The sequence below is a fragment of the Mesoplodon densirostris genome, chromosome 16, assembly GCF_025265405.1.
Source record: "Mesoplodon densirostris isolate mMesDen1 chromosome 16, mMesDen1 primary haplotype, whole genome shotgun sequence".
NCBI classification, from domain to species: Eukaryota; Metazoa; Chordata; class Mammalia; order Artiodactyla; family Ziphiidae; genus Mesoplodon; species Mesoplodon densirostris.
This window is the reverse complement of record NC_082676.1, coordinates 48,453,925-48,526,013: the sequence shown is the minus strand read 5'-3', so window position 1 is coordinate 48,526,013 and position 72,089 is coordinate 48,453,925. Positions and strand designations below refer to the sequence as shown.

Here is a 72,089-nt window from a genome sequence, read left to right as displayed (position 1 = left end):
CATGTTGCTGATTGATTATCGTGAGGAGTGATGTCCATGTGAGCCCCAATCATTGCTGCAGGTCCATCTGACCCTGATATCAAATCTGTCCGTGAGCCAGACTCCCCCAAATTAGCTGAAGCCAAGCAGGTATGGCTGGGTTATAATACGTCCATTTGCATTTAGGATCCAAGGCTGTGCACAACATGTCTGAGTGTGGTTGGCTGCTTAGCAATGGATCTTAGGAGGCTTAGCAGGTGACTTGGACTGGGAAGCCTGGCTCCTCCTTGCCTGTCCATTCAGAGAAGAGCTCAGACTGGACCCAGCCTGCCCACGGCCCTTTCTCCAGTGCAGCCTCAGAGACGCTCCCGGTTCTTGACATTTGGTGGCACCTGTTGAAACTGTCCAGCCCTCGTGCTACTCTTCCCTTAACCAAAGAGACAACTGTGATGAGTTCTGCTTCTAAGTGGGCAAGGGTCAAGTACACACAAAATGTCTAGGGATGGTGGATCCAACAGGGGATTGGACTGCAGAGACCTGGACTCATAATCACCAGCTTGTCTTATCCTGAACTTGAAGCTCTCAAGAGTAGGCAAGTTATGCTTCTTTGTAGTCCTGGAGCTTGTCAGGAGAGAAGCACACGTGTTTGCGCGTGAATGAATGAGTGGCTTAACAGTCATTAGGAAATTATTGATGGCATGCTGTCTCAGTGGGAATATAGAAAGGGGGGAATACTTCCACTTCAAGGGACATCCAGTGGGAAGAGTCAAGCAAATATCAACAAATATTTCTTGAGCACCTATTATGTTCCAGGCACTATTCCAAGCATTAGAAAGAATGTGCTAAACAAGGAGTCTTCCCTCCAGGAACTCACATTCCAGCAGAGACAAAAGAGGAGTCAGAGAGGTTGGAGGGTGACCTGTGAGGAAGGTTCTACACTTGACAGAGGGGGAAACTGAGGCCCAGCGAGGTCCTGCTTGCCCAGGCCACACAGCTGGCAAGCGGCAGGGCCAGGATTGGAAGCTATGTCCGTGTGATCCCCAAAAAGCCACAGACAGGAAAGAAGGAGGGAGCGATCAAGGGCCCTGTCTGGTCCAACACGCCTGAAAGATTTGGCCCAAAGACGGAAAGAATCAGCACCTGGAAAGTGCTCAGAGCCTTTAATGATTCATAGCTCCAGGCCTGAAATAAGTTAGCTGGCTCTTCATGGCAGTAAGTCCTGGGCTCAGGCCAATCTCAGTCATTTATGTCCCTATGCCAGCTTTACATGTGTAAAATGAAACTAACCATACCCACCCCATAGACTTTTATAGGCATTAAATCAGTTAATATGTGTAAAATTCTTTTAAAAGTTCCCCACACATAGTTAAGACTCAGAAATTTCCCCCGCACCCGCACCTCGCGGCATGTGGGATCTTATCTCCCGGAGCAGGGATCCAACCGGCGCCCCCTGAAGTAGAAGCACAGAGTCTTAGCCACTGGATCGCCAGGGAAATCCTTTTTTTTCCCCTAAAGACTCAGAAATTATTATGACTTCCAGCTTTCTCTTTCTTTTGTCTCCTTTTTACGCTGATGATTTCTCAGAAGTAACTCAACGCATTTGCCCCGTTTGGCCGTCTCCATCCTCTTAGCCTAGGGATGAAATCCAAGCGCTGGTTGCGGGGGACACAGGCACACCTGGGAAGGCGCATGTGTACACTTTGCACAGGACAAGTCCGCTTTTGCCTCTGGACACAGTTAAGGTGCTTTGAACTTTGGGGTTAGCCTGACCTCTAGTGGTCAGACAGAGAACTGAGCAGAAAGCTCGTAGGAGAGGTTCAAATGTCCAAACTCTAAGGGGACCCAGCAAGGTGCTTTTTGGGTAGCTTTTTCCGAGAGCTTACTAAATGCTGAATTGTGCTAATCCACAGAAAAGTTACTCCTCGTGGTGACATCCACACAGTTTATAAGTGGAAGTGGAGGGAAGTTTAACCTAATCCCGTCTGGCTTGAGAACCCTCTTGTTTATCCAGGATGCAGGGTGCCTGGCCGTAAAGAGTCATCGTCTCGTATTCAGAGAGATAATCCCACTTATAAAGCCCTTCACTAACATCACTGGAACAACGCAAACATCCTGTGACAAAGGTTTTTACACCTATTTTTCACACCTAGAAGCTGCAGTTCTAAAGGGCCTGCCCCCAAATTTATATGCATATGTATCCATCCATGTGGGGCTCTATGCTAGACTCTGGCAATAAATGGAAAGCAAAAGACAGGATCCGGGCCCTCGAACTTAGAGGCTACCGCGTAGGTACCAGAACGGAGATCCCCGCTCACCCTCCAAATGCTCTTTTGTCTGGGACGTAAGAAAACCCTCCGTGGAAAGCCAACTCGTTTCAGGGCACCTGGCTTCCCACCCGGACTAGCAACTCGGCAAAGACAGGGCTGCCACGGTTTTATTTCCTTTTATCCATCCATGGAGCTCCGCGTAGGACCTGGCCTGCAGTCGTCCCGGAGCTCAGGCTGCCCTCCAGTTACGTGGATTGGAGGGACTTAGGTGTCATGAACACCATCACTACTAGGATTAGCTGCTGGTGGTTAAGTGTGGACCCTCCTGGGAGGCGCTAAGCATGCCTGACATGCCTCCTCTCAGGTCATCCTCCCAGCACCCCAGCGAGGCAGGTACTACGGTATCATCATTTTACAGAAGAGGAAACTGAGGCTTAGAGAGGTTAAACGACTGGTCCAAGAGACTGTAGAGCCAGGATGTGAGCCCAGTTCCGTCTGATTCTAAATCCCACACATTTTTTGGTTTTTGGTTTTTGGTTTTTTTGGCCACACAGCACAGCATGCGGGACCTTAATTCCCCGACCAGGGATGGAACCCCTGTGCCCGCTGCAGTGGAAGTGTGGAGTCTTAACCACTGGACCGCCAGGGAAATCCTAAGAAGTTACCTCCAGCCCGTTTCTTTTTTAAATTGAAGTAGAGTTGATTTACAATGTTGTGTTAATTTCTGCTGTACAACAAAGTGACTCAGTTACACACATATAGACATTCTTTTTTTATATTCTTTTCCATTATGGTTTATAACAGGATATTGAGTTCCCTGTGCTCTACAGTAGGACATTGTTTTTTATCCATTCTAAATGTAATAGTTTGCATTTACTAACCCCAAACTCGTTGCCATTGTTTTTAAGCTCCCCTTCCATCAAAACCAAACTCCCAGTCCGTCCCTCTCCCTCCCCCCTCCCCCCAACCACAAGTCTGTTCTCTATGTCTATGAGTCTGTTTCTGTTTTGTAGATAGGTTCACTTGCACCATATTTTAGATTCCACATCCCTTTCTTTTAAACAAAAAAATTTATTTAAGCCACACCGCTCAGCATGCGGGATCTTAGTTCCTGGACCAGGTGTGGAACCCGTGCCCCCTGCAGTGGAAGGGCAGAGCCCTAACCACTGGACCACCAGGTAATTCCCCCCAAATCCACACTTAACCCCTGTACTCTATTGCCGTGTCCCTGACTTCTGAGCATTGCAGCTTGATCTATAAAGCTCCGTACACTCAAGGACCTTCTCATCACTGGTCTGAGAGTTGGGTACCTGAGACAAAGATTTGAGTGCAAATTTTCTATTTGGGAAGTGGTCCCAGGAGGCACTGGGAGAGGGCTGGGGGAATTTATTAGTCTGCCGGGGCCGCCATAACCACATTCCACGCACTGGGGGACTTAAACAACAGAAATTTATTTTCTCACAGCTCTGGAGGCTGGAAGTTCAAGATCACGGTGCCAGCAGGGTTGAATTCCTCAGAGGCCTTCGCTTTCTTGTTTCATTTTCATATGGTTGTCCTTTTGTGTGCACCCCTGCTGTCTCTCTGTGTGGCCTAACTCTTCTGATAAGAACATCAGTCAGATTGGTTTAGGGCACACCCTAGTGGCCTCTTTTTTTTTTTTTTTTCCTAAATTGAAGTACAGTTGATTTACAATGTTCTTTTAGTTTCTGGTGTACAGCAAAGTGATTCAGTTATATATATGTACATATTCTTTTTCAGATTCTTTTCCATTATAGGTTATTACAAGATATTGAATATAGCTCCTTGTCCTATACAGTAGGTCCTCGTTTTTATCTATTTTATATACAGTAGTGTGTATCTGTTAATCCCAAATCCCTAATTATCCCTCCCCCCCTTTCCCCTTTGGTAACCATAATTTTGTTTTCTATGTCTGTGAGTCTATTTCTGGGTTTGGTTTTGTTTTGTTCTTTTACTTATTCCTTTATTTTCTGTGTGTGTGTTTATTTTTTATTTTTTTTAACATCTTTATTGGAGTATAATTGTTTTACAATGCTGTGTCAGTTTCTGCTTTATAACAAAGTGAATCAGCTATACATATACATATATCCCCATATCTCTTCCCTCTTGCGTCTCCCTCCCACCCTCCCTATCCCACCCCTCTAGGTGGTCACAAAGCACCGAGCTGATCTCCCTGTGCTATGTAGCTGCTTCCCACTAGCTATCTATTTTACATTTGGTAGTGTATATATGTCCATGCCACTCTCTCACTTCATCCCAGCTTACCCTTCCCCCTCCCCGTGTCCTTAACAGTATACATTGTGAAAGTCCTTCTAGATCAGTTGATATCATTTTTTTATGAGAAAATGGAAATTTTTAGTATTTTTTTCTCTTCTTATGCCACACATCATAACATAGAGGAAATTAAAGGAAAATATCATTGTATATATAAACTTTAAAAATAACAACTCTCTAAGTGTGGATATGTAGGTGTGTCTTTTTTAAATTAATTAATTAATTAATTTTAACTTTTTATTTTATATTGGGGTATAGCCGATTATTAATGGTGTGATGGTTTCAGGTGCACAGCAAAGCGACTCAGCCATACATATACATGTATCCATTCTCCCCCAAACTCCCCTCCCATCCAGGCTGCCACATAACATTGAACAGAGCTCCCTATGCTATACAGTAGGTCCTTGTTGTTTATCTATTTTATATATAGTAGTGTGTATCTGTTAATCGCAAATTCCCAATTTATCCCTCTCCCTCTTTTCCCCTTTTGTAACCATAAATCTGTTTTCTATGTTCATGAGTCTATTTCCATTTTGTAAATAATTTCATTTGTATCATTTTTTTAGATTCCACATATAAGTGATATCATATGATATTTATTTTTCTCTGTCTGTCCTACTTCACTTAGTATGATAATCTCTAGGTCCTCCGTGTTGCTGCAAATGGCATTATTTCATTCTTTTTAATGGCTGAGTAACGTTCCATTGTGTATATGTGCCACACCTTCTTCCATTCCTCTGTCAATGGACATTTAGTCCATCGACAGATGAATGGATAACACACCATTGTAAAGCAATTATACTCCAATAAAGATGTTAAAAAAAATTAAAAATGGACATTTAGGTTGCTTCCATGTCTTGGCTATTGTAAAGAGTGGTGCTATGAACATTGGGGTACATGTATCTTTTCAAATTAGAGTTTTTGTCTTTTCTAATGGCTTCATTTTCACTTAATCACCTCCTTAAAGGCCTTATCTCCAAATACATACAGTCACATTCTGAGGTACTGGGGTTAGGGCTTCAGCATAGGAATTGAAGGGGGCACAATTCAATCCATAAGTAAGTAAGTACAGGAAGTGAGACAGGGAGAAGGAAAGAAGCAAATGAGGGGAACTTTGGTTGCTGCTGTGGGTGACTGGGGACAATGGGAGACTGTGTAAAACGCTCAGAGTTACTCCCAGGCACTGACTCTCCAGCACTCCTAGTCCAACAGGAAGTGCTCAGACTGAGCTGCAGCTGCCTGCAGTCAGATGCAGTCAACATGCAATGGAATGGAGTGTGCCAGGGGCATGTGGGTGGGCGCTGAATGTCCACTGTGCCATCCCCCATCTACTCCTAAGTCCATCAGATTCTTATGTTACAGTACTTGGCTCCAACCCAACTCTAGTTGGTTCCAACAGCCAATCTCAAAATGATCTTTATGTTTACAAATGGCAAAGTCAAGTCAGAGCCCTTCCATCAGAGCCTGCTCAGTTTCCACTTTTTGCTTCTCGTCCCATCCCATGGCGGGGGCTATTTCATTTTCACGCCTTCTGGTTCAACCTTGTAAGTTAAGTCAGGACTCTTGCATTGCAAATGGCAGAAACTCAGTTCAAATTGGCTTAAAAATAAAGAGGGAAGGGGGTTAGTTAATAGGCTCATGTAACTGAACATGCCAGCACTGCTGATTCAGGAGTTCAAAAAATAACCTCGGGAACTAACACAACATTGTAAACCAACTACATTCCGATAAAATTAAAAAAAAAAAAAGCCTTGGGAATTTGTCTTTCTGAACCTATTGGCTCAGTTTTTCTGTGTTGGCTTCTCTTGAAGGTAGGTTCTCTCTATGTCATGGCACAAGTGACCTCGAGCAGCTCCAGGGCTACATCCTACCAGTAGCTTTATCCATTAAGATGCTTTTGGCTACTAGTAACAGAAAAACTGGCTCAAGAATAAGGACAGCATGCAGGGTCCAGAGGTGGGCTGGGCGTTCACTATTTCACTTAGCTGTTCATCGAATACCGCCAAGTCCACCAGGCAACAACTCCAAATATGCAAAGGGCACAAAATATGAGCTCTGACTGCATCTATTCCTGCCCTCTCCTCCAACCTATTCCCTATACAGAATCCCAAGTGACCCTTTACAGTGCAAATGTAACTATATCACTCCCCTGATCAACACCCTTCTGTGGCTGCCTCTTGCTCTTTGGAAATCTTCACCAGCAGAGGTGAACGCAGCCTCTGCACTGGGTGCATCTTTGACCTGGAAGATGAGTTCTTTTCAATCCTCATCAGAAAGGAGGACCCTGAGGAGTTCCATTCACTTGTTCACGTTCGTGGTCTTGTCCAGAGTGATACCAACCCTCCTGCTCTTTGTGGCAATGTAGTCCCAAGTGATCTCAATCTTTTGGACATCCCACTGGTCTACTATACCTATCACTCCAGTTCACTATACTGATGACACCATGCTCATCAGACCTAGTGAGCAGGAAGTAGAAAACATCTGGACATTCTGGTGTACAACAGGAGAGGAGGTAAACTCCACAGAGATTCAGGAGCCTGCCATATTGGTGAGGTTTACCTTCCAACCTTGTGCTCTGGGGCATAGCAAGACATCCCCTCCAAGATAAAGGGAAGGATACTGCATCTTGCATTTCATGTTACTAAGAAGACAGCACAAGGTTGGCCTCGGGCTTTTAGAGACAATTCATACATACTTGGGGATGCTGCTTCTTGCTAACTTAGAAAGCTACTGATGTTGAATTAGGCCCAGAGAAAAACAGGGCTTTATAGTAGCATGTGCACATTACAGGGGGTCCTGTAACTTAAGCCATATAACATGGCAGATCCCATGGCAGAGAGGTACCCATGGTGGAAAACGACATTGGGTAAAATCTCTGGCAAGACTTGGTAGGAGAATTGCAACACAGACCCCTAGGGTTCTGGACAAAGGCCATGCCATCTGCATCAGAGAACTCCTCAATATTTGAAAAATCAGCTCCTGGCATGCTACTGGGCTCTGGTAGAGACTCTAGTAGAGACTACCTACCCATGGGACACCCATTATGAGCTGGCTATTGTTAGACCTACCAAGTCATAAGATTGGGCAAGTGCCTTAGAAACCCATAGTACAGTGGAAATGACACATTTGGGATCAGTCCTGAGCAGGTCCAGAGAGCTTACTTAAGTTATACAGACATGTGGCCCAGACCTCCCTGTTATCTACCTCTGTTGCTCTGATACTCTTCCTCGGCTCATACCTATGTCCTGATGAAGGGTTTCCTACATACCTGTTGGAGAAGGAGAAAATCCAAGCCAAGTTCATGGATAGTTTGGCTCAATATTTTGGTGTGATCTGAAAATGCACTGTTCCTGCATGACTTCCCCACTCAGGGGCAGCTTTGAAAGACTGGACAGAGCCTTGGGCAGTGTATTTTGTGAAAAGAGTAAAGTGACCTGAGTTAAGGATATACACTGACTTCTTGGCAGTGGTGAGTGGCTTCAGTGAGTGGTCAGGAGCCTTGAAGAAGCAAGATTAGAAGATCAGAGATCTTAAAGCAGAAGTATGTGGATGGATCTGTGAGAGAGGCTCAAAGTATGTGGATCCTTGTGTCTTGTGTTAATAATGATCAGAAGGCATCCACCTAAAGAGAACAACTGAAAAACTGGGTGCACAGGGTGACTTGTTCAGTGGAGATTGGCCAGCCTTTTTTTTTTTTTCGGTATGCGGGCCTCTCACTGTTGTGGCTTCTTCCATTGCAGAGCACAGGCTCTGGACGCGCAGGCTCAACGGCCATGGCTCACGGGCCCAGCCGCTCCACGGCATGTGGGATCCTCCCAGACCGGGGCACGAACCCATGTCCCCTGCATCGGCAGGCGGACTCTCAACCACTGCGCCACCAGGCTTTTTATTCAGCTGTAACTGTGCCATAACTGTGAGCCCTTGAATGGAATAAGCACATGCAGAGTTGGAGGCTCAGCAAGGACCCAACAGTGTGGGCTCCCTCCCACCAAGGCTGGTCCAGTCACGGCTGCTGCTGGACATTTAGCCTGTCAGCATCACCTGTTGACACTAAACCCTCAGTATAGTGCCATCCCTGGGAGAACCCAACCTGCCCACTGGTGGCAAGGTGATTGATTGCATTGGACCATTTCTACCCTGGAGGGGCTAGTGGTTTGTCTCTACTGGAGTTCATCTGGATTCCAAGTAGGGGTTTGTTTACGTTTCCTGTCCACCCAGTACCTTGGCCAGCATCACTATCAGAAGATTCACAAAGTGTCTGACTTTCCATCATGGGATCCTGGGTAACAAAGTCTTAGACCGAGGGCCTCCCTTTATGATGAAGGATGTGGACATGGTATTCCACATCACTCAGAAGCTGCCTGTCTGAAAGAATGCTCAAATGGCCTCTTAAAAGCACAGCTAAGACACCAGCTCCAGGATGATACCTTGGGGGGTTAGGATGCAGTCCCTCAAGACTCAATATGTAATTTGAACCAACAGCCATTATATGATGGTGTGTCCCTAAAAGTTATAATGCATGGATCTGAGAACCAGAGACATCACTACCCCTCCACCATCACTCCCAGCAACCCACTTAGGGAATCTGTATTTCCTCTCCCTGCAACTTTAAGCTCTCCTGAACTAAAGGCTCTGGTTCCTAAAGGAAGGTGACACAGTAACCATTCCACTAACCTAAATCTAAGCTGCTACCTGGTCACTTTGGACTCCTTATGCAGGCAAAAAAAAAAAAAAGAAAGAAAAGAAGAAGCAGTTACTATATTAGCAGAGTAATTGACTCTCACTATCACAAGGACATAGGATTGCTGTTATATAATGAGGACAGAGAAGAGGATTCTGAAACTCAGAGGATTTCCTGGGGTGCCCCCTTGGTCTCCTATGCCCAACTTTAACTGTGAAGAGACAATGACAGCAACCCCAGCCTCCTTCTGGTGTGGAAACCTGGGGCTCAGAGCCCTCAGGGATGAAGTTCTAGGCTAAATCATCACACCAGCAGAATTGGTGGCCAAAATAAGTCCAGGAAAATATGCTCAACATCATCCGTCATTAGGGAAACACAAATACAAACCACAATGAAATATCACCTCACACCCCCTGGGAGGTCCACAACCAAAAAGAAGAACAAGTGTTGGTGAGGAAGTGAAAAAATTGGAACCCTCATCATTGCTGGTGGGGATGTAAAATAGTACAGCTGCTTTGGAAACAGTGTGGCAGTTTCTCAAAAAGTTAAGCTTTGAGTTACCATATGACCAAGCAATTCCACTTCTAGGTATATACCCAAGAGAAATAAAAACATATGTCCACACAAAGACTGTACATAAATGTTCATAGCAACACTGTTCATCATAGCCAAAAAGCGAAACAACCAAAATGCCCACCTTGAATGGACAAAGTGGTATATTCATACAATAGAATAGTATTCAGCCATAAAAGGAATGAGGTACTGATACGTGCTACGATGTGGATGGACCTTGAAAATACTATGTTACTATGGAGAACAGCATGGAGGTTCCTTAAAAAACTATAAATAGAGTTACCATATGACCCAGCAATCCCACTTCTGGGCATATATCTGGAAAAGATGAAAATTCTAATTTGAAAAGATACATGTACCCCAATGTTCATAGCAGCCCTATCTACAATAGCCAAGACATGGAAGCAACCTAAAAGTCCATCAACAGATGAATGAATAAAGAAGATGTGGTATATATACACAATGGAATACTACTCAGCCATAAAAAATGAAATCATGCCATTTGCAGCAACATGGATGGACCTAGAGATTATCATACTAAGTGAAGTAAGTCAGACAAAGACAAATATCATGATATCACTTATGTGGAATCTAAAATATGACACAAATGAACTTATTTACAAAACAGAAATAGACTCACAGGCATAGGAAACAAATTTATGGTTACCAAAGGGGAAAGGAGGGGAGGAATAAATTGGGAATTTGGGTTTAACAGATACACACTACTATATATAAAATAGATAAAAAATAAGGAGCTACTATGTAGCACAGGGAACTATATTCAGTATCTTGTAATAACCTATAATGGAAAAGAATCTGATCTGTATATGTGTATATATATATATACATATATATATAATATATATATGTATATATATATATGAATCACTTTGCCGTACACCAGAAACTAACACGACATTGTAAATCAACTATACTTCAATTAAAAAAAAATTTAAAAATTTAAAAAAGAAAATACTGTGATAAGGAAAATAAGCAAGGTGGAAAAGACAACATGTTATATGACTGCATTCATAGGAAATGTCCAGAACAAGCAAGTCCACAGAGACAGAAAGTAGATTGGTGGTTGCCAGGGGTTGGATGGGGTGGGGGTGGGGGGGTGGCTGGCAGTGAAGGGAGTGGGGAGTGGCTGCTAATGGCTATGGAGGGATGAAAGTGACCTGAAATTAGATAGTGGTGATGAGTGCACAAATTTGTGAGGATACTAAAAACCACCTCACTGTCCACTTTACAAGAGTGAATGTTATGGTTTGTGGATTTTATCTCAATAAAAAGAAAGCTATGAGAAAAAAAATTGCTGGCCAAAGTTGAGGAGAGTTGAGAATGGTGATTGGAGATAAATGACGGCCTCAGGACCAAATGAAAGAGCAGAGATGGAGCTTATACCACGGACCCTCCTTTTGGCAACCTTTTTTTAAAGAAATTGTCATGATGGACCACCACCCAGAAGGATCGGTGACAGGACAGAAAGAAGAACACAACGTGAAGCATAAGGGAATCCAAGCACACACCCTTCGCTATAGCTTCGGCAGCAGCTATATTGGCCTCAGGGCTCTCTCTGGCCACAGTCAAGGAAGCCCACTTGGTCCACCTGCAAGGAAAGTCTGGAGTGCCCTTAACAAATGCTGATAAGAACTGATGGGGGACTTCCCTGGCGGTCCAGTGGTTAAGAGTCCCCTCTTCCACTGCAGGGGGCATGGGTTCGAGCCCTGGTCGTGGAACTAGGATCCCGCATGCTGCGCGGCACAGCCAAAAACAAAACAAAAAACTGATGGATTACCCAGCAATTACATTTATAATACATTATACTATGAGACATTCTGATATGGTGTGTACAAAGATACAGTGTGTGTAGGATGCTAATAATAACAGTGACGACAGCAACAAAAAAGGAAAACAGCCAAATGTCCATAATAAAGGATGTAATAAATATACAGTAAAAAAAAAAAAAAAAAAGAATTGATAGATTAGCAGCCCATCTCTCTCTTTGGGTTGCCTTAACTCTGTGATGCGTGTTCTATACTATCTCCCCGAGTTCCCCAGTGGGGTTTGCACCCCAGTTGCCCACAGCAGTAACTTGTTGCACAAAACATTTTTAATTGGCTTCCTTCCCTTCCCTGTCTTGTGACTCTAATACCCTACTGAGGCTTCCTGGGATCAACTGCCAAATATCCTACTTGCATTCACATCATTGTCGCAGGATCTGCTTCTAGGAAAACTGCACTGGTGACAACTCCATTCCAGGCAGGGTCTCCCCAGTTTCCATCAGTACATTCAAGTTTACATTTTATCCTTTCATCAAACTAAACTGGGGCGGGGGGGTAGGGTGGAGATAGATTGTTTCTCCTGAATTACTTTATGGCCCTGGGAGGAGGGTAAAGTGAGGATCTCTGAGAGCACTAGGCATTTTCAAGGAAGAGTGACAACTCTTTTTTTTTTTTTTTAACATCTTTATTGGAGTATAATTGCTTTACAATGGTGTGTTAGTTTCTGCTTTATAACAAAGTGAATCAGCTATATGTATACACATGTCCCCATATCTCCTCCCTCTTGCCTCTCCCTCCCACCCCTCTAGGTGGTCACAAAGCACCGAACTGATCTCCCTGTGCTATGCGGCTGCTTCCCACTCGCTATCTGTTTTATATTTGGTAGTATATATAAGTCCATGCCACTTTCTCACTTAGTCCCAGCTTACCCTTCCCCCTTCCTGTGTCCTCAAGTCCATTCTCTACATCTGCGTCTTTATTCCTGTCCTGCCCCTAGGTTCTTCAGAACCATTTGTGTTGGTTTTTTTTTAGATTCCACATATATGCGTTAGCATACAATATTTGTTTTTCTCTTTCTGACTTACTTCACTCTGTATGACAGACTCTAGGTCCATCCACCTCACTACCAATAACTCAATTTCATTTCCTTTCATGGCTGAGTAATATTCCATTGTATATACGTGCCACATCTTCTTTATCCATTCATCTGTTGATGGACACTTAGGTTGCTTCCACGTCCTGGCTATTGTAAATAGAGCTGCAATGAACATTGTGGTACATGACTCTTTCTGAATTATGGTTTTCTCAGAGTATATGCCCAGTAGTGGGATTGCTGGGTTGTATGGTAGTTCTATTTTTAGTTTTTTAAGGACCCTCCATACTGTTCTCCATAGTGGCTGTATCAATTTACATTCCCACCAACAGTGCAAGAGGGTTCCCTTTTCTCCACACCCTCTCCAGCATTTATTGTTTGTAGATTTTTTGATCATGGCCATTTTGACCAGTGTGAGGTCGTACCTCATTGTAGTTTTGATTTGCATTTCTCTAATGATTAATGATGTTGAGCATTCTTTTATGTGTTTATTGGCAATCTGTATATTTTCTTTGGAGAAATGTCTATTTAGGTCTTCTGCCCATTTTTGGATTGGGTTTTTTGTTTTTTTTGATATTGAGCTGCATGAGCTGCTTGTAAATTTTGGAGATTAATCCTTTGTCACTTGCTTCATTTGCAAATATTTTCTCCCATTCTGAGGGTTGTCTTTTCATCTTGTTTATGGTTTCCTTTGCTGTGCAAAAGCTTTTAAGTTTCATTAGGTCCCATTTGTTTATTTTTGGTTTTATTTCCATTTCTCTAGGAGCTGGGTCAAAAAGGATCTTGCTGTGATTTATGAAGAGTGACAACTCTTTGAGATTTCCAGAATTCCCTTAGACCCCAGCAAATTTTCAACAGTTGCCAATGTTCCCTATTTTGTCATATAAGAAGCTACCACTTGCTTTGTGACCGCCTGGAGGGGTGGGATGGGGGGGGTGGGATGGGGAGGGTGGGAGGGAGGGAGATGCATGAGGGAAGGGATGTGGGAACAGGTGTATATGTATGACTGATTCACTTTGTTATAAAGCAGAAACTAATAAAAAATATATTAAAAAAAAAAGAAGCTACCACTGTCTTGAAAGAATCTTGATGTCCCATTGGAGTGGAATCATGCCCTGTGAAATTTCCTTAAGCTTTTCTTTCAGGGGAAGCTCTTTCTTTCAGGAGCACGCTGACAAGTGTTTCTAGATGTAGGCACTGCACCTTCACTAGCACAATATACGTGATCTAAAAGAGGTACTTCAGGAATTCCCTGGCAGTCCAGTGGTTAGGACTCCACGCTTCCACTTCCAGGACCCGGGTTCCATCCCTGGTCAGGGAATTAAGATCCCTGCAAGCCACACAACTCGGCCAGAACAAGGGTTGGGGGGGGTAGTATTTAAAGTGGAGGAACAAAGTAAGCCTTTGCATGCCATCCCAGAAGCTTAGATTTTCCATGGTCCCACGAAGTTCATCTGGGATGTAGGGCTCAGGGGACCTGAAAGCAGACTTGATGGAGGCTGCTATGAGGCTATACAGGTCCTGGCGGACAGAGAGTCCTGCTATTTTTCTTTCTTTCTTTCTTTCTTTCTTTCTTTTTTTAAGTGGGGTGGGTGGGAGGGAGGTGCATGAACAGTGTCTCTGTAGGGAGAGGAAGCACTTAATAAACCAACTCTAATTTGCTGGGTAGGGTTTGTGGCAGTGTAAGTAAAGGGTTAATTAGCTTCAGGCCTGGGCTGGGGTAGGTCTACCTGAGAATGACCCCAGGTCTCTGAGTTCTCACAGTGCAGTTTCCTTGGAAAACGAAGAGTTAGGGTGGATATGGAATGTCCTGAGTTTTTTCTGCTGTGTGGGAATGCAGGAATACTCCTGTATTGGAGGCTCTCTGAATCTGCATGTGAGCCTCAGGGCCATGTGACTAATATGGTATAAAAGATGGGTAATAAGTCAAGACTGAGGCTTCTCTGTATAAAGGTGATGTATGCACACTTTAGCTCTTGTCAGGGTAACTGTACACAGGTGTTGGATGTCATAACTAGGAGAAGGATGCTATTGGTATCTAGTGAGTAGAGGCCAAGGATGCTGTTAAATATCCTACAATACACATGACAGCCCCACAACAAGAGATTATCAAGCCCAAAATGTCAATAGTGCTGAGGGTGGGAAACTATTAAAGTCTGTGATGCCTCTAAAGTCTGATAAATAGCCAACCCAAACTTGTAACCAAAGCTGTGATGCTACAGGTTGACCTCGATCTTGGTCCCCAAAAGTGTACTCATGCTGCAGGGGTAAGAATGTTATTTCTTTACACCCTGGCCACACTGAGGATTATCAATTTGTTTACTCTCTCCTGGAAGCAGAATGCTAGTACAGAACAGAGACCTGACTTTCATCAGGAGAGTGGTGAGGGACCCAAAGGGGGTTTCTTACCCTCCAGTGGGAGGAGTTTTGCAAATTTCCACTAGGGGGCAGCTATCAGCAGCATCCCCTCTTAAAGGTGGCTTAAAATTAAATCAAAATAAAACAAAACAAGAAAAGGCCTGCTACCTGTCACCATGCTCTGCCAAAGAGAAGTGAAAGAGCCTGGAATAAGAGAGACACATGGCTTAAAATCTCAGCTCTTCCATTTACCCATATTTGCCCAAAAAATAAGAGATGCTGATGAATAGCACATTCTGTTTTTCCAAGGAAATTTTTCAGTGAAAGATATATGTAAGCACTCTCAACATATTTATATGGAAAGTTATTTTTTAAATGACTTTATAAAGACAAATTTACTTTTAAAAATATATAGTGTAACTTTTATAATTGAACATACACATGGAACAAAAGTCAAAATGTGCAAAAGAATACACAACGGAAAGTAGATCTCTATCATGCTTTTTATTTTATGCCATATCATTAAATTGGCAAAAAATTAAGAGTGTTGTCAAAAATAAATTTGAAATGGATCAAAGACCTGAATGTAAGGCCAGACACTATAAACTCTTAGAGGAAAAGCTAAGCAGATCACTCTTTGGCATAAATTGCGGCAATGTCTTTTTGATCCACTTCCTAGAGTAATGAAAATAAAAACAAAAATAAACAAATGGGACCTAATTAAACTTAAAAGCTTCTGCACAGCAAAGGAAACCATAAACAAAATGAGAAGACGGCCCACAGAATGGGAGAAAATATTTGCAAATGAAGCAACCGACAAGGGGTTAATCTCCAAAATATAAAAACAGCTCATGCAACTCTATATCGAAAAAACAACCCGATCAAAAAAAACGGGTAGAAGACCTAAATAGACATTTCTCCAAAGAAGACATACAGATGGCCAAAAAGCACATGCAAAGATGCTCAACATCACTAATTATCAGAGAAATGCAAATCAAAACTACAATGAGGTATTACCTCACACCGGTCAGAATGGCCATCATCAAAAATCTACAAATAATACATGCTGGAGAAGGTGTGGAGAAAAGGAAACCCTCCTACACTGTTGATGGGAATGTAAATTGGTACAACCATTATGGAGAACAGTACAGAGATTTCTTAAAAAAACTAAAAATAGAACTACCATGTGATCCAGCAATCCCACTCCTGGGCATATATCCAGAAAAGACGAAAACTCTAATTCAAAAAGATACATGCACCCCAATGTTCATAGCAGCACTGTTCACAATAGCCAAGGCATGGAAGGAATCTAAATGTCCATTGACAGATGAATGGATAAAGAAGATGTGGTACATATACACAATGGAATATTACTCAGCCATAAAAAGAATGAAGTAATGCCATTTGCAGCAACAGGGATGGACGTAGAGATTATCATATTAAGTGAAGTAAGTCAGTCAGAGAAAGACAAATATCATATGATATCACTTATATGTGGAATCTAAAAAAATGATATAAATGAACTGATTTACAAAACAGAAATAGAGTCACAGATGTAGAAAACAAACCTATGGTTACTAAGGGGTAAAGCGGGGGGAAGGGATAAATTGGGAGATTGGGATTGACATATACACACTACTATATATAAAATAGATAACTAATAAGGACCTACTGTATAGCACAGGGAACTCCAGTCAATACTCTGTAATGACCTAAATGGGAAAAGAATCTAAAAAAGAGTGGTTACGTGTATATGTATAACTGATTCACTTTGCTGTACAGCAGAAACTAACACATTGTAAATCAACTATATTCCAATAAAAATTTTTTAAAAATTAAAAGTGTTGTGATTCTATGTGTTGGTATGAATGGAGATTCATAGACACTCCTTTACTGCTGGTGGAAATATGAGTGGGTACAACCACTTTGGAAAACAGTACAACATTATTAAAGTTAAAGATGTATAATTCCTCTCCTCGTGTATATATGCAATACATATATACATCTGAGAACATTCATAACATCATTGTTCATAATGCTGTTGGGAACATCCCATATGTCCATCTATGGCAGAATGCATAAATAAATTATGGTATTTTCATGCAATTGATACTATACAGAAGTGATTATCTTTTTGATCTCAGGACTCCTTTACACTCTTAAAAACTACTAACCACCCCAAAGAGATTTTGTTTACATTTATACCTATACGTATTTACCATGTGGGAAGTTTGAACTGAGAAACTTTTTAAATGTTCGTTAATTCATGTAAAAATAATAAATATATACCATAACATAAATAATATTGTTATGAAAAATAACTTTTTTAAAGCCTAGCAAAAATGGTGACATTACATATTTGCAAATCTCTTTAATGTCTGCCTTAATAGAAGGCAACTGCATTCTCATATCTACTTCTGCATTCATTTGTTGCAATATCTCACCTCATGTAGTTCCTAGAAAGCTCCACAGTACATTTTTTTCTAGAAAGCTACACAGTACTCATGAGAGAATAAAGATAAAAAAGGCAAATCTCTTCTTAGTATTTATATACTATGTGTGTATAGTTGGTACTATGAAAACTGTTTTGACCTCTTGGATGGTCTGATTTTGAGAAGCACCACTATATAGCAATGAAAATGAATGAGATACATCATTATATGCCTTGTCATAGAGAGTTCTCACAAACATATTGAACAAAGGAAGCAAGATACAAAGGAATACGCTCAGGGGAAGGGGGGAGAATGGGGAGTTAGCATTTAGTGGGTACAGAGTTTCAGTTCTCAGTTTTGCAAGAGTAAAAAGGTTCTAGAGATGAGTGGTGGTGATGGTTGCGCAATATTGTGGATGCACTTAATATCAGTGAAATGTACACTCAAAGCTGGTTAAGATGGTGAATTTTATGTTACATGCCTTTTCCCCCCCAGTTAAATGGTTCCTTAGATATGACACCAAAAGAAAAAATTGATACATTGCACTTTATCAAAATTATAAACTTTTCTGCTTCAAAGGACATCATCAATAAAGGGAAAAGGCAAACCATATAATGGGAGAAAATATTTTAAAATTATATATCTGATAAGGGAACTATATCCAACTATATAAAGAACTCTTAAAACTCAAGAACAAAAAGACAAATAACACAATTTTTAAATGTTCAAGGACTTGAATACATATTTCTCCAAAGAAGATATACAAATGGCCAATAAGCACATGAAAAGATGCTCAACATCATTAGTCATTCATAAAATACAGGGACTTCCCTCGTAGTCCAGTGGATAAGACTCTGCACTCCCAATGCAGGGGGCATGGGTTTGATCCCTGGTCAGGGAACCAGATGCCGCATGCCACAACTAAGAGCCCACATGCTGCAACTAAAGATCCTGCATATGGCAACGAAGATCCCATGTGCCACAGCTAAGACCCGGTGCAGCCAAATAAATAAATAAATATTTTTAAAAAAGAAAATACAAATCAAAACCACAATAAGATACCACTTTATATTCACTTGATGGTTGTAATAAAAAAAGAGGCAATAACAAGCCTTGGTGAGGATGTGGAGAAACAGGGACCCTCATACATTGTTGATGGGAATGTAAAATGGAATAGCTATCAACTATACTTCAATTAAAAAAATTTTTAAAATTAAAATAGGGACTTCCTTGGTGGTCCAGTGATTAAGACTTCGCACTTCCAATGCAGGGGGCGTGGGTTCAATCCCTGGGTGGGGAACTAAGATCCCACATGCTGTGTGGCATGGCCAAAAATATTTATTTTAATTTAAAAAAAATAAAAATAAAAATAAATAAAATGGAATAGCTACTATGGAAAATATTTTGGTGGTTCCTCAAGAAGTTAAACATAGAATTATCATATGACCTTGCAATTCCATTCCTATACTCAAGATAATGGAAAGATCTGTCCACACAAACACTTGTGCATGAACATTCATACAGCATTATTCATAATAGCCCCAAAGTGGAAACAATCCAAATGTTCATCAGTTGATGAATGGATAAACAAAACTATACAATGGTGTACTATTCAGCCATAAAAACGCTGGACAGGGGACTTCCCTGTTGGTGCAGTGGTTAAGAATCCGCCTGCCAATGCAGGGGACACGGGTTCGAGCCCTGATCCAGGAAGATCCCCACATGCTGCAGAGCAACTAAGCCTGTCATGTGCCACAACTACTGAGCCCGCGTGCCACAACTACTGAGCCCACGTGCCACAACTACTGAAGCCCCCATGCCCAGAGCCCGTGCTCCGCAACAAGAGAAGCCACTGCAATGGGAAGCCCACACACCGCAACGAAGAGTAGCCCCCGCTCACCACAACTAGAGAAAGCCCGAATGCAGCATGAAGACCCAAGGCCGCCAAAAATAAATAAATAAATTTATTTTTTTTTTAATTACAGAAAAGCCTTAATTTTTATAACACACTGTCTTAAAGACTTCTCTTAAGAATGATTAGCTTCTGTGTCACAGAAATATTTTTATTGAAGTATATTAATTCCTTTCAGTTTTTCTTTGTTAGTAAGTCCAAGTAAAATTAAATGTAAAACTTGTATTAAAAAACAAAAAAGAGAGAAACCACTGCAAAGAGAAGCCCATGCACCGCAACGAAGAGTAGCCCCCACTCACTGCAACTAGAGAAAGCCCGCGTGCAGCAACGAAGACCCAACGCAGCCAAAAACAAACAAATAAACAAACAAACAAACAAATAAATAAATCTTTTTTTTTTAAAGCTGGACAATTATTTGGCAAAAAGTACTAATACATGCTACAGCATGATGAACCTTGAAAACATGAGCTAAGTGAAAGATGCCAGACACCAAAGAGCACGTATTGCATGATTTCATCTATGTGAAATGTCCAAAATAGGCAAATCCTTGAAGACAAACTATGGTTTGGGGCAGGGCTGGGGGAGGGGAGGCGGGGTCAGGCAGGTATGCATGGGGAGTGACTGCTAATGGGTTTCTTGTGGAGGTGACAGAAAATGTTCTAAAATTAGTGGTGATGGCTGCGTAATTCTGTGAATATACTTAAAGCCACTGAATTTATATGTTTAAAAGGTAAATCTTATGGTATGTGGATTATACCTCAATAATGCTGTTATAAAGATACATGGTGGCAAACAAGCATGTGAAGAGATGTTCCTCATTATTAACTATTAGGGACATACATATGAGATACTCCCACATATCTGTTAGAATGGCCCAAAAAAGGAAAAAGACAGACAATATGAAGAACTGACAAGGCTGTGGACACACTGGAAATCTCATACATTGCTGGTGGGAATGCAAGATGGAGCCACTTTGGAAAACGGTTTGGCAGTTTTTTTGTAAGGTTACACATACACGTACCATATGGCTCAATAACCTATTCCTAGGTGTTTACCAAAGAGAAATGAACACATGTTCATACAAAAACCTAAACATGAATTTTATAGCAGTGTCATTACCAGAACAAGAAAACCCAAGGACTTCCCTGGCGGTCCAGTGGTTAAGACTCTGTGTTTCCAATGCAGGGGGCATGGGTTTGATCCCTGGTCAGGGAACTAAGATCCCGCATGCCTCACAGCACAGCCAAAAAAAGGAAAGAAGGAAGGAAGAAAGGAAAAAAAGAAAGAAAGAAAGGGATGACCCAAATATTCAACTGATGAATAACCAACCATGGTGCATCCATACAATGCAAGAGGAGTCCGCAACAGAAAGGAATGAACTGTGGCTATAACCACGTGGATGAACGTCAAATTAAATAGGTTAAATGAAAGAAGCCAGCCCCAGAAGGCAACATACAGTATGATTCCATTTATAGGATGAACTGGAAAAGGTAAAACTGTAGGAACAGGAGACAGGTCAATGGTTGTCAGGGGCTGGAAGTAGAGGGAGGGGTTGACTGCAGGGGAGCACACGGGAATTTTGGAGGGGATGGAAATAGCCTACATCTTGACTGTGGTGGTTGGTACGTGATTGTATGTGTCCGTCAAAATTTGGAAAACTGTAAACTAAAAAGAGTGAAGTTTTATGTATGGAAATTATACTTCAGTGATTCTGACTTAGAAAAAAAACAAAACCAAAGGGGGAAAGAAAGTGGTTCTTCCTCTCATATGGTTGGACCAATCTAATTCCATTTTCCCTTCCCAGAAAGCAATCACTGTTACCAGTTTGTGTATCCTCTCAGCTTCTCAGAAATACTCTAGATATATACAAGTGCATATGTATATATGTATGTATACATATATATATATATACATGCACAGATATGTATACATACAATTTTAGAAGCATATTATACACTGGTTTTTACTGTGCTTTGCACTTTATATATATATATATATATTTTTTTTTTTTTTTTTTTTTTTTTTTTTTGCGGTACGTGGGCCTCTCACTGTTGCAGCCTCTCCCGTTGCGGAGCACAGGCTCCGGACGCGCAGGCTCAGCGGCCATGGCTCACGGGCCTAGTCGCTCCGCGGCATGTGGGATCTTCCCAGACCGGGGCATGAACCCATGTCCCCTGCATCAGCAGGCGGACTCTCAACCACTGCGCCACCAGGGAAGCCCCACTTTATATATTTTGAATATCCTTCCATATCAGTACAGAGCAGGCTGTCTCATTCCTTTATTTATTTATTTTTTAAATTAATTTATTTATTTTTATTTGGTTGTGCTGGGTCTTAGTTGTGGGCAGGCTCCTTAGTTGTGGCATGCGAACACTTAGTTGGGGCACGCGAGCAGCATGTGGGATCTAGTTCCCTGACCAAGGATTGAAGCTGGGCCCCCTGCACTGGGTGCGCAGAGTGTTAACCACTGCGCCACCAGGTAAGTCTTTTTTTTGAAGCAGGCAGATAACTTGGCTGAAGTCAAGCTGCAGGCTGCCCCCCCGCCCCACCCCGGGGTCTTAGCTGAAGTGTATCCATTCACTTTGTTTAACCACAGCTGGAGTTGCCCTGTATACAAGGGTTCTGCTAGAGATTGGAGCAGGGCTCACATATAGAATGGGGGGTTCCTCTTCTCTGGATCTCCCTTTCCAAGATTGCCCCCTCAATTTCCAGAGGCCATGTTCATGCACACTTAGCTCTCTGATTCTTCAAGACACTAAACCAGGCATTCTGGCAGAGATGCAGCCACCCCCACCCCCCACCCCCTTTGCCCTGCCTTTGAAAATGGGACATACACCTGGTTCCTGTCCCTTTCTTCTACGTGACGACACCCCTTCAGCAACGGTCTGTTTTTGGTCATTCTCCAGTGCCCTCAGGTAGTTAATTTTTTAACATTTTATCCAGTATTTACAGCTGTTAACTGCACAGGATTGATCTGGGGAGGTGCTCGGCCATGACTGGGAGAAGGATTTTGCCTCACTCTTTCTAATGGCCACATTGCACCTTCAGGACAACCCTGCAGGAAAGGTAATATTATTGCCCCCTGCATGCAGAGCGGTGGGTCATATGGGCCCATTAGACCCCAGATCCTTTGAGCATTTTGGGATCGAGTGTAATTCTTTTTCCAAAGATTTTATTTTATTTTTTAACCATCTTTTAAAATTGAAGTAGAGTTAATTTACAATGTTGCGTTAGTTTCAAGTGCACAGCAAAGTGATTCAGTCATATATATATTCTTTTTCAGATTCTTTTCCATTATAGGTCATTACAAGATATTGAATACAGTCCCCTATGCTATACAGTAGGTCCTTGTTGTTTATTTATTTTCTATATAGTAGTGTGTATCTGTCAACCCCAAATTCCCAGTTTATCCCTCTTCCCCCTTTCCCCTTTGGTAACCACAAGATTGTTTTCTATGTCTGTGAGTCTATTTCTGTTTTGTAAATCAGTTCATTTATATCATTTTTGTTTAGATTCCACATATGTGATATCATATTATATTTGTCTTTCTCTGTCTGACTTACTTCACTTAGTATGATAATCTCTAGGTCCATCCATGTGCTGGAAATGGCATTATTTCATTTTTTTATGGCTAATATTCCATTGTGTATATATACTACATCTTCTTTATCCATTCATCTGTTGATGGACACTTAGGTTGTGATGGACACAACTTAGGTTGTGTCTTGGCTATTGTAAATAGTGCTACTATGAACGTTTGAGTGCATGTATCTTTTCTAATTAGAGTTTTTGTCTTTTCCAGATATATGCCCAAGAGTGGGATTGCAGGATCATATGGTAACTCTATTTTTAGTTTTTTAAGGAACCTCCATATTGTTCTCCATAGTGGCTGCACCAATTTACACTCCCACCAACAGTGTACCAGGGTTCCCTTTTCTCCACATCCTCTCCAGCAATTTTTATTTGTAGACATTTTGATGATGGCCATTCTGACCAGTGTGAGGTGACACCTTGTTGTAGTTCTTTGTGGTTATTATTATTATTTTTTTTTGCCCATGCTACGCAGCTTGTGGGATCTTAGTTGCCCGACCAGGGATTGAACCTGGGCCCTTGGCAGTGAAAGCACAGAGTCCTAACCACTGGACCACCAGGGAAGTCCTGATACCTCATTGTAGTTTTGATTTGCATTTCTCTAATAATTAGCGATGTTGAGCATCTTTTCATGTGCTCGTTGGCCATCTGTATGTCTTCTTTGGAGAAATGTCTATTTAGGTCTTCTGCCCATTTTTGGATTGGGTTGTTTATTTGACAGTGAGCTGAATCAGCTGTTTGTATATTTTGTAAATTAATCCCATGTCAGTTGCATTGTTTGCAAATATTTTCTCCCAGTCCATAGGTTTTTTCATTTTGTTTATGGTTTCCTTTGCTGTGCAAAAGCTTTTTTTTTTTTTTTGGTTGACAATGTTTTGTTTATTTCTGTTGTACCACAAAGTGATTCAGTTATATATATATATATATATATATATTCTTTTTTACATTCTTTTCCATTATGGTTTATCACAAGATACTGAATATAGTTCCCTGTGCTATACAGTAGGACCATGTTGTTTATCCATTCTATATATATTAGTTTGCATCTGCTAATCCCAAACTCCCATTCCACCCCTCCCCCACTCCCCCTTCCCCTTGGCAACCACAAGTCTGTTCTCTGTGTCTGTAAGTCTGTTTCTGTTTCATAGATAGGTTCGTTTGTGTCATATTTTAGATTCCACATATAAGTGATATCACATGGTATTTGTCTTTCTCTTTGACTTACTTCACTTAGTATGATAGTCTATGTCCATCCATGTTGCTGCAAATGGCATTATTTCATCCTTTTTTATGGCTGAGTAGTATTCCATTGTGTATATGTACCACATTTTCTTTATCCATTCACCTGTCGATGGGCATTTAGGTTGTTTCCATGTCTTGGCTATTATGAATAGTGCTGCTGTGAACATTGGGGTGCATACATCTTTTTGAATTATAGTTTTGTCTGGATATATGCCCAGGAGTGAGATTGCTGGATCCCACTCTATTTTTAATTTTTTGAGGAACCTCCATACTCTTTTCCACAGTGGCTTCACCAACTTATATTCCCACCAACAGTGTAGGAGTTTTCCCTTTTCTCCATACCCTCTTCAGCATTTCTTATTTGTAGACTTTATAATGATGGCCATTCTGACCAGTGTGAGGTGGTACCTTATTGTAGGTTTGATTTGCATTCTCTAACAATTAGTGATGTTGAGCACCTTTTCATGTGCCTGTTGGCCATCTGTAAGTCTTCTTTGGAGAAATGTCTATTTAGGTCTTCTGCCCATTTTTCTATTGAATTGTTTGGTTTTTTGATATTGGGTTGTATGAGCTGTTTGTATATTTTGGAAATTAAGCCCTTGTTGGTCACATCATTTGCAAATATTTCCTTCCAGTCTGTAGGTTGTCTTTTCGTTTTGTCTATGGTTTCCTTCACTGTACAAAAGCTTGTAAGTTTGATTAGGTCCCGTTTGTTTATTTTTGCTTTTATTTCTATTACCTTGGGAGACTGACCTACAAAAACATTGGTATGATTCATAGCATACAGCTCTTAGAGTTTTGATATGCAGTCTGTAACCACCACCATGATCAATGTATAGAACAGTGTCATCACCCACAAAAGTTACCCCATGCCTCTTTGTAGTCACCCCCTCTTCAAACCTCAGCTTTTGGAAAGCACTGATTTTTTTTGGTCCCTATAGTTTTGCTTTGTAAGAATGTCATATATATATATATATATATATATATATATATTTCTTGACTCTCTATTCTGTTTTATTGATCTAGATATCTATACTATCTCTAGTACAATGCTGTCTGGACTTTTTTTTTAAACATCTTTATTAGGGTATAATTGCTTTACAATGGTGTGTTAGTTTCTGCTGTATAACAAAGTGAATCAGCTATACATATACATGAGGATATATGTCTGGACTTTTTAGCTTTTATAATAGGTCAGAAAATCAGGTAATGTGAATCTTCCAACATTGTTCTTTAATTTCAAAATTGTTTTGGCTATTCTAATTCCTTGACTTCTACAAATAAATTTTAGAATCAGCTTGCCAATTTCTACAAAAGTCCTGCAGGGATTTTGGATCAGAATTGCACTGAATCTGTAGATCAGTTTGGAGTGATCAGCTTTAAAACAAAAGCTTTTAAGTTTACTTAGGTCCCATTTGTTTATTTTTGCTTTTATTTCCATCATTCTAGAAGATGGATGCTAAATGGCCATAATTTACGTCAAAGAGTGTTCTCCTAGGAGTGTTCTCCTAGCGTATGTTTTCCTCTTGGAGTTTTATTGTACCTGGTATGACATTTAGTCTCTAACCTATTTTGAGTTTGTTTTTGTATATGCTGTTAGAGAATGTTCTAATTTCATTCTTTTATGTGCAGCTGTCCAGTTTTCCCAGCACCACTTATTGAAGAGACTCTTTTCTCCATTGTGTATTCTTGCCTCCTTTATTGTAGATTAATTGACCTTAAGTTCATGGGTTTATTTCTGGGGCTTCTATCCTTTCCATTGATCTATATGTTTGCTTTTGTGCCAGACCATACTGTTTTGATTACTGTAGCTTGGTAGTATAGTCTGAAGACAGGGAACCTGATTCCTCCAGCTCCGTTTTTCTTTCCCAAGATTGTTTTGGCTATTTGGGATCTTTTGTGTTTCCATACAAATTAAAAAATTTTTTGTTCTAGTTCTGTGAAAAATGTCATTGGTAATTTGATAGGGATTGTGAGTGTGGTTTTTTGTTTTGTTTTGTCTTTTTATTTTGGCATCTATGCACTTAACTATGTGCAACCTAGAATGTGGTGGTTCTGAATCCTGGCTGTGCATCAGAACAACCTGCATATCCTGCCAAGCCCTGCTGAATCAGACTCTTTGGGCTCTACTTTGGAAAGAAGCTCCATGCCTCAACACAGAGTCAGGGCTCAAATATGGGCATGGCTTTCCCCTCCCGTCTCCCTTTTTCTGCCTCCCTGGGGAAGATTTCTACCGCCAGCCTCTTCCTCTACCAAGTTTCAGACCTAGATAATTAGGGTTACCTTTGACCCATTCCTGCCAGATCTATGTCACCAGCCTGCACAACAGGTGGAACAGGCTCCAGGAGCTGCAGGAAGAAACAGCTATCCTTTGGATCATCCTTCTCCACCTGTCAGAAGCCATAACCCTGATTACGTGACTGCTGGGAAGGATGCTATGAGCCATGGTGTATGTGCCACCCAATCTCTGCCTTTAAATAAACCACACCTGACAGCCCCATGCTATCCTGGGCCCCTTCAAGTTCCTGGAACCTCCCAGATGCTTCTGAAGGTAATTATAGTTCAGCTGTGGTACCAGCCATACTCAAATTGCCCTGAATGTTAACATGGGAGGGAGTTCTCATACACCTCTAGGACATTCCTCTCTAAGTCAAAATTTGTTCAAATGGCTTTTATGGTCCTACGTGATTGGGCCCCTGTGTATGCCTCTGGCCTAAGCCCTGTCATTCTCCATCGTTATCCATACCTCAGCCGTCCCAGCCTTTTGACTGTCCCTAGATCACACCTCAGGACTCTTGCACATGCCAATCACCCCAGCTAGAAACTTCTTCCCTTAGAACCTCACACTCAAATGTCACCTCCTCACAGAGGCCCCTCCTGACCATCCAGTGTTAAGTCACCCTCACCCACCGCCCTGTCACTCTCCATCTCCCTAACCCGGTTTAATTTTCTTCATAGTACTTATCACATTCTACTGTTATCCTCTCTCTGCTTGTCTAGTTGCTTATTGTAGCTCTCCCCCACTAGATCGGAAGCTCCAGGATAGCAAAAGACTTGCACATCGTGTCCACTGCTGTATCCTGCATGCCTCGAGCAATGCCAGGAACAAGCTGTCACTCAATATGCAACCTTGAGAGAATGATACCTTTGTCATCAGCAGCAAACTGAAGACAGGTAGACAGCGGAGGCAGGCACAGGGGACAGACACGGCGAGGAACCCCACACCGGGTAAGTCAGCTCACCCACTGGGTTTGAATCCTGGCTGCATCACTACTGGCTGTGACCTTGGTCTCACCTCTGGGGGGTGTAACCTTGGGCTTCCTTCTCTGATCCTTGGTTTTCCTCCTGCATAAAACCGGGAAAAGAATCAGACCTACCTCACAGTGTCATAGTAAAGGTAAAGGAGATACTACACTTTCAGCATGCAGCACAGAGCCAGGCCCATTGGATCAATAATCCTGGATGCAGAATGGGGTAGGGACATGCACAAAGCCTGAGAGATGGCCTGTGTACCTAAAGGCGCCCCTGTTTGCACTTCCTTAAAAGGTAGATTCAAGGCCACTGCCCTGTGTTAATCTACCAAGCTTGTTACTGCTGGAGAAGCCAGACAGAACCACTTATCAAGGGTCCTTTTGGGGCTCCACAAATAATTATCTGGGGCACCTGCCAGGTGCCTGAGGGAAGACAGATGAAGCAGATGAGGTCTGTGCCCTCTGAGAACTTAATCCAGGAGCAGAGACAAGATAAAACACAGGATCAAAGATAACAGAGGGTAACTGTGAGACGGAAGAAGGCCGGGGACAGTCTGTTGGCAGTGGATCAGCTTTGCTCCTGGTACACGAAGATAGGATGCTCCTCCCCGTGGGCCCCTCCATAGGACGCCTCTGCTGTCACATAGAGTCGTGGTTAGGAGACCGTCCTCCCCAGCCAGGCACACCCTGTTTTAAATCATGGATCCTGTGTGACCTCAAGCACATGTCTTCACCTCTCTGAACCTCATCGCCTCGTTTATAAAATGGGGATAATATTAGGACCTATTTGCAGGGTTCTTGGGAGAATTTAAGGAGCTTTGCATTAAAAATACTTGGCATGGGGTGTGGTGAATAGGAAACGGGTGGCAAATGCCAGCCAGAGTTGTGGTGTTGTTGTTATGTTTATCCAAATGGGAAGCGCGTCCAAGAAACATCTCTAGCATCTGCCACTTGAATTTATTTACATGGTGCTTGTGTGCCAGACAATGTCAGGGAATTGTCTTGACAAACATATGAGGAAGGTGCTATTTTTTTCATCTTTTTTTTTACGCATAACATAAAATGTATCATCTTAACCATTTTTAAGCGTACAGCTTAGTACTGTTAAGCGTATTTACTTTATTGTGAAACAGATCTCTAGAACTTTTTCATCTAGCAAAACTGAAACGCTTCCCATTTCCCCCTCCACCAACCCCTACTTTCTGTTTCTAGGAAAACACTATTTTAACTCTGTTTCACAAATCAAGAAAACCAAGACCAGCTACATACTTTGTGGGACTCAGGGCCAAATGAAAATGAAACTTAAAAGGAATGTCTAGACCGCAATATCAGAGCATTAAACCAAGCACAGGACCCTTCTGAGTGCAGTCACACAGGGCCCATGAAACAGGTCCCAGAGGAAACCAAGGTCCAGAGAAGTTAAAGTACTTTCCCAAGGTCACACAGCAAGTTTGGGAGCCTCTAAAATTACACGATTTCCCTAACTTATTGTAAACGCTCTGCAGGCAGGGGCTTTGATATGTTCACCGTGGATTGCCCAGCAGCCAGCACAATGCCTGCCATACACTGGCCCTTGTTACAAAGTTCGTATCTGGGGGAATGAATGAATAGGTCACATTCATCCTAGAGAGAAGAGGCTTCTCCAAGTTTCTGAGCTCTACCTCAGCTCTGACGCAATAACATTCCCATTACTACTCGTCTTTTTTTTTTTTCTTAACAGCTTTATTGGAGTATAATTCCTTTACAATGGTGTGTTAGTTTCTGCTGTACAACAAAGTGAATCAGCTATATGTATACATATATCCCCGTATCCCCTCCATCTTGCGTCACCCTCCCATCCTCCCTATCCCACCTCTCTAGGTGGTCACAAAGCACGGAACTACTTACCTTTTGCGTTTACCTAGAGCCCTCGCATTCCTAGGAGAAGCAAGCATGGCGTGTGTCTGTCTCTACATAATGTCCCCTGGCACTTTTATGAGGCCACACCTCTTCAGAACATTCCTGGTTTTGAGTCCCACTTTTATGAGGTGAAGTTAGAAGACACAGGACAATATGAGGTCCCTGGTGGCACGTTCTGGCTCCAGGTCCTAGGTCACCCAGAGTCTGAGGGTCAAGTCGCCTCTCTGATCTGAACACAAGAAAACCAGAACAGAAGTATACAAGTATAAGCAACACATGAGGTGTTTCTGTTCTGTTTTGTTTTGTTTTTTTACAGTTACGGCATTAAGTGCTACGAGGGTTTAGGGAACTAGCCTAATTTTGGTTTCTTTGAAAAGGACTTCATTTTTCTGTCTGTCTGTGAGATTCTTTGCTGGTAATGGGAAGAAGGGAGGGCTGGAACTTCAGGAGCACATCAGTGGATTAATCATAACCCTGATCTCATGACCTCTTGTCATCATTGCTCTGTGCATGGCTCCCTTGTAGTTTAATTGTTCTTTCTTTCTTTCTTTTCATTAAAATAATGAATACCTGTGAACCTACCCAAGACCAAGATCATTACCAACAACTCTGGGTTCCTCTTCTGTATCTCATCCTTCCTTCTCAGAAGTAATGGAGTCTCCTGAATTTTGTGTTTTCCAGTTGTCTTTTTGCAGATGTGTTTTATCCGTATGACTAACTAAATAACACATTGTTTAGTTTTACTAGTTTTTGAAATTCACAGAAAGGGTATTATATAATATGCCATCTTCTGAGACTTGCTTTTTTGATTCAAGAACAGCTAAAAAGATTCCCATCACAATATTTTACATGTAGCTGTATTTTACTTATTTTCACTGCTGTACAATATTCTAGTGTCTGGATGGATTTTAATGAATCTATTCTCATGGCATGGGCATTTGGGTTGTTTCAGCTTTTTGTTATTAAAAAGAGAGCCTCCATGAAATTCTTGTGCAAGTACACGAGTTAAATTTTGCCTTGGGTATATAACCAATATAATATGAGAAAGATACTATATATATATTTTTGGGGGGTGCGGGTGGGGGAGTGTTGCGTGGCTTGTGGAATCTTGGTTCCCGAACCAGGGATTGAACCCAGGCCCTCAGCAGTGAAAGCACAGAGTCCTAACCACTGGACTGCCAGGAAATTTCCGAGATACTATATTTCTGGTCTTTTTTTTTTTCATGTAACACAAAATTTATCATCTTAAACATTTTTAACTGTATGCTTTAGTAGTGTTAGATATATTCACTTTTTTGTGTAACTAGAATTAGAATTTTTTCGTCCTGCAAAACTGAAAGTCTATATACATTGAACATCTCCTCATTTTCCCCCTCCCCCAACCCCTACTTTCTGTTTCTAGGAAAGTAGCATTTTAACTCTGTTTTACAATTCAAGGAGTGGAATTACTGATTCATGGGGTATAGGAATGCTCAATTTTGCAAGAGAATCCCAAACTGTTTCTCCAAATGACTGTTCCAGTGCATACCCCCCAATGAACACAGGCGATCCCACTGCTCCCCATCTCCCACACATGGTATTATCATAATTTTTTTTTTTTTTTTTTTTTTTTTGCCACACCACATGACGTACGGGGATCTTAGGTCTGGGACCAGGGACTGAACCTTCGCCCTCAGCAGTGAAAGCACCAAGTCCTAACCACTGGACTGCCAGGGAATTCCCAGTCAAACTTCTTACTTTTGCCAATTGAATGAGTGTTGAGTGAATACATGAATTAACGGTGGAGGGAAAATAGGTTGCTCATATCAATTTTCAAAAACAGTTCATATGAGGACTTAAATAATCAATGACCTTCAGCTTTCAGCAAATTAAATGTGCCTTAAAATGCTGCTAAGAAGGCAAAATGGAAGGAGTCAAACATAAGGTTGCAAAAATATTCTAAAAACTAAAATCACCTATCTATTATAAATAGACATAAGATAAAAATAGTTTAAAAACAAAGTCCCTTTATAGATCATATTGTAGTTTGCATCAAGTCACAATATATATATTTATGCTTTTTTTCTTTGTTAACAATATGTTTCACAATTTTATTTTATTTTTTTTTAGAAATTGGTTTTTTTTTTTAAACAAGTTATTTATTTATTTTTGGCTGCATTGGGTCTTTGTTGCTGTGCGCGGGCTTTCTCTAAGTTGCAGAGAGCGCGGGGGCTACTCTTCGTTGCAGTGGCTTCTCATTGCGGAGCACGGGCTCTAGGCACGTGGGCTTCAGTAGTTGCGGCATGCGGGCTCAGTAGTTGTGGCTCACGGGCTCTAGATCACAGGCTCAGTAGATGTGGTGCACAGGCTTAGTTGCTCTGTGGCATGTGGGATCTTCCCGGACCAGGGATCGAACACGTGTCCCGTGCATTGACAGGCGGATTCTCAACCACTGCGCTACCTGGGAAGCCCCACAATTTAAAAAGGGATAAAATGATCTTTGCTCTGTGTATCCTATACACAAAAATATTCAAATAGATTACAGAGTTTAATTTAAACTCAGGAAGCTCATATATAAACTAGAAGGACACATAAGCAGATAAATATCTAAAGTGGGTGCTGAATGGCCAGGAACTACTTTTTTAAGTATACAAATAAAGGTAAAAACCATGAAGGAGGGAATTCCCTGGCGGTCTAGTGGTTAGGACTTGGCACTTTCATTGTCGAGAGCATGGGTTCAGTCCCTGGTTAGGGAACTAAGTTCCTGTAAGCTGAATGGTTTGGCCAAAAAAAAAAAAGTGAAGGGAAAACGACTGATGGATTCTATTAAAAATGCAAAAATTTTTGTAGGCCCCAATATTAAATAAATATAAAGGTAATATAAGGGCAATCAATCAACCATCTGGGGAAGATACATTGGTGGTATGGGGATATATGTATCTACCTTTGATGAATTTGGCCTGAGAGTGCGCAGGCCAGAGTAAGAATCGGTGATGGTACTGCTACTGGGGCACTTGGGGGATTGGATTATAAATGTATATAAATACAGTCTCCGTGGGGTCAGGCCTTACTCTAACTTCTGGAGCCTGGGTAGTAGTCCAAGTCCCCTTCAGTGGACAGGCAGAGCTTCTTCAGTCTCCCAATTAGGAAATTTTAGCAAAAGGAAATAAGGTAGGAGATCTACTAAATGTATGTGTTTGGTGGAGGTGTGAGGGTATGGTGGGTTTGAGAATGACAAAGGTATAAAATCCTAGGTGTGAGAGCCCCAAAATTGCTACAGAGGAGGAGCGTGGAAAGGGATGCTTCATTCACCATAGGTATAGCACAAAAGGCTTTTCAAAAGGGCTTACAAAAATATTGGGGAGGTGGGTACAGCAGGGAATGTAGTTCCATATAACCAAAAGATATTTACAAAATTGATATTAGTAAAGGAATTTAATGAAATGGACCAAATGTAACATTTTGTCAATTAGTCAGGCAGCTCAGTTAAATCTCATCAGGGACTTCCCTTGTGGTGTAGTGGTTAAGAATCCGCCTGCCAATGCGGGTTCGATCCCTGGTCTGGGAAGATCCCTTATGCTGGGGAGCAACTAAGCCCATGCGTCACAACTACTGAGCCTGCGCTCCAGAGCCTGCAAGCCACAACTACTGAAGCCTGCCTGCCTAGAGCCTGGCTGCTCCTCAACAAGAGAAAACACCGCAGTGAGAAGCCCGCACACCGCAAGGAAGAGTAGCCCCCGCTCGCCGCAACTAGAGAAAGCCCGCGCACAGCAACAAAGACCCAACGCAGCCAAAAATAAATTAATTAATTTAAAAAAACTCATCAAAAGTATATTTAATGTGGGTTGTGGGTACATTTTGACCTGTTTGATGTGATAAGGCGTGAGGTCTCCATAAATGAGTGCCGAGGGTGAACAAAGCTTTGTAAAGGGCTCTTGGCTGAGAAGAACGGTTGGACCAAGTCATACCACTGACTGTATTCTTTCAAAGTACACTTACTCCTCTTCTGGCAGGGGTCTGATCTACTCTACCCTAAGGGTGTGGCCTCCTTTGAATCCCATCAGGTTGATTAATTAAATTGGGTGTGGAGGAATTAACCAAAGACCACTTTGGAGGCAGGGATACCAAGATGATTCGCCATTCTCTTGTCCAGTTTTTCTTTCATTAGATGTGATTTTCCCCCTTTCATTCACACAGAGATTTTTTTCAAGAAAAGCAGCTGTTCTACAGTGGACCCAAGAGCAAGAAAATTTTAGTGAGTTACCAAAGATAAAGGAGAAAGAAATTTGTTACATGTGAAAAGCACTGATGATGTGGTTGAATTAAATTGTATTTGTGTCTCTGGGACTGCCCTTGATTTGCAAAAATCTTATCGCCATGGTATTTCTATAGGTATTTCTATATTTAGTTATTCAACAGATATTTCTTGAGTGCCTACTATGTCCAAGCAGTGTTCTAAGAGCTGGGGATACAGTATAAGCAAAAGAGACAAAAGTCCCTTTTCTCAGCTGAAGGGGAGACAGAGGATTTAAAAGTAAACATACACCCTGTAAGTAATAATGAGTGGGTGCTTGGAAGAAAATTAAGAGTAAAGGAATGGAGAATGATGACGGTGCTATTTAGATAAGGTGGCCTCAGGAGACTTCTACAATAAGATAATTGATTTAAACCGAGTTCAGTAAGAATTTGGAGTGTGTATTTAGGAAGTCCCTGGCAAACTTTGCCAAGTCTTGGCTGTGTGACCTTGCTCCCAGTGACTAACTTCTCTGAGCCCAGCCTGTAAAATTCAGAGAGGATGCGGAAAATGCATTTGTAAATAATAGTGATTATTGCAGTTTATGAACACAATTTTATTACATTATGAATTTTATGAATGTAATAATAACTTCCCCATGCACCAAGGAAAAAATATTACAATCTACTGAGGGGGTCTTGGTATAGTTCCCGGCATATATAATTAGCGATGGAATTTCGGACCCCGCCACTGAGCAGACATTCCCCTGATTCTGCGAATTCAGAAAGTGCATGATCGCTCGCTAGCTTCAGGTCCCTCATCTATAAATTGGAGATAACGGTAGTGCTGACCACCTCGGGTTTTTTGTTGATGTTAAACTAACATTTATTGAGCCACATTGAACCATGTGCCAGGGACGGTCCTAAACAATGGAAATGTATTCATTAATTTAATCTCTAACAACCCAGTAAACCAAATACTATTTTTTAAACAACATTTTATAATATAACCGAGGAAAGTAAGGCACAGAAGACTAAAATCTAGAGTCCCCACAGCTAGGATTCCAACCCAGACAACTAGGCTCCCGAGCGTGAAAATACTGTAAAGCGCTTAGCCCAATAGTAAGAGCTCAATGTATCTTTACAGTTGTGGTTGTTATCAGTTCGAGCCCGGGGCTGCTCCAGAATTTCTCCTTAGGAAGAGCTTTAGGTAACCAGTTTGTTGTAAGAGGAAGCTAGGGGTTGCTTGCATAGCAACCATAGTTTACTGCATTTCAACCATAATGCTTATTTAAATTGGGCAGAGGAACCGGTGGTTTCCACCACCCCCCTTTGAGGCAGATGGTTTCTTCCGTTCCCCCGGATGGTTTAGGTTCCGCGCTCGAGAGTCACACAGCGCGAGGTCACGTGGGCGGGCCGGTGCGCTTTGTGACGCCGCAGGCCCCGCCCCTCGTCCCGCCTATGCGCGCACGGCAGGCCCTCCCCGCGCGCGCCGCCCGTGCAATCCCTGCTTAAGAGACCCCGGAGTGGGGCGCTCGCCCGAAGCCAGGACGCGTCCGCCATAGTGGTTGCCTTGGCGGTGTCGCCGGCACCTGGCGAGGGCCCGAGAGCGGCAGGGGGGCGAAAGAAAAAGGGAGTCGGCGGAGCCTTCGCCGTTGCCCGGCGGTTTCCGGGCCTAATCTTGTGGTACTGGGCCGAAAGGCGACGGGAACGAAAGGCGAGAGAAGCGCGGAGCACTCGGCAAGAGGAAGCGTCGGGGAGCCTCGGCGGCGTCGCCGGGGTCAGCCGAAGCCCCCCGGCCGCTGGCTGGGGCCCGGGGTGGTGAGGAGGCGCTGCGAGGCCTAGCCGAGGCCTATTACCGGCTTTGTGTCTGAGGCGGCGTTGGCGGCGGCGGGGGGGAGGCGGAGCTCGGGGCGGCCTGCGGGAAGGCCTCTCCTCCGCCGACCGCGCGTTTCGGCCTAGGCCGCGGGGCCGCCCGTGGCCTCCGGGGAGCAGGTGAAAGGGGTCTGTGTGTGGTGGGGGCCTGGGCCTGGGGCAGCCGACGCCGGTCGTCCGGAAGCCAGGAGGAGGCGAGAGGCCGCTCGTGGACTCCGGGCCTAGGCCCTCTCCCCTCAACCGTCTCCCGGGGCCTGGGTCACCCCCGTCCACGGAGAGAGAGACCAACCGGGAGGTGCGGCCGCGCTATGGACCCCTGACCCCGCGGGGTCGCTCGGACTTTAACGTGTGGACTGACCGCTACTGACTGCACCGCCTGCCCCCGTCTCCTGCCGGCCCTTAGCATGAGCGAGGGGAACCCAGCGGGGTGACATTGTGCCCGTTGGCGGATTCGCTTGCCCCCTGCCCCGTCCCCGTCCGCCTCCTCCCACATGAAGCGATTCTGAATATCCGGGGGGGGGTTCTGGATTATTGTTTTTACGAACCCCCGCTTGTGGCTGGGGGGTTATTTAATCTGAGGCCTTAGGGTCCTTCGGTGTCTCTTTGAGTGTTCTGTGTGTGTACATATTTTGCTCTTAAGTTTATACATATATTGAGCGTGTCCACGTCTCCTCGGTGAACCTGAGGAATCCTTTGGCACCATGTCCTGTGTGCATTATAAATTTTCCTCTAAACTCAACTATGACACCGTCACCTTTGATGGGCTCCACATCTCCCTCTGCGACTTAAAGAAGCAGATTATGGGGAGAGAGAAGCTGAAAGCTGCCGACTGCGACCTGCAGATCACCAACGCGCAGACGAAAGAAGGTAAGAGCCACAGGGGCTCCACATCCTCGCTGGTGGAAGAGAGATGCTGGTGGCGAGGTGCCTGGCAGGAGACTAACCGCCATGATGTCTCTTGTGGGACTGTTCGTTCGAACACTTTGGGGACGACTTTCATTGATAGCCAAGGGTTGCAGCAGTCGGCCCTGGAGTTTGACTTACTTGATTTCTGCGTACTTGGATCATCTGGAACAGGCTGATCCCCAATCGTGCAAGTCTGATGATTCCTCCCAAATGATTTTTTAAAACGAGGATTTCCGTGGCACAGGATGGGGGTGTTGTCCAGGTTCTCTGAGTGCTTGCCCTGGGGCGTTTTCTAACCTGTTTTTCTTCAGAAGGAGGGAGGAGCGCATAAACCAGGCTGCTTACTTGTTAAAGCAGCACTAGAGATACTTTTCTAACTTTCTAACCTAACCACGTTTGGGGGTTTAATGGCAAATTCTATGTTCTCTTCTCCCTCCCCTGATTTAGTTAGTTAGTTTTAATTTTTGGAGTTGCCTGCGTTGTGGTGAAAGATCCTCACTTTAATGTTTTAGAAGATGTAATCCAGCCAGTCTTTAATGTTAGAATTGCTTTTGGAACTTGGTATATTCCGGTGTGACCACTTTTGTCTTGTGTGTAAATTCCAGAATTAGTAATGCAGTAATTAGGTAGTTGAACTCTTAGTTCATCACATTACTCTTAAACTTTAGCAATTTCGTAAAGATCAAAAGTACAGGTTTTGGGCCTCCCTGGTGGCGCAGTGGTTAAGAGTCCGCCTGCCGATGCAGGGGATACGGGTTCGTGCCCCGGTCTGGGAGGATCCCATATGCCGCGGAGCGGCTGGGCCCGTGAGCCATGGCCGCTGGGCCTGCGCATCCGGAGCCTGTGCTCCGCAACGGGGGAGGCCACAACAGTGAGAGGACCGCGTACCGGAAAAAAAAAAAAGAAAAAAAAAAAGTACAGGTTTTTCCTTTTTTTAAAATAGTAATTGCTAGACTTTACGTAATGATGTTGATACTAGGATACTGAAAAATAGTCGGCTGCTACTATATGAGTAGGTTATTTATAGAAGCCACTCATTGGAATCTTTAAGTTCTTTCTCCTTTTTAAAAGCATTTTGTATAATGTTGAGAATGTAGCATAGGTATGAGAATGAGACAAAATGGCCTTTTCAGATTCTGGCTTTGAACTTGTTTTGGTTTCTTTTTCTCATTACTGTAATGCTGATGTGTAGTTTTTAGTAGGTCAGTCTTTTGAGTTTTACTGATGGGATGAGAAGTAAAGTGAAGTGCTAGTTAGGGTATTTCATTGATCACTAAATTTGACTTAAGGTGGAACATGGGTTCTTTTAGTTGAAATTTGGGGGGGCTCCACGTCTAGCATATAGTTTGGTAGGTAGAATAACTCTTGTTATGTACAAGAGCTGTTTTCCATTTATCAGTACATCCAGACATAACTATAATTGTGTTATGTTAAGAAACAGTACTACTGGCATGTCACAACTCAACAATACTCAATAAGGAAGAATTTTATATACTCACTTGGTAACACGTGAAAGAATAGTCTCCACGCCCCCCCCCCTTTTTTCAGTGTATCAGACCTAAGGGACACTTCATGTGAGGCTTTGGTAATTGTAATTATGTGGGAAAATTATTGGGAAACATGAACAGTTGAGAAACAGCTTTTAAAAATATTATTCAAGAAAATACCTTAAAGAAGATATTCTTTAAGGCCACAAAAGCATCCCTTAAGCATTATAGTCACGCTTAACAGAACAGATGGATTTACACGAATTTTAGGCCATCTTGATATGTTAGTGATACTTAAAGAATGAGAGGAAAGAAAATATAAATGAAATTAGAGAATTAAGGCAATTTTAATCACATACTACGCAATTTCATATTTTACTGGAGTATAACAGGATTTAACCATTTAAGACTAGGCTTTGTCCATCTTTTCCACCTAATAATTGATAACAACTTTGTTAAACTGGAGTAAATTATTGTTGATGGAATTCTTGTCCATGAATTTAAGAGTTTTGTCATGTGTTGTTTTTTTTTTAAGCCAGGAAATTATATGATACGTTATTTTTACAAACGCTGAAAGCAGGGAAGTGCTTTGCTCAGCAGCATATTTTTTATGTATTTGTGAACTGTCATTATTGGAGAAAGCTTTGCTATTAGATTGGTTAAGAGAAGAGAAAATTTGCATCTTATGCAATCTTCAAATTAGGAGAGAAAAAGATATCTAGGCACTTAATGAGTTTTATGAGAAATAGCATCCAGTGTCACAAGGTAGCTGAGTAAGAATGCCACTTGGTTTTAGCACCGTCCAGTGAATTAAAGAGGATGGAATAAATATAGCTTCATAGTTAGGAGATTGCCTAGGAAAGAATGCCAAACTGGATCACTTCCGTTTGTTTGAATTAATGTTTCTATAAAACATTCCTTACAGTTTTGGAAATCTGTCCATGTTTAGGACTCTTACATCTTAATTAGACTAAAATGCTTGGATCAGAATTTCATGTTTTAGATTTAAGAATTCTTCTTTATTTCTAGACTGTATTTCAAAATGAATCTCAAATTATCTTTTTGAATGTTTTTACTGAATAAACTTGTTTTCCTAATTTTCTGCTTGTTTGCAATCCCCCTCCAAACACACACACACACACACAAAACAAAACAAAACAACCTTTATCCTGAACTTAGTGTGAAAGATTTGGAAGCTGAGGATGAAGTATTTTCAAGACTGTTTCTCCATTTCTTAAATTCATCTTGTTTTTCATTTCATCCATAGTCTTCATGTTTTTGGATCTGAAATGACAAGTGTTGCCTAGAAAGGGTCTTTTGAAGCTAACAGGCTACTTATTAAGGAGGTGTTTAAAGGGTAAGAAATCATCAGTGTAATTCAGATACTTTAAAAGGTCAATTAGAAAGCATGTGGCATCAGGGCACCAGACTTCAAGCTTGACAGCACTGTGTTGATCAAATGAATAAGTTGGCGTGGAGAGCTCATGAACATATTTGCTATTTGTTCCCACAGTGAACTCTTTTGAGGGTTGTTACATAGGCAGAAGCTTAACTGTCCCGTGTTTGACACCAAGTTTTGGTTCCAGAATTTTTAAAAGATACCCCATCTCCCCTGCTCCCAGTTTTTCTTACTCAGAGCTTGCTTGGAATTTGGGACTATCCTGAACTATCCAAAAGATAATGATGGTAGTCTTACATTGGTATGTGAAATCTAGGAAATTGCATCACTCTAATTGGAAACTTGTGAAGATACAGCTTATACTACCTGAAATATACTGAAAAGAGCCCTTTCCTGAACAATTTAGTTTATAACAGGAAATAGTGTGATTAAAAATAATAGAGCTGATACATATATAAAAGCTTAAAATGCTTACATATGTGATAAACTTAAAATAATTAGAACAGTGGTAGTCAGCCCCTAGGTGCTGAGTAACGTTAGTGAATCAGGTAAACTCAGTAATCTTAAAAGAGTGAACCCTGATACCTGATGGTGTGATTAAGGGAGATGGGTACATTTTTACATGTCTCCCTGTAGTGGATTATTTTCCTTTTTGGTAATTTTACAAATTCCTTTCATAGCAAATCTTTTTTTTTTTTTAACCATAGTTGAACTCATTGGTCCAGCTTCTTTTTTAATTTCATTCTTAGAAAAGTATTGCAAGCAACAGTCCAAAGAGTAGAAAAATTCCTCCTCCCTGTTTGTCTTCTGAGAAAGTGACATCCTTGTTCATCCAGTTGCTTAAGCCAGGAACCCAGGAATTCATGCCTGATTCCTCTTTAACCTTCGTCTCTGCCCCCGCATCCATCCGAAAGCCTTCGTTCTACCTCAAAACACTCTTGACTCTTCATTTCTTTGTCACATTCCAGAACAGATCATTACTCTCTCTTACCTAAACTACGCAACAATCTCCTTATTGGTCACCCTGTTTCTATTCTTGTTCCCATGCAGGTTCATTCTCCACTTAGATACCAGAGTTATCTTTGTTTTTAATATTGTTTTTAAAATTGTCATCATTTTTATTTAAAATCCTTCAGTGACTTCCTGTTGTACTTAGAAACAAGATATGAATCAGTATATATAATGTGTACCTTTCTACCTGTATTTCAAGTCATTCTTTCATTTTCATCAGCTCTTCTGGCCTTTTTGTGTCATTTTTTCACATGTTTTTCCCTCTATCTGAAACATTCTTTGTCCGGTGTTTTTGCACATCTTCCTGGCTTCTTAGTCTCACCTGTCAGTTCCTCAGAGGGGCCTTCCTTGAATCAACGTACTATCCAAAGTTGCATCCACTTTCAATTCTTTATTACAAAGCCCTTTATTCTGTATTTGAAATGTGTCATATTTTAATTTCTTACTGTGTCTTCCCCAGTAATACTGTGTTTAGGGCCTAGGAGAGAGAGAATGTTTGCATTCTAAATAACAGCTTTTTCTCATACAGTTCAGATGTTCTGCATTACTGGCTAAATAGAGAATGACTTAGTCTTACTGAGATTTGGGGTTCCACAAAAGTAGAGGTGCCAGAGCCAAGAACCTGCTGATACTATTGGGTGTCCTTTTAAGAGAAACCCCTTATGGCTATGGATATTTGTTCTGACAATTTCAGTAATCTAGATGCAAGGAGCATGTAGTTATTAATACTCCTTTATATTTAAGATCATTTCCTGTAACATTTATGTCTGGTTGAAGTTTTCTATTTCTTGAGGACTATGACTTATCCAAATCCCAAATAGAAATTCAAATCTTTATCTTTTTATTTACAGAATATACTGATGACAATGCTCTAATTCCTAAGAATTCATCTGTAATTGTTAGAAGAATTCCTATTGGAGGTGTTAAATCTACAAGCAAGACATATGTTATGTAAGTATTTATTAAATCCCATGTTTAAGTTCTCAAAATAGACTTTTTTTGTGAGAAAGAACAAGTATATTTTAGAAGTAAACTCATTACTTTACCCTAATAAGTATGTCTTCTTAATCCTTAAAATTATGAGGATGAGTTTGTTTTTTCCTGATTTCTTCCCCCAGCTAACTTAACCTCTAGTTAGGAGTAAGAGCTATTAGAAAGATTTTTTGCCTTGTATAGGTAATATTTACAAAGACAAGAAAACGATGTTCAAATTAGTGGATAAATATTTCTGAACCCTTCTTTGGTTTTTATTTGCCTGTACACTTTTTCCCCCTACCATTTTTTCACTACAGAAATGTATGTTAAGTGTCTTAAGAGATCTGTCCTAAATATTTTGTCAGCATCAAGAGTATTCAGTAATGCTAACATTTGTTCCTAATCAGTACGGGGCTTTTGTTGGAAAGCGACCTCAGACACTGGAATCAGACTTAGGTTTGACTCCATTTACTACTTCCCACCAGTTGTGTGAAGTTGTATTTGGGTAAGTTACCTAAAGTCTGTGACTCAGATTCCTCAAAATAAAATAGGGATATGAGTATTTAACTCCAGGGAGTTGTAGGAATTAAATAGTGCCTGGCACATGGTAAATGCCCTTTATTGGAGTAAGAATGTGATAATATCTTAAGAGTGGTCTAGAGCTTAAGAAATTCACTAAAGGGGCAGGATTAAAACTTTATATCTAACTTTCTCTGCTTTCTTGAAATTTCAGTGGTGATAACAATTATAATATGTGAAAAGGGTAGCAACTTGAGCTATTTAAAGCGTAGAGATTTTTACTTAAAGGTGAGGTAGCCTTACTTGAAATTTTGGCAAATTCTGCTTTTGGTCAATGAAACATTCTGGAATTTGCCAGTCCTAGGAAATGGAATGTGTTCTTGGAATTGAGGGAAAATAGTCATTTCCTGGAGCTTTACCTCATGTGGACAAGTTTTCTAAGAATATTCTCATTAGTTTAGTGTAAAGTTATATATATTCCATACGTTAACGTTTGGAGCTTCTTTTGTGTAATATCTTCTGTATAGCAACAACTTAAAAAGCTGAATACTTTTTTTTTTCTGTAAATACCAAGTGAACTATGTGCCTTTAACTTTACATAATTTTGAGACATTGTAAGAGAAGAATTAATTCCTAGAATCTAGTGTGAAGTTATTCCTTAATTTACCAGGTGCTTTTTAAAAATAGCAAATGTTCGATTTCAGTGATTTTTTTGATATTCAGAGACTTTGGGGAGAGAATTGTTCAAAGTATCACTCAATACTAGAGAAAATAGTTGCCCCTTAAAGAATTAAATGTGAATTCACTATGTATATGATTTCCTTTGTAATATACTTGCCTCTTGAAGTGCCTTTGAATTTGTTGAGCAAATACTAGTAAATTAAAACTTCATTTTTATCTCAGGACTTCCAAATCATGCACAAATTTAGAAACTCCATACGCTGTCTGACATTTCTTTGTAGTCAGGATAGCATAAACTTAAAACTAAAACTAAGCCTTTAAAGGCTGTATTTTAGCAACTTGACCCTTGTCCCGTTTTCTGTGTGGACTTTTAAAGGAATTTCTCCTTGAGCTTATTTGTGTATGTATTTTAAAAATCAATTTGTTCAGTTTCTCCATAACCAACTTATTTAACTTATTCTTTTAACCAAAATACTCTGTCAGAATGTTGATTTTTTTTGGAACTTAGAATTCTTATTTAGTCTTTGGTCATTGTCTTGAGACTTTTTTAAAAAATTAAACTGCCGGGCTTCCCTGGCGGCGCAGTGGTTGAGAGTCCACCTGCCGATGCAGGGGACACAGGTTCGTGCCCCGGTCCGGGAAGATCCCACATGCCACGGAGCGGCTGGGCCCGTGAGCCATGGCCGCTGAGGCTGCGCGTCCGGAGCCTGTGCTCCTCCGCAGCGGGAGAGGCCACAACAGTGAGAGGCCTGCATACCGCAAAAAAAAAAAAAAATTAAAATGCCAACCTGTCTTTCTGGATTTGAAATTTAGTTTTTTGAGTACAGCAGTTTCTCAGGGATCCAAATTAAGAAATGTTAACAACAGTGGTCTTGCTTTAAGGAAATCCGATGTATGAAAATTCACATCTGTACCTATTAAGAAACTGAGGAATAATATTATTATTCAATCTATTAAGAAATAACGACAAAGTTTCTTAAATAACAAAATCCTCATACTACCTTTCAGAAAACATTTATTGTATAAGTGGCAAGATACACACCTATTCTAGAATTCCCCAGTATGGATTTTTTTTTATAAACCAGAAATGCATCTTAAACTGTTCAAAGGTAGTAAAGATTAATCCAGGTAGTGTGTTTATTACTTCTGAAATTGGCTGTTTTAAAATCTTTATGCCAAGGAAAAATTGTGTTCCTAAAAATATGTGATTAGAGAGATGTTTTTTTTTTTTTTTTTTTTTTTTTTTTTTTTTTTTTTTTTTGCTGTATGCGGGCCTCTCACTGCTGTGGCCTCTCCCGTTGCGGAGCACAGGCTCCGGACACACAGGCTCCGCGGCCATGGCTCGCGGGCCCAGCCGCTCCGCGGCATGTGGGATCTTCCGGGATCGGGGCACGAACCCGTGTCCCCTGCATCGGCAGGCGGACTCTCAACCACTGCGCCACCAGGGAAGCCCTAGAGAGATGTTTTTATCACAAAAATTCATTAATAGCTACTCACAGAGAGCTAATGCTGTTTTTCTTTTTGTCGTTTTAGAAGTCGAACTGAACCAGTGATGGGAACTTCAAAAGCAGTATGTAAAAACACAATCTCACACTTTTTCTACACATTGCTTTTACCTTTATAATGTAGCTGTGAAGTAAATCATTTTAGAACTTTATATCCAACTGATCATAGTACATATTGTAAATAAAATGTATTTGATTACAGCTCAGTTGAATATGGATATATATGGCATAATTTGCACACTTTATTTTGTAGAAATGGGTAGTTTGTGCCCAAAAAGCACTGTTTCATATTAAATATGATAGCATTCTTCCTGTATGACGCTGTGTTGTACAGTTAATGTATGATCTTTTTTTAGATCATGTAGGTTTTACACTAATGAACATGGTAACATGTTCTACATCTGTCTGTCTATAGTTAGTATTTTGTATGTATGTACAGGCTGTTGTGTGCTTTTTGTTTCTTGCAATAAAAAATGTTTGGAGTGTATATTTTGCCATTTTCACGTTGTATCACTTAGGTTTTTTTTTTTTTTTTGGTTTTTGGTTTTTTTTGTTGTTTTGTTTTTTGGTTTTTTTACTGCCTGATTGATGGCTTTGAAAAATGCATTAGCAACATCCAAAGCATATATTTAAGGTTTGATGCTTTCTCCAATTTCAGACACGTCATAGAAAAGAGCTTTCCAGAGACCATTGATGCAGCTTTTATTATTTAGTTTTGCTTTATTTGGCAATTTTGAGCTCCTATTCTTTGTTTATATCTGTACTGTAAAGTGAAACCTGGAATTGGGCCCCCTACAAGTATATCAGTGTCTCGTCGATGATTTTGATGATTTTATACAATTGAGTACATCGTTCTCAAGTTTTAACAGAGGTCTTCTACTTCTCTAGTCTGCTCAGTTGTCCAAATTAAGATATTTCCTCTTTCTCATAAGATATTAAAATGCTGCATTAATTGTAAGCCAGCTGAAAGCTGTAGCTTATCAAAGGTAACTCCCCTTAACCAGGGTAACATCTTAACCTTAAGCAAGACACCATTTTGACTTTGAGCTTTTAAGTAAAAGGTAGCAGCATTCCTAAGTTGTGGGGTGAAACATCCGTTTCAGAACAGAGATCTGTAGTAATTGGGTTCTGTAAAACTTGATGGTTCTCTAAACATTTGACTGCTCAGGCTTGATTTGTACACAATACAAGATGTCTGAAATCTTCACATAGAATTTAAGGGTATTGCTTGCTGTTTCAACTTTATCCTTTTAAAATGCTACTGATCTTTTAATTATGTATCAGGCATTTCACTAACCTTGGATCATTGGATCTTAAACATGATAACATAGAATATCTGAACTTTGGACTTGTTCTCTATAAAGTATATGGCCTTTAGTTCTCATAGAACTAAGTATAGTGATTCAAAAATCACAACTCTTAGTGTTTTGGGGGTTTTTTTCCCCCCTCTTTGGGGTATATGGGGTTTTTGGGGGAGGTGTTTTTTTTTTAAAGCGTAATGCTGTAAAGACTGTCCACAGTTTCTGTTTTGCTGGTGATTGGTTTAAAACTGATTTTTATGTATCCAAATGCTAGCACAAATCAGATTGACTATACTGGTGACTGTAGTAGTTAATGTAACACATTTTGTATAAAGTACATTTTATATAGTATTTAAACTAATTCAGATGAAGTTTTATTTCTTGAAAGCAATTATTTCCTTTTTGTTTATTAGCATGTGTATAAACACAGATCACATGTTCATAAATAAAGTTAACGTTCTTTTAGCCTTGTGTGTTCCCTGGCATGTCTGTATTACACTTACAAGAAGCAGTTTATTTTATGCTTATTTAGGTTTCTCTTTTCTTTCTTCTTTTTTTAAAAAATAACTTTAAAAGTGGCTTTGATTTTTAGGTAGAATAATTTTAAGTGGAGATATTAGGTAACTTAATATCCCCATCATTTATTTGCTTGGGGTACATTTGCTGACATTTAAGATTTGAGAGAATATATTCATAAAGTGTAATTAGTGCCCATCCTAGGAAACTTACGTGTATTGTGCAAATTCACAAAAGCCAATTAAGACAGAATCACTAAACCAGATTTTTAAATTCTAATTAGTAAAAATAAATGTACGTACACTTTTGGTAATTTAAGCCAGCTCTAATCACGGATGACTGTTTCTATCTATATTCCACAAGTTTTGTTTGTAGTCATCCTTCTATGTTGGTACTCCAAAGCTGCGGGTTCTTCCTGCTTACATTTTGTAAGATCCTTTAATTTCAAGCAAATATAGTTTGCATAAAAGATTTCAGATTCTTGCTTCCAGATGCAAGACCACAAATTAGATGTGAGAATGTGGGTTAATTTTGATGTCTATGGTGTGCATTAATCAGTATTTTTGGAGAGTACTTTTTTTAAGTAGCGTTTTTTTTTTTTTAATCTGAAAGTTACTGTATTTATTGATGTCTAGTACGTATAAATTCCTAGTTTCTAAAGCATTTCTTGTCGGCATTTTACACTTATTTCTTAGTACCTTGCTATATGTAGAAAACAATTGGATGCCTTTCTAAATTTGTGGTAAATTTGACTTGTGTATTATAAGGTATTAAAGTGTTATAGGGATTATTTGGTGGAAAAAGGTGATTTAGATGCTGTTGAATATCTGAAACCACTTTTAACCAGATAAATAAATATACACTACTAATAACAAGTTGGCAGAAATCTAAAAGAAAGGATAGGAAAGCCCAACATAATAACAAAAAGACAGCTATATCTTAGGAGTGGGAAGAACAAAAAAAGTTAGTTTTTTAGTTCCAACAAGAAAAAAGGGTGATATAACTGATTGCTTTCTTTCTAAGGAAATGATCAGTATGCATATTCTAGGCAGTAATAGGCTATTTTTAAAGGCTATTAATTTCATTGATTGACAGCAGTTTGTTCAGTCCTCGTTTCTTAAAATTCAGGCAATTCCTGGTTGATATATCAATAAAATGTTACCCTCTTCAAAGTAGATTGAATAGGTCAGAATTTGTTCTGGATAAAAATAGTCTATTTATGTGTTCTTTCAATTTTTCTTTTTTAAATTTACCTCCTGAGATACTCGTTCTTTAAGGAAAGAACACTTCAAAGCTGCACGAGAGTGAGAACCCACTGGTGGGTTATATGGCTAGGAATGTATGTGGGATTAGTGCATTATGGACTCTGTAGTCCCTCAATGTGGAGCTAAGAACCTTTTGTTTAAATAAACATCCCAGTAATAATATCCATCAAACTAACTTTTAAAGCTCTTAAGATATTTATAAGATGTATTTTAAATTTAGCCAACATCAGTTTTGTTTCCATTTATTGAATTACTGTTGTGGTGGGCATTGGGCTAAAAAAACTTCATATCGAAACTGATTACATTTCTGTTTGGGGCTCTAAGTCATGCTGCCTTTATTTTAATACTCTTAGTTCTCTGGAATACCTGAAAAATACAAGATGAAGACTCACTTTTTCTTCTTTGATGCAGACATCTTGTTACATTCTCTCTATTTTAAAGAAGAGTTCTGACCAATAATGCATGAGAAATTTATAACATGTCGAATAAGCAGCCCACTTACTGCATAGGAAGCTAATAATGTGTTCATTTTGGTACACTTGTAGGGAAATCATATCTTTAGAGTTACAGGCCGAAGGTGTGTGCATACACACATACATAAACATTTTTTTAAAACTGATATTAACATATTCAGGGGAACAATAATGAAGAAGTTTTAAATGTCACATTTGAAAAAAAAATTTTTTAAGCCCTTTTATATCCATGTTTAATACTTGCTCTGTTTGATTAAATTAACTTTCTTTTCTCTGCATATTAAAGTCCATTCTGTAACTGCTCTGTTTGCCCTGCCCCGGGGTACCTTTTGTTTCCCTTTATTTGGCTTAACATCTTTGCCCTGATAAAGCTGTGGTTTCTTTGGCAAGATTAGCTATTGTTACTCTTTGTATGGGAGAATAAATGAACTTATTCAGACTGAGCAGTACATACTCAAAGAAGAAAAAAGTAGCAATTATCTGGGACCTGTTTTATTAAAGCAATTATCTGAGCCTTTAAAGAGCTGCTTGTTTTTACAATGTTATATAATGGCGTTTCGGGAAAGTTCGAAAGATTTCTTATTCTCTCTTCTAGTGTACATTGTCTTGAGCATTATCAAATTTAGAGACCATTGATAGACATGGGACTCTTACTTAGTAAACCACCACTCTGAACAGTTTTCCTATGTGATATAGTTTTCTTTACCCTGTTTTCTCATTGTAATTGAGTCCCTATCAACGGTTAGCCTTTATTTGCTGTATGTGGGATGTGTGGAGAAGGATAAGTGGGGTGAGTTACATTTCAGCTTTAAAACAAGATAACATTCTTTAGAAAACGTCTAAGAAAAATGCCCAGTATTTGAACATTAAGTGGCAGTAGGGACTAAATGATCACTTTCAGATGTTTTCAGTGTGGAACTTGAATGTGTGTTTAATTTTTTGTGAACAGATTGATGACTCTTCTGCATCTATTTCTCTGGCCCAGCTTACGAAGGTATATATATATATATATATATATATTCTTGAAAATATAAATCTTTTTCTAACATCATATTTTTTTTTGTTTGTTTAATGCGGAACAATGTTTTAAGAGGGGTTGGGGGAGGAGATATTTTGCAGACACATTGTACATACTATTACTATCCTGTAAAGAGTAGTTGCTGTTTTGAGAAGATAGGGGGAGTATTTTGAAATCAGCTTCACCTAATGTTGGAGTATTGTTCATCTTCAAGACAGAAGAAACACATGAAGCTCCACTTACTCGCTTTTTTCCCTCATACATTTTGTTTAATTATACATTGGAAACTAACAAATTTCTGGAGGAATTCCCTGGTTTTGGCTGTAAATTATGTGGACTTTACGCAGCCAAAATAGAAGCTTTCCTTTACACGGACGATTGCGTGGTTATTTCTTGAATATTTGAATTGATCCCTTGAAGGTCAACATTTTAAATGTGATACAATTGTTTCTTTATGCTATAGACTTGTAGTCTGTCTGCATTAGAAAAAGTTTTAAACAACCTAATTTGTTTGAACACAGACTACATGAATTGTGTAAATGTATAAAGTTGTTTGCAGGAATATACCAATGTGTATGTTTGGCAGAGGGGAAAATTGTTACCTCCTGAAATCATTGTATATGCCATGTTTTGCGATAAGATTGCTTGCAATTTTCTGCTCAACAATGTGTACCTTTTGTTTGGGAAAGCACTAGTGATGGATTAATTTTTAAAACAATAGACTTAGTTTGCAAATTGTGCCATTAGGGGGGAAAAAGGCAAATATTACAGATCAGGCAGATTTTTGAGGGCCAAGAAGCAAGTTTTCCAGTTTTCCGAAGTTCTTTTTTTCCCTGCTATCATAAATGTAAAACCAAATTTAGCAACCGAGGTTAATGAGTTAGATGAGTTTTCCATTAGTGCTGTCCCTATCTTGTCATTGGCTTTGTTATAGGTTTTGTCCTTATCCCCTAGAATGTATCCGCCAAAATGTCCTAGTAACAAATACAGCTTTTTAAGCTCCTGTTGTGGGAAAAGTAAACATTAAAGTTGATGATTCTAAAACATGAAGTGGGCTAAAACCAATCTCTATAATTTTTTAATGCAAAGTGGTTTAGCATAGAGTTAACATCTTTAGCAACTTATAGTTCACTGTTTTAATTCATGTGTACTGTAAGGACCATATTTGAGTTTTGGTCTATTCCTACCATTGTTTCTTTGTGGGAAGCAGTTGGGGAGTTTTGGAGGTTTGGGGGATTTTTTTTTTTTTTTTAACTATTTGTAAGTTACTGTTTGGGTTCAAACAAATTAGTTGTTCAACATCTGTAATCCAGTTTTCTGTAAATGTTGCTGTTGTTCTAAGCTCTGTTAATGTTAAGCATTCTTTGTATATAAAATTACAATAAAGTGTTAAAACTGGTTGCTTGTTTTGTGGATGAATGTAAAGCTAAAACCTAATGAATGGCTGATATGAGTGCTAGATGCTTGAAGATTCAAGTTACTAGGACTCACTCCCTTAGACCCTGCTTATATCTAGACTATTGTATGTAATACCTTAAAGTTCATAAATCTTTGCAGAGTTGGATTTAAAATTTGAATGCTCAGTGCATGTGCTTTGCACTTAGTTTGAAATTTGATACCACTACCTAAAGAGCCTTCTGACTTGTAGTATCTGCTGCATAATATGTTCAATTGTTCTACCCCCAACCCTACCTCCAAGTTATATGCTTGACATTTGATGCTTAATGCTGTGACACTTGAACTATTTTTAAGACTTAAAAACATCAAGTGTTTCTCTCCTAGCTTAGTCTCAGTTTTTAACTCTTAGAAGAGTAGTATGCAAATCTTTAAGGTACAAACAGGGTCTAAGGTTTGAGTGCCCCCAGAAAGACTTTCTTCAGCACCATAGACACCCAAACATCATGTAATGACCTAACGAACTCCCAGTGCATCTTCTAGGTTATACTTGTAAATAACTTTTTATGCAAGATTAGATACTGCTCTTTACAGGATGAGTGGTGTTGTCTTTGGCTGTGTGGTCTTAAATGTGTTTCTAATGTGTGTGTCAAATAATTACCTGTTAAACAGACTGCCAATCTGGCTGAAGCCAATGCTTCTGAAGAAGATAAAATTAAAGCAATGATGTCGCAATCTGGCCATGAATACGACCCAGTCAAGTAAGTTCATAAATACTTCATACTAATAGGTACCTTGGGGTGGGGTCCCCCCCCCAATATCAGAAGCATTTTTTTCAAGTCTTTGTGTACATGTAATTTTTTTTTCCCCTTTCAGTTACATGAAGAAACCTCTAGGTCCACCACCTCCATCTTATACTTGTTTCCGTTGTGGTAAACCCGGCCATTATATTAAGAATTGCCCAACAAATGGGGTAAGTTCAAAGTAGAAGCTATGATGCACCTTATTTTTCTTAAAATTTTTTCTTAGCCATATTATTTTTCTTGGTAAATACTGCCTTCTCTATTACAATGGCAAATGAGCATAGCTTTTAGAGCCAAACTGCCAGGCTTCAAATCTTGACACTGCTACTGAGTGAGCAAGTTACTTGATTTCTCCAAGCCTGTTCTTTCTTCTCTGTGAAATGGAGGTAATAATAGTACTTGCCTCACATGGCTGTTGTGAGGATTAAATGAGATCATATATGATAGCACTGCGTGTTAGCTAATACTAAATAAAGCTAACTGCTTTATCTCTTCCTCCTCTCTCCTTTCCCATACATATAGGATAAGAACTTTGAATCTGGCCCTAGGATTAAAAAGAGCACTGGAATTCCCAGAAGTTTTATGATGGAGGTGAAAGATCCTAACATGAAAGGTGCAATGCTTACCAACACTGGAAAATATGCAATACCAACTATAGATGCGTAAGTATTCAAATTAGGTATGATCTATGGAGACTACAGTCAGTCCAGGTGATAGTGTTTTATTTAATCTTGGGCTTGTAAGTTGGCTGCTTGGATTCCTTATGAACGTTGTATACCAAGACTTAGTTTCCACATGTTGCATTTCTGTGTTAAGAATGAGAGGCTGCAGTCTGCTCCATTTAAAGCAAATTTAAAATGGATTTGGGGTTTTTTGCTGCCAGTGAGTGCCACTTCCCTTGTGGTCTTCTAATTTTTCTTTTTCTGTCATTCCCTGCTTTCTTCCTCATTCACATACATACTCCCACATAGTCTTATATGCTGTTTGCATCCTTTAAAAGAACAAGACAAGTATCTTAAACTTTCTGAGAAGCAGGAGGCTTAAGAATAAAAGTTCTGCAAGATATCAAGGCAAATTTAAGTGCCAAGATTAAAGGAAATGCTGAGGTATCTTGAATAAGTTTGGATATACTGTGTGAGTCTTAAGATTCTGAAGTGTGGTTTATTTTATAAACCATTAGTTCAGATCAGCTATAGCTCTATAAGCTATACCTTAATGCTTATTTTTAATGTGTTTTCAGGTTTTATCTTATGAGCCAATTTTTAATGAAATGAATAGACAGTAAACCTAGAGGCATAGTTCAACTAGATAACTTCCCATTTTATATGCTTTTATTAATACATTTAATTACCTTTTTGATTACCATCAACAGTTGTAAACTCTCACAATATAAAACACAATATTAAGTGTTCTTTGGAATATGGTTCGCTAACTTAATCGTGCATAAGAATCTCTTACAAAAGTGTGTTAAACAACCTGGGTACCCTGCCCCGCCCCCAGGGATTATATGTTGAGACTCCGAGTCTGCATTTTTTAACAAGTCCTCGAGGAGATTGTGAGTTTAGGGGATCCTTAGGGCATACCTTGAGAAACATCAATTTAGAGAATAGATGTCCATGTTCTTAGTGACAAAATGTATATTAAGAACAGTTTTCCTCAGCTTCATGCTATATTGTCAGATGTGAGCAGGTAAGGATGATGAAAATGGCTATGCTTACAGAATGATACTGAAAAAAGATTGTGTTTTTGAGTAGGTAAATACATTGTTTTTGAGTAAATACATTGTTTTAGTTCATAGGTAAGAATTAATGTTTTCCTGAACTCCCAACCCTGCTCACTTTCTCAACTTCACTCCCATCTATTTTTTATCAGTCTACCATCCTGTGTTTTTGTGGTTCATCTTAGAGCAGTTTGTTGTTACGCTGTTTCTAATTCAGACATTTCATACATGATTCCAAACAGCTTTAGGTTGAAATTGACGACCTTTACAGACACAATTTAAGAGCAGACGGCTACATATTAATATAATATGTAGATATAAAAGTATTTAAATAGAAATTTGTGTTGGAAAAATTAACATCACCTGTGAACCCCTACTAATAATTAACTTCATTGCTTTTGAATACTGAAATACAAAAGCCCATTTGTGCCAAACACACAGCAAATACTGGGGAAAATGGGAACCCAAATATTTTAAATGAAACTTCACCCTCTCCACTAACACCACTGATAAGCAACTTAGACTCTTCTTCTGTTTCTTTTTCTATCTTCTCTTCTCCTCTTTTTTTTTTTTTTTTTTTTTTTTCTTTTCTCTCTTGGGCAGTGGGAGACTCCTCTTTCACAAATTGGGAACAATGGGGCATAAGCAAATTGATACATATTTCTGGAATCGTGGTGATGTCTATGGAGCAACTGCAACACAAATAACACACCTAAGGTACCCTGCTCTGTCCAGATGAGATTCTTTCATTTTAGCATTGAGATGAACACACTGTTCCTGAATGAAACAGAAAGGATTTCTCTGAGAATTCCTGTGTTTTACAAATGTGCCTGATTACAGAGAAGATGAGGGTGTTGGAAGCAGTGGTGATAAGTCTGAGAATAGAATATTTTGGTTTTTTATATTTAATGTATTTAATACCCAACATTTCTGCAAAGTACATGTCTATGAAAAATGGACCTCCAAATATCTAGTGAGGTGTTCCTTTAAATTTTTTACACATATTCTAAATATTTAAGTCATGAATATTTCTTTCTTTTTTTTATGAATATTTCTTAATTGACTATAAATAGATTAATCTCTCTTAATGTTAAGTATAGTAGACCACTGTTTTGAAGTCTAATTCTGGCTATTAATTACTGGTGTGATTAGTGACATATTTCCCTTGAATTATCCCCCTTAATTGTGTAATGTCAGTTCCAATTTTAGTTTCCCATATTGTGGTATTCACATTAGTACCTTCACAGGTTTTGGGGACTGTTAGACTATGGAGGAAGAAAAAACAATTTTTTTCCCCCAAGAAACATGGTAGTAAAGAAAATAGTGATTAGGGTATTGTCATAGCTTAAGCTCAAATCCCGTCTCTGCCACCCATATAAATATAACTTTGTGGCACTGATTGTGTCGCTCTACTTCTCTGGCTCTCAGTTCTTAGAGTTACAGATTCGAAGATCCTTTTAGCCACTTTGATAGCATTTTTTTTCTTTTTTGTTATACTTGTTTAGGATTTTGTTTTATATGTTTTTGTTCAGGGGAGGATGTTCATAACTTCTCCCTTATTTTGGGAGGTACACACTTAATGTAAACTGATTTGACATTGTACTGAACTATAAGTACCCATTATGGTATAGTAGAATATATAAATTTTTTTGGAAATACTTTGCCTTAACAATGTTAAAACACTAAAACTTCCTTTTACAGAGAAGCATATGCAATTGGAAAAAAAGAAAAACCACCTTTTTTACCAGAGGAACCATCATCATCTTCAGAAGAAGATGATCCTATCCCAGATGAATTGTTGTGTCTCATCTGCAAAGATATTATGACTGATGCTGTTGTCATTCCGTGCTGTGGAAACAGTTATTGTGATGAATGTAAGAAATGTTGAATCTTTGACAATACATAATTTAGAGTATGTGTATTTCCTTGGAAAGGCTGTTAGCAATATTGTATATTTTAATAATAAAATATGAGTTATTGATAAATTAATCAATGAGCATTTAATAACTTTGTTGCTACTTTTTTTTAAAAAAAAAAAACCAACAACCTCTTTGTCCTTTTAAATATTAGAATTGACCACCTTCTTTACCTTCATCACGGTGACTTTACTGAGGTTTTATAAAATGTAGGATTTTTATTTCCTCTGTGTTTTAAATGGTATACAGAAATGTAAAAGCCTTTTGGGCTTTAGATATTCCAGAAGTACTTTTAAATGATATCTAAGTCCCTTTCTAGGAATGTGAAAAATAGCTTATTCTAAAATTCTTAAGTGTGATTGAGAACTACTCTGTAAAGATATTACCCAACATTTGCCAGGGGGTTACTTGTGACTTTTGTCTTGAGTCATTTATATTCTATTAGCACTTGATTTTTTTCTGCCACTTATCTTAAGTTTGTCCCTTCTTACCCAGTTGAAAATGATGTCATCTGAAAATTTCATTGCTCAGTCCTGCTCTGGTCTTTATCATTTCTAAAGATAGTTTGGGGGGACTTCCCTGGCAGTCCAGTGGTTAAGATTCCACACTTCTACTGCAGGGGATGCAGGTTTGATCCCTGGTCACACGGCCACAAAAAAAAAGGTAGTTTTGGAATACACATCTTTTTTATGGGGCCTCTTCAGTGAAGACCAAAGTCAAGAAGAGGTCACTTAAGACTTGTTTCAGAGTGCGTCTTGAATTTAACAGACCACTTATGATTGGATTTTTTTGCAACACTGAAGCATAGTCAGTGCATCTATAATTTAGTATTGGTTCTTACCTGCTGTGCTATAGATGTCTCTGATTTCTTTGCCTGAATAATGCTTCTGTTATTTATAATGCCCTTTTCTAGTGATGCTTTTTTTCTTAGCACCACATACCTTGTGGGATCTTAGTTCCCCTACCAGGGATTGAACCCGGGCCCTCAGCAGTGAAAGTGCAGAGTCCTAACCACTGGACCACCAGGGAATTCCCAAGTGATGCTTTTTTAAAAGCCCTATATTAGCCATATAATGTTTTTGTCTCTTTCTAGACTTTTTTTTTTTTCCCTATAATATTCCGATTACTAGCTAAACAAAGAGAATGGTATTTGGGAAAGAGCATCTTTTCTCTCAGTTTAAATGTTTGTTTAGCTTATATCCATTACTTCTGTTTCTAAGGTAGAGAGAGGTTAGAGCAGAGGAGTGCTATCAGGTGAGAAATTTTACTTTTAAATGTCTTAATCTAAGAATAGAAATGGTTAGTGATGTGTGCTTGGAAAACAGTAATGTAACTGAACACATGTAAACTGTCTTTTTAATTCATTCAGTAAAAACTCGGTTCCTAACTATGCTTTTGTTAATATTTAAAATCTTATATATAGGTATAAGGACAGCTCTCTTGGAATCAGATGAACATACATGTCCAACGTGTCATCAGAATGATGTCTCTCCTGATGCTTTAATTGCCAATAAGTTCTTACGACAGGTAGCTATATTTGTATCACTTTTTATAAAAATTTTTTAAAAATCTTTTAATTGATTTAACCGTACTTGAGTAAATACTACATTACATTTTTCTGCATTTTTATGTTTGGTGTCCGTAGGCTGTTAATAACTTCAAAAATGAAACTGGTTATACGAAAAGACTAAGAAAACAGTTACCTCCACCCCCACCTCCAATACCACCTCCAAGACCACTCATTCAGCGGAACCTACAACCTCTGATGAGAACTCCAATATCAAGACAACAAGATCCTCTGATGATTCCAGTGACATCTTCATCAACTCACCCGGCTCCATCAATATCTTCATTAACCTCTAATCAGTCTTCCTTGGCCCCTCCTGTGCCTGGACATCCATCTTCTACCCCAGCCCCTGTACCTGATATAACTGCAACAGTCTCCATATCAGTCCACCCAGAAAAATCAGATGGACCTTTTCGGTAAGTCTATGTATTTCTCACTGTTAGGAAACAAGTGAGATCAGTGATGTAGTTTTTTTTTTATTGTATATTGCTTTAACAGTTGTTTTAGTGACCTTCAGTCTGTTGCATCCCACTGTGCTCAGTAAGGTGGGTGACTTGTAAGAAATGACCTAGTCTTTGGGAATTCCCTGGCAGTCCAGTGGTTAGGACTTGGCGCTTGCACAGCTGGGGCTCATGTTCGATCCCTGGTTGGGGAGCTAAGATCCCACAAGCCACACGATGCAGCCAAATTTTTAAAAAAAGAAAGAAAGAAATGGCTAAGTTTTACTGGAGGAACAGACAAATGAAGGAGATTAATTTGCAAATTATTAAGCATCCCAAGGTCAAAAACTATACACATTGCCAGCAAGTCACATTAGATGTTGAATAATAGCCCATAACAGCTCTGCAGTTCACAAGAGGGAGAGGTCACTTATGGTCACCTCTTATGGTGGTATTAGAAAACAGTAGACTTCAGCAGAACTAAGAACAATTTGGATAAATAGAGAAAGGGGATGAAATACTGGTAGAAGTAGAGAGGTCAGAAATAATTGTTTTGGAGCATAATTACGTAGGAGAGTAGTGAAAACTCATTTAAATCCTACCACTCCTGAAATGAAAGGGACCTTTATAGTCCAATGGCTCATAAAGTCTTAAAAAATCAACCAGCTTTTAAAAAATAGATGCCAGGGGTTTTTTCCCAGAAACAAAATCTTTAGGAGTAGGACCTTTACAAGAATATTTAAGAAATCCCTGCAAAGTATATATAGGATGGATAAACAAGGTCCTGCTGTATAGCACAGGGAACTATATATTCAATATCGTGTAATAAACCATAATGGAAATAAATGTGAAAAAGAATGTATATATATGTATAACTGAATCATTTTGCTGTACAGCAGAAATTAACAGAACATTATAAATCAACTATACTTGAATAAAATAAAATTTTTTTTTAAATCCCACTTACCTAGTTCAGCCTTTTATTTGATTAATAGCGGGAATAAGGCCCAGAGAGTTCATTGACTTATCTAAGGTTACCCTTTTGATTTAGTAGTAGAGGTGGAAGTAGAATTTACTCTTAATCCTTTATTTATTTTGTCTCAAGGTTTTTTTTTTTTTTTACTAGTCTTAAAACTGAAACAATTTATAGCATATCTACCATAGATTGTACTTGTTAAGGAGGCTTCTTCATTTTACATTTCACTTACATATGAAGAACTCGTCAAAAGTCCAGTCCTCTCTCACTTTCCCCAGAAGTTTTCATCATCTTTGATGTAACTCATTTTTTTTTTTTTTTTTTTTTTTGCGGTACGCGGGCCTCTCACCGCCGTGGCCTCTCCCATTGCGGAGCACAGGCTCCGGACGCGCCGGCTTAGCGACCATGGCCCACAGGCCCAGCCACTCCGCGACATGTGGGATCCTTCCGGACCGGGGCACGAACCCGCATCCCCTGCATTGGCAGGTGGACTCGCAACCACTGTGCCACCAGGGAAGCCCGTAACTCATCTTAATGCAACTGTGATGGATAAACAATAACAAGATGTGATTTTTTTTTTTCTTTTTTTCTTTCTTTTTTTTTGTGGTACGCGGGCCTCTCACTGTTGTGGTCTCTCCGTTGCGGAGCACAGGCTCCGGATGCGCAGGCTCAGCGGCCATGGCCCACGGGCCCAGCCGCTCCATGGCATGTGGGATCCTCCCAGACCAGGGCACGAACCCCTGTCCCCTACATTGGCCGGCGGACTCTCAACCACTGCGCCACCAGGGAAACCCCAACAAAGCGTGATTTTTACTCTTTTTTTTCCTTTGATAATTTTTACTCATTACATGCGGAAGTAAACTTTATAATCCTATTATCACAGATTATGTATTCCCAAAATAAGAATATTTGTGTAATGCAGACATTTTCTTCAGGTCTATTATTTTTCAAACCTTGCAAGTATTATATATAGAGGCCTCTTAAATACGACTCAAATCTTTGTAACATGGAATTTTTTTTTCAAAAATATGGAAAATATTGCCTATTTTTTTCCAGTTTTATCGAGAAATAATTGACATACGTCACTGTATAAGTTGAAGGCATACAGTACAGTGATTTGACTTAACATATATTGTGAAATAATTACCACAGTAGGTTCAGCTAACGTCTGTCTTCTTGTGTAAATACAATAAAAAGGAAAAAAAAATTTTTCCCTTGTGATGAGAACTCAGGATCTATGCTCTGAGCATAGTTCTAAAGCATAGAACTCAGGATCTATGCTTTCCTATATACCGTACAGCTGTGTTAGCTATAGTTGTACATTATGTCCCAATTACTTATTTATCATATATAACTGGAAGTTTGTAGCTTTAATCCTCCATTTCTGGTGACTTTTTAATGTATTGTAAATTATATTATTATCTAGGGATTCTGATAATAAAATACTGCCAGCTGCAGCGCTTGCATCTGAACATTCAAAGGGAGCCTCTTCAATTGCAATTACTGCCCTTATGGAAGAGAAGGTAAGTTTCACTGGCTTTTAAATTTGGAGATTTTTTTTTATTATTATTATTACAGTAGAGTTTTTTGTTTTGTTTTTTTAACTATACTTTTTTGTGTTTTTCCTAAAGGGTTACCAGGTGCCTGTACTTGGAACCCCATCTTTGCTTGGACAGTCATTATTGCATGGACAATTGATCCCCACAACTGGTGAGTAAAATCATTTTGGTTTGAACTTTTTTCCTTAAAAAATAATTATAACTTTATTTAACCTGTAATTTTATATTTACTTATTGGTTTTGTTTATTTTTGTTTCCAAGGCCCAGTAAGAATAAACACTGCTCGTCCAGGTGGTGGTCGACCAGGTTGGGAACAGTAAGTATATGTCTCAAATAATCTTCAGATGATTGCTTTCAAACGTGATAATGGAAATTACAGTCTAAGCAGTGTGTGCTGAGTGTCTTTTATTGTAAACTCCTCTTTTATATGCCATGTTAACACAGTTTTTATGTAAAATGTCACAAATTCAAGACTCTATGGAGAATTCTTCTTAAAAAATGAGTAATTCTTTTCTGTAATAATAAGATGTAAACTCATGTAAATTCTTTTTACTTTTATGACTTAACAAATGGTCATCTTGGCAGAATCTCAGTTAATGAACAGATAAGAATTACTTGAAAGAATATTTTAAATACTGAATCAGTTATTATGCTAGTAGATTAAACTTTCCTCTTTAATTTGAATGTTTTTGATTTGAGTAAATAAACACATAATAAGATTAAAGTCTACCAAACACAAAATTTCTCATTTTGACTAGCTATGTTAATGAAATTTTATTGCATATTAAAATCTATAGGGTGTGGGAGACACTGCTTTGTGAATGATCCCTGGTGTTCTCCTTACTTGGTGCAAGTAATAAATCCTTCCGTCTCCCAGAAGAAAAAACAAAAAATTCTTTAGGGTATGATTTTCTACCCTGAAGTACTAAGAACTTTGATCTTCTGTAGGATGTTCTATGGCATTAAAAATCAGATTTATTTATTGTTTTTATACAATTATTTCTGTTTATGTAACCCATATAAATGGGCTCATATATTTATGTAAACTGGCTTATATTCTAAAACTTTAATCTTTTTGTTTGAAAGATAAACCAAACTTCTTATAGAAAAAGTATGTTAGTTGAGAGACTAGCAGAATATATCAGTAGAAAGAACACAGGATTTGGAGACAGACCTGGGTTTGAGTCCCAGCTCCTGCATTTGCTAGCTATATGACAATGGGTGTGTGATTCTACTTCTCAGCTTTCATTGCCTCATCTGTAGAATTGAAATGGTGCTACTTACCTCACATGTCAAATGCCTCTGCATAGTGTCCAGCAGATAAAAGAGCTCTTTTCCTTTTCTATAACAATAAGTTCATAGAGTAACTTATAGAATGCTAATTAGAATACAACATTACGTAAAATATATATTGAAACTTAATTGTTTATGATATGTTAATCAGAAAGAATATTTAATTTTAAGTAAATATAACACTTGCTCATATCTCTGTCTGAAACAAGTTTAAGAATCAGGATCAGGGAGTAAGGAAAAGTTTTCAAAATAGTTAAAATAGGTATATTAAAGTCTACACACGAAAAGGTGTGTGTAATACTCAAGCCTATTTTATCCTTCTTTCCACACAGTTCCAACAAGCTTGGATATCTGGTTTCTCCACCACAGCAAATTAGAAGAGGGGAGAGAAGCTGCTACAGGTAGGCTTGCTAAAAATCTTGAAAAACAGTAATCGGATGACACACTGAAAAATATAACACAAATTAATGCACAGTAGTGCTAGGGGGAGTGGGTTCATTTGGTTTATACTTTACTCGCTTAAATCTTAAGTAGTTGCCCTTAAGAGGCCCATAAAAGAATAGATTATGTTTAATATTTTTTATATATATATAAATATATTTATTTTTGTCTGCGTTGTGTCTTCATTGCTGCGCGCAGGCTTTTTCTAGCTGCAGCGAGCAGGGGCTACTCTTCGTTGCCATACGCGGTCTTCTCATTGCTGTGGCTTCTCTTGTTGCGGAGCACGGGCTCTAGGCACATGGCATCAGTAGTTGTGGCACGCGGGCTCAGTAGTTGTGGCACATGGGCTCTAGAGCACAGGCTCAGTAGTTGTGGCGCATGGGCTTAGTTGCTCCATGACCTGTGGGATCTTCCCGGACCAGGGCTTGAATCCATGTCCCCTGCATTGGCAGGCGGATTCTTAACCAGTGCACCACCAGGGAAGTCCCTACATTTAGTGTTTTAAATGTTGGTTGTTTAAGGCTCCATCTTCACTACTCCTTCCCAAGGACTACTTTCTCCCTGTCAGCACCCAGCAGAATACTGGCTTACATTTACTCTGTTGAGTGTAGAGGACGGTCAGTAAGGCCCAGACAAACTAAGGTGTCGATTTAATTTAAGATGGATGTTAACCAGCTCAGCTCCCAAATGCAAAGAAGACTTGCATTTATTTCTCCCCTAGACTCAGTTATCCCCATCTTCTACCATGTTCTCTTCCAAAAGGATAGACAGAATATTGTTAGGGCCCTTTGCCCAGAAGATGCACAAGCAGTGTTAATCTAAGAAGTAAGCCATATAGTTCTTACTATCTAGGTCATACTTAAGGGTATCTTCTAGTGCTCCAAAGAGAATTGCTAAGCTTATGAAAGATAACTGCTGTTTTGTTGCTAGATCACATATTTAAAAAGAAGGTGATATTTACTAAATCAGACTCTGAAAAGAGGCCTGAAATCTAAATCCCAGCTGCTGCTATTGTATACCAGTTACCTATTACCTATAATTTAAAGATCCTTTTAGCTTAACAGAAATAAGCCCACTTTTTTAAAGAAGCCACTGTTTCTTTGATGAGGCAGAATTTAGAAACTTTGGCCAGCACTGTTAATTTTAACCTAACCCTTTGAGAGAAAAAGTGAGATTTTCAGTTGTTAATTACAAATGTTAAAACTAGTATTCTAGTTTGTTTGTTTTTAATAAATTTGTTTGTTTTTGGCTGTGTTGGGTCTTTGTTGCTGCACGTGGGCTTTCTCTAGTTGAGGCGAGCAGGGGCCACTCTTCGTTGCGGTGCACAGGCTTCTTATTGCGGTGGCTTCTCTTGTTGCAAAGCACGGGCTCTAGGCGCATGGGCTTCAGTAGTTGTGGCGCACAGGCTTAGTCGCTCCACAACATGTGGGATCTTGCCAGACCAGCAATCAAACCCATATCCCCTGCACTGGCAGGTGGATTCTTAACCACCATGCCAGCAGGGAAGTCCCATGTTTATTCTACTTTGAAGGGTCTTATTTCCTCAAAAAGATTATAGGAAGTGGGTTTTCTTCATTTAAACTTTTGGTCTTGGAAGGCATTTTGGGGAGAAATAGGTCACAAAGACATTAACCTGTCAGTTCCTTTAAATGACAGATTAGGAAGTAATGAAATCATTGTGGAGTGATATTTGGACTTCACAAAAGAGAACTTTTAAGTATGGCATCTCCATATAAAGAAGGCCTAGTAAACTTATCTCAGTCCCTAACTGGCCTTAAAAGTTGTTGTTAACATATAAATGATGTTACTTTTACATATAAACAATATCAGTGTCCCTGTGCTTATTTAAATGGTTGATTCTTTTCCATTGTTTGTGGATTGAATTGAAAAGATTTTGAGTAGAAAAGATAAGATTACTTGTCTCAGATGCTTTAATATCTTGGAATTTATTTTTCCAGAAGTATAAACCGTGGACGACACCACAGCGAAAGATCACAGAGAACTCAAGGCCCATCACTACCAGCAACTCCAGTTTTTGTACCTGTCCCACCCCCTCCCTTGTATCCTCCTCCTCCCCACACACTTCCTCTCCCTCCAGGTGTTCCTCCTCCACAGTTTTCTCCTCAGTTTCCTCCTGGCCAGCCACCACCTGCTGGGTATAGTGTTCCCCCTCCAGGGTTTCCTCCAGCTCCGGCCAATTTATCAACACCTTGGGTATCATCAGGAGTACAGACAGCTCATTCAAATACCATCCCAACAACACAAGCACCACCTTTGTCCAGGGAAGAATTCTATAGAGAGCAACGACGACTAAAAGAAGAGTAAGTGTTTGAATTTGAAATTACTCTACACTTTCATTTTCTGATGTAACGTTAAATAGGTATCTTTGGAAGCATTTTCCAGTGTTTCCAGTTAGTATAAGAAAAATCACCTAAAAATTAAACCAAGCCATACAAGCAACTTCCTCAGGGATTCCTAGTTATTTATAGTTTTAAAGTGGAAAACTAATGGCAATTTCATTCATGTCATTCATGATCTAATTACATTTGTCTTGTTAGTTTTCTTAAATGGTTTTTGTTAACTTTCGCTCTTTAACTTTATTTTACTAGGGAAAAGAAAAAGTCCAAGCTAGATGAGTTTACAAATGATTTTGCTAAGGAATTGATGGAATACAAAAAGATTCAAAAGGAGCGTAGGCGCTCATTTTCCAGGTTAGTGTTTTGCAAGCCTTCACAACAGAATTACAAATGGGACTTTGAATATCCAGGGATTAGCTATGGATATAAATAACATTGCAGTGATGGAATTTTTCTGATTCGGTCTAGGTTTATAAAAATGGAAATGTAGCTTATTTCCCAATACCTGTTTATTGAAATATCTCACTGTAAATTCTATTGTGTAGAACTAGCAGTTATGGGGATTAAATTACCCTTGTCCCTTGAAGTTACTTATAGTGTGAAATAATTGGGAAAATGTTTGTGGAAGGAAAGAAATAGTGGACTAGCCAAAGATTACATTTCTGAGGACCCTTTTACCTAAGGCTACAGCTTTCTGCTGGAACATTAACCTGTGTGATTATGAACTAACAGTAGAATACAAGTTGCTTTATTGATAGAAAAACTGAATTATAAATATTCCCAGGAAGTTTGTTTAAAAGACTTATTTTTTATGCTTGAGATGTTCCTTTTAAAGCTAGACTATTGGCCAACGTAGGACAAAAAAAGTTACTCCTACTTAATAATCAGATAGGAACTAATGTTTAAATTTAATTGGCATTTTATTTAATGTTAGGTCATATAACTCACAGTACATTAATGCACTTCACTCTAATTATTAAGATTTCACTCTTGTTTTATAACAAGTGATTGCTCTGATCTTTGTGTACTTTATTCCATTCCAATAGAGGTCACTGTGCCTCTTTAATCATCTAAGATGAAACGATATAAAGAAATAATGAACCATGAGGAGAACATACTGAAATCTGAGAGTCTGTATTTAATTTTGTATATATTTCTCAACTATCAACTATTGTTTTATTTTTGCTTTTAGGTCCAAATCTCCCTATAGTGGTTCATCCTATTCAAGAAGTTCATATACTTATTCTAAATCAAGATCTGGTTCAACACGATCACGTTCTTATTCTCGATCGTTTAGCCGCTCACATTCTCGTTCCTATTCACGATCACCTCCATACCCCAGAAGAGGCAGAGGAAAGAGTCGAAATTACCGTTCACGGTCTAGATCGCACGGGTATCATCGATCTAGGTCAAGGTCACCCCCATATAGACGGTATCATTCACGATCAAGATCTCCTCAAGCATTTAGGGGACAATCTCCTAATAAACGTAATGTACCTCAAGGAGAAACAGAACGTGAATATTTTAACAGGTACAGAGAAGTTCCACCACCTTATGACATGAAAGCTTATTACGGGAGGAGTGTTGACTTCAGAGACCCATTTGAAAAAGAACGTTATCGAGAATGGGAGAGAAAATATAGAGAGTGGTATGAAAAATATTATAAAGGCTATGCTGCTGGAGCACAGCCTAGACCATCAGCAAATAGAGAGAACTTTTCTCCAGAGAGATTTTTACCACTTAACATCAGGAATTCTCCCTTCACAAGAGGCCGCAGAGAGGAGTACTCTGGTGGACAGAGTCATAGAAGTCGAAACATAGGTGGCAACTATCCAGAAAAGCTTTCATCAAGAGACAGTCACAATCAGAAGGATAATACAAAGTCAAAAGAGAAGGAGAGTGAAAATGCTCCAGGAGATGGTAAAGGAAATAAACATAAGAAACACAGAAAAAGAAGAAAGGGGGAAGAAAGTGAAGGCTTTCTAAACCCAGAGTTATTAGAAACTTCTAGGAAATCAAGAGAGCCAACAAGTAATGAAGAAAATAAAACAGACTCATTGTTTGTTCTCCCAAGTAGAGATGATGCTACACCTGTTAGAGATGAACCAATGGATGCTGAATCCATTACTTTTAAATCAGTGTCTGAAAAAGACAAGAGAGAAAAAGACAAACCTAAAGCAAAAGGTGACAAGACCAAACGGAAAAATGATGGATCTACTGTGTCCAAAAAAGAAACTGTTGCAAAACCTGCTAAAGGACCTCAAGAAAAACTAGATGGAGAGCGTGAAAAATCTCCTCGATCTGAACCTCCACTTAAAAAAGCCAAAGAGGAGACTCCAAAGACTGACAATGTGAAATCATCATCTTCCTCTCAAAAAGATGAAAAGATCATTGGTACCCCCAGAAAAGCTCACTCTAAGTCAGTAAAGGAACACCAGGAGACAAAACCAGTCAAAGAGGAGAAAGTGAAGAAGGACTACTCCAAAGACATCAAGTCAGAGAAGCTAACTAGTAAGGAAGAAAAGGCCAAGAAGCCTAATGAGAAAAGTAAACCACTTGATAGCAAAGGAGAAAAAAGGAAAAGAAAAACTGAAGAGAAAGGTGGAGATAAAGATTTTGAGTCATCTTCAATGAAAATCTCTAAATTAGAAGTAACTGAAATAGTGAAACCATCACCAAAGCGCAAAACGGAACTTGATATTGAAAAGCTGGATAGGACGCCTGAAAAAGACAAAATTTCATCATCAACTGCTCCAGCCAAAAAAATCAAGCTTAACAGAGAAACTGGTAAAAAAATTGGAAGTACAGAAAATATATCTAATACAAAAGAACCCTCTGAAAAATTGGAGTCAACGTCTGGCAAAGTTAAACAAGAAAAAATCAAAGGAAAGGTCAGGCGAAAAGTGACTGGAACTGAAGGATCCAGCTCAACACTTGTGGATTATACCAGGTATCTGATAATGGGCGGGTGGAAAAAGTGGAATATGTTAATTAAGAATGTATTGTTGTTGGGGGTTAGCTGGTTACTCTTGTCTTTGAAGAAAGGAATTGCTAAAAGATAAGTAGATTTTGGGGGTGAGCCACATTTGTTTTTATACAATCATACACTTAAATCTTTATATCTCAGAGCAAAATAAGTGGCTTTTGAAAGTTAAAAGGACATTTATCATGTTTAACTTGGTCTTTTTATACTTAACAGTGTTTAATAACTGTAAGTTCTTCATTAATTAAAAAATATTTTATTTCTTTTTAGTACCAGTTCGACTGGAGGCAGTCCTGTGCGGAAATCTGAAGAAAAAACAGATACAAAGCGAACTGTCATTAAAACAATGGAAGAGTATAATAATGATAACACAGCTCCTGCTGAAGATGTTATTATTATGATTCAGGTTCCTCAATCCAAATGGGATAAAGATGACTTTGAATCTGAAGAAGAAGATGTTAAATCCACCACACAGCCTATATCAAGTGTAGGAAAACCTGCCAGTGTTATAAAAAATGTTAGCACTAAACCATCAAATGCAGTCAAATATACTGAAAAAGAAAGTGAGTCATCAGAGAAAATTCAGAAACTCACCAAGGAAGTGAGCCATGAAATTACACAGCATGAGGTCAAAAGTTCAAAAAACTCTGCATCTAGTGAAAAAGGGAAAACCAAAGATAGAGATCATTCAGTGTTGGAAAAGGAAAACCCAGAAAAGAGGAAGAACAGCACTCAGCCAGAGAAAGATAGTAATCTGGACCGTCTGAATGAGCAAGGAAATTTTAAAAGTCTGTCTCAATCTTCCAAAGAGACTAGAACTTCTGGCAAAGAAGATAAGCATGATTCCATTCGAGGTTCCTCAAATAAAGACTTCACTCCCAACAGAGACAAAAAAACTGATTATGACAACAGAGAGTATTCAAGTTCCAAACGTAGAGATGAAAGGAATGAATTAACAAGAAGAAAAGACTCTCCTTCTCGCAGTAAAGACTCTGCAGCTGGACAAAAAACTAAGCCAAGGGAAGAGAGAGATTTGCCTAAAAAAGGAACAGGAGATTCCAAAAAAAGTAACTCTAGTCCCTCAAGAGACAAAAAACCTCATGATCATAAAGCCACTTATGATACTAAACGTTCAAGTGAAGAGACGAAATCTGGAGATAAAAATCCCTGTAAAGATCGTGAGAAACATGTGTTAGAGGCAAAGAACAATAAAGAGTCAAGTGGCAATAAGTCACTTTATATACTTAACCCACCAGACCCACAGATTGAGAAAGAGCAAGTTACTGGGCAAATTGATAAGAACACCATCAAGCCTAAACCCCAGTTAAGTCATTCCTCTCGACTGTCCTCTGATTTAACTAGAGAAACTGATGAAGCTGCTTTTGAACCAGATTATAATGAAAGTGACAGTGAAAGCAATGTATCTGTAAAAGAGGAAGAAATTTCAGGGAAAATTTCTAAGGAACTGAAAGATAAAGTAATGGAGAAAGCAAAGGAGAGCCTGGACATAGCAGCAGTCAGCCAGGTAGGTGTAACCAGGAGCCAGAGTCAAAGCAGCCCTAGTGTCAGTCCAAGTAGAAGTCATAGCCCTTCTGGAAGCCAAACCCGAAGCCACAGTAGCAGTGCTAGCTCTGCAGAAAGTCAGGACAGCAAGAAGAAGAAGAAGAAGAAGGAAAAGAAAAAGCACAAGAAACATAAGAAGCATAAGAAGCATAAGAAACATGCAGGCACTGAAGTAGAATTGGAAAAAAGCCAAAAACACAAACATAAGAAAAAGAAGTCAAAGAAGAGCAAAGATAAAGAAAAGGAGAAGGAGAAGGATGACCAAAAAGTGAAATCTGTCACCGTGTAAAAGGGCAGATTTTAAAAATTGACTTAATTACTAAGTCATCTGTATTAAATTTTGTTACAATGTAAAGAGATCCAAGCCTTGTAAATAATATGGAAGACCCTGTGCTGCACTTAAAATATTGCTGCTTGATTATTTGATTTTTACATCAGAGCTTTATAACACGAACTTTTGTACAGAATTGTGAGTTGTGACCATGTAACATGAGAGGTTTTGCTAGGGCCTATTATTTTTAACCACCATGAATTAGTTGGGGTGGAGTTTACTGTACTGTGAAATTTTCACATTTGAATTTTTTTAATTGCCTGGCAAAATCTGATATCAGTTCTAAAATATCAGCAGAATGATTTGCTGAATTCATTACAACTCCGTTATGTCACCTTTTGATTACAATAAAAGTTTTCAGTAAACTTTTCAAATGTTGAATACTTGCGTTATTTGAAGGAAAGTGTGTCATGTCTCTTCCCCCTTCCATTTCCATATTTAAAATATCCTTTGAGACTTTAGTATAAGCTGAACTGTATATATAAAATTCTGAAGTAAACATGGAAAATGTACTTCATTAGTGAGCTGGTAATAGGTGGCCAGAAATAAGAAATCATGGTTAATTGGAGATCTGGTTGAATAAATCTGGAAGGGTCTTAAATATAGTAATTAGAAGTTTGGACATGAATTTTAGAGATGAGGAATTTTGATTTGTTTATGGTTATGTATTTTTTTTGAAACCCTGATAAATGAGTATTAAATTCCTTGATAAAGTACTAAATAACACAACAGTCTGTGGCCTACCCAATCTGTCCAGTTAACAGAAGCAAGCAGCAATAGGTCCAGAAGCAGTAGGTAAGGCTACAGTGGATTTCCTTAATGGCTCTGGCTTAGGAAGTTTATTGTAAGCAATAAAAAGCTATTGAAAGGATGTCGGGAACTAGGATAAGAATGGTACTTTAGAAACATAGCTGTATAAATGAAGATTAAGAAGACAGTGGCTAAAAACAGGAAAAGACCAGTTCTAGTGTGAGGTAGTGGTCCTAAAGTACTTTGGCAGGGGGCATTGGACTGTGGTAGTAGAAGAGGAAAGGGTTTACATGAGCAGCAGCTTTTATTAACTTCCTGTCTTCTTGCCTTGATTCATTATTTCCAGAGTGTACCATATTACAGTATTGTATACCATTGTTGGTACTCGATTTTAGATGGTATACAGACATACTTAAATGTGTGTAATGCAGCATTTAATATTTAAGGAAAAACAGTGATTTAAAGAAAAATTGTAAGGGTGATAGAGTGCTATTAACCTTATGAAAGCCGTTCAGGACCGAGTTAAGTTTGGGAAATGCTGCGTTTAAATGAAACCGACTTGGCTTTAAAGGGCTCTGCTTTTGTTGTGATTCTGAAGTCACTTTTATTCCTAGACATCTCCATCACTGGGGATGGGATGCCTGTTGTACCCACTGCCAACCTCACCCCACCCTACCCACAACACATACCACTTGTATTTTCAGATACTCCCAACAAGACTACACTCTTTTTTTTTTTAATTATTTGTTTATTTTTTGGGTGACATGGGTCTTCGTTGCTGCACGCAGGCTTTCTCTAGTTACAGGAAGTGGGGGCCACTCTGTTGTGCGCAGGCTTTTCATTGCAGTGGCTTCTCTTGAGCACAGGCTCTAGGCATGTGGGCTTAGTTGCTCAGCGGCATGTGGGATCTTCCTGGACCAGGGCTCAAACCCATGTCCCCTGCCTTGGCAGGCGGATTCTTAACCACTGCGCCACCAGGGAAGCCCAAGACTACACTCTTAATACTTAAGTAATCTCGACCCAAAATCTAAACTGTATCTCCCACATTCACCGAGGATTTTGGCATCCAGAACTCACTTTTTATAAATTCTGTCATGTGAGGTCAGTTTCATTACCTAGGGGCATTGTTATTTCAAGCTCAACTCACCTTCACTTTAATTGCAGTCCACTCCTATGACAATTTTCCAGAGTTAATCACCTGTCACCATTCCCATCTTAAATTTAAACTCCATTATGTCATCTGCAACCTGGTTTTTCAGCTCCATTCTCTATTGGCCTGAGGTTTCAACTCATCCCGTAGTCATTCTTTTATTGTCCTTCCTTCTATAGTTGCCTATATCCCATTATTTCAGCCACATGCTAACACTCCCAAAACCTGCTCCCCCTTGTCCATCTTGCTGTATCTGAACAGGTTAAACCCCAAATCTAGTTACAGGTGCTGCATGCTGCTTAACAAAATTAAAAGGCTTGAAAGAAAATTTAAGAAATAACTGCCAGGTACTGTACTAGGTGCAGTACTTGATCCTTAAAAATTCTGATGGCTCATGTTGTCTAATGCTGGTTTGAGCAGGCAACTCCACTGCCTCTGAAGGTTCAGTCCAGCCTTGGGTACTCCAACTAGTGCCTAACTTGTCCGCCTCACCCCTGCCATTTGGAGTTGGACATGTGAAACCTCTCCAGAAAGGCAACGTTATATCTGAACTCAGTTGGCTGTTTCACCTGGCTGGAATTTCCTTCCTCCTCTGCCTGTCTTCACAAGTTCCTACCCATTGTTTGAGAGTTAGCTTGATTGTTTTGAGTTCTCTCAGTGCTGTCTGCCTTCCTCAATGTACATACTCAAGATGCAGTAGCATCACTGAATATGCTATAGTAACACCAAGGTGCTTACTAACAGGCTCTGTTTGGTTGTCTCCCTCACTGGATCATGGAAACCAGGAATATGTCAACTTTTTAAAGACAGGAAAAAATTTTTGACCTACTATAGATTTGGGTGATAATATGCTTCCAACGACTAGCTGCTTCAATGTGCCAGGGAAACTCCAAAGCCTTACAATTAGGAATCTAAAAATAACTCCTTTGCTAGTCTCAGCATGCCAAATGAAGAAAGCAGATCCCCTCCAAAATGTTTAGGACAGGGATTCAGAGAGGTAGAAAGCTAGTTAATGGTTTATGCATCCTGATTTGTGCAAGTGTCCTCATCTATGTCTTGTCCACTTTTTCCTGCCTTTAATTCCTTTAATGAGCACTGTTCTTATTGTACAAAAGCCCGCCTTTGAGATTATTTTTAAGATCATGTTAAAAGGACTTTTTTAGGGCTTCCCTGGTGGTATAGTGGTTAAGAATCCCCAGTGCAGGGGACAAGGGTTCGAGCCCTGGTCCGGGAAGATCCCACGTGCTGCGGAGCAACTAAGCCCGTGCGCCACAACTACTGAGCCCGTGTGCCTAGAGCCCATGCTCCACAACAAGAGAAGCCACCACAATGAGAAGCCTGTGCACCGCAAGGAAGAGTAGCCCCCGCTCACCTCAACTAGGGAAAGCCCGCGTGCAGCAACAAAGACCCAATGCAGCCAAAAATAAATTTATTATATTTTTAATTTTTAAAAAGACTTTTTAAAAATAGCTATTGATAATTTCATTATGCACTTAAAGCTGGAGGGTGAACAGTGATCTTTTATTAAAGCCAACACCAACATGAATCTTTTCCACTTTGCAATGTGGCTGTTTAGTAATTTGCTATGAAGTTGGCTTGGCCAGTATGAATCTTTCTCAATTTAATTGTTAAAGTCTTTAGTAGTAAAAGATACTAATACAAGAGTGGACATACATTTAGGATTTAAAAGAAAATATTCTTTTGTAGAGACGTTAGCCCCTTAAAATTATAACAATTGCTTATAAATGTTTTTACCTAGGCTTAATGATATATGAATAAAGCTGGTAGACTGATTCTTTTTCATGTCCTAAAAATTAATAACAAATTTAATGAAAAATGAACATGAGGGGGGTTTCCCTGGTGGCGCAGTGGTTGAGAGTCTGCCTGCAGATGCAGGGGATGCGGGTTCGTGCCCCGGTCTGGGAAGATCCCACATGCCGCAGAGCGGCTGGGCCCGTGAGACATGGCCTCTGAGCCTGCGCATCCGGAGCCTGTGCTCTGCAACGGGAGAGGCCACAACAGTGAGAGGCCCACATACCACAAAAAAAAAAAATGAACATGAGGCAAACTATATCAGTGCTAGATACCAGGTAAAGCATAGGAGGGGCAGACATAGAAGTGTGTAATTTCTGCCACAGTACCACATTTTTAAGGTTTTTTGGTTTTGTTTTTTGGGTTTTTTTGGTCACTCAGTGGTGGGTGGCCATCTGGTGATTATTACTGTTGGAAATATGCTAAGAATAAAAATAACAGTTCATCAGTTAGTAGCAATTTTTCTATTAAGAAAAGGTTGAAACTGACAATTCATGAAATTTTGAACCCTCTGAATTGAATTGATATTTTGGAAG

At 39.5% G+C, this 72,089-nt stretch overlaps 1 protein-coding gene across 2 annotated transcripts; it reads left to right on the top strand.

Annotated features, from left to right (window-relative positions):
- The first annotated feature begins 35,069 nt into the window (after positions 1-35,069).
- On the top strand, positions 35,070-68,181 carry RBBP6 (RB binding protein 6, ubiquitin ligase). Of its 2 annotated transcripts, XM_060120143.1 has the most exons (18): positions 35,070-36,308; positions 41,096-41,195; positions 43,953-43,989; positions 48,429-48,473; positions 50,565-50,653; positions 50,769-50,865; positions 51,218-51,357; positions 54,117-54,289; positions 55,755-55,858; positions 55,977-56,314; positions 58,741-58,837; positions 58,946-59,024; positions 59,135-59,189; positions 60,499-60,567; positions 62,566-62,928; positions 63,217-63,318; positions 64,157-65,914; positions 66,218-68,181. In XM_060120143.1, the coding sequence occupies exons 1-18, from the start codon at positions 36,143-36,145 to the stop codon at positions 67,797-67,799; spliced, it is 5,394 nt and encodes a 1,797-aa protein (XP_059976126.1). In that variant the 5' UTR covers positions 35,070-36,142; the 3' UTR covers positions 67,800-68,181. The 2 variants fall into 2 exon arrangements, with proteins under 2 accessions (XP_059976126.1, XP_059976127.1); XM_060120144.1 differs by lacking the exon at positions 63,217-63,318.
- Positions 68,182-72,089: the final 3,908 nt, after the last annotated feature.

Coding starts and splice junctions, on each gene's coding strand:
- RBBP6 (XM_060120143.1), top strand. CDS start 36,143: ATGTCCTGTGTGCATTATAAATTTTCCTCTAAACTCAACTATGACACC. Junction 41,196..43,952: donor ACAAGCAAGACATATGTTAT/GTAAGTATTTAT, acceptor TTGTCGTTTTAG/AAGTCGAACTGAACCAGTGA. Junction 54,290..55,754: donor AAACAGTTATTGTGATGAAT/GTAAGAAATGTT, acceptor TCTTATATATAG/GTATAAGGACAGCTCTCTTG.